This window comes from Gavialis gangeticus, unplaced genomic scaffold (genome assembly GCF_001723915.1).
Source record: "Gavialis gangeticus isolate Ggan-Ray unplaced genomic scaffold, GavGan_comp1, whole genome shotgun sequence".
Taxonomy (NCBI): Eukaryota; Metazoa; Chordata; order Crocodylia; family Gavialidae; genus Gavialis; species Gavialis gangeticus.
This window is the reverse complement of record NW_017729014.1, coordinates 19298883-19355726: the sequence shown is the minus strand read 5'-3', so window position 1 is coordinate 19355726 and position 56844 is coordinate 19298883. Positions and strand designations below refer to the sequence as shown.

At 43.3% G+C, this 56844-nt stretch overlaps 2 protein-coding genes and 1 long non-coding RNA gene across 3 annotated transcripts in view; all 3 read left to right on the top strand.

Annotated features, from left to right (window-relative positions):
• Nucleotides 1-337: 337 nt before the first annotated feature.
• LOC109293806 lies at nucleotides 338-3338 on the top strand. The gene is made up of 3 exons (XR_002096406.1): nucleotides 338-1899; nucleotides 2078-2167; nucleotides 3215-3338. It is a non-coding gene; the product is annotated as an uncharacterized LOC109293806 (long non-coding RNA).
• Nucleotides 3339-3928: 590 nt separating this feature from the next.
• Nucleotides 3929-27326, top strand: MINOS1 (mitochondrial inner membrane organizing system 1). Its single transcript, XM_019511908.1, has 4 exons — nucleotides 3929-4039; nucleotides 22523-22570; nucleotides 24172-24281; nucleotides 27087-27326. The coding sequence occupies exons 1-4, from the start codon at nucleotides 3973-3975 to the stop codon at nucleotides 27093-27095; spliced, it is 234 nt and encodes a 77-aa protein (XP_019367453.1). The 5' UTR covers nucleotides 3929-3972; the 3' UTR covers nucleotides 27096-27326.
• Nucleotides 27327-44990: 17664 nt separating this feature from the next.
• The window catches only part of LOC109293804 (neuroblastoma suppressor of tumorigenicity 1), a 24744-nt gene continuing 12890 nt past the window's right edge, over nucleotides 44991-56844 (top strand). The window contains exon 1 of the mRNA XM_019511907.1: nucleotides 44991-45074. The gene's annotated coding sequence lies outside the window, so the exon portion shown is untranslated. The remainder of the gene's footprint in view (nucleotides 45075-56844) is intronic.

The following is a 56844-nucleotide window of genomic DNA, read 5'->3' as shown; positions in this document are numbered from 1 at the left end:
TGCATGGAGACATAAAGGGATGGAAGCCTCTCTATGAGGGTGTGTGTACCAAGTCAAGCAGATGCTTCCTACACTTTTATGTCCTATGCAGATTACTGCTGCTCTTGGCAAGAGTGATTTGTGTGTGGGAGGGGATTAACATTATTGAAAAATATTGGAGAAATTAAGTCTTAATTCTTTGGAAAAGGGGAGATTAGGAGGAAACTAGCAGTCAGTACAATCCTGTAAGACACAATCCAGGCAGAGAGATGCTACAAGGATCTTTGAAGTGATGCCAAATACAATAACAAAGGGCCATACACTCTTCTTAGGAAAAGCTAGTTATTTATTAGATTTATATGCTGCCCTCCCTGGAAGAGTCTCAGAGCAGCTTACAATAAAATTTGGAGAAATTATGAAGCCACATACAAGTATTAAATAATATGCAATAGAACAAACTCCCCAGACAGTGCCGCAAAACTTAACCCCACTTGCTGAAGGCCAGCTCAAATGAAAAAAAGGTCTTACAAGGCTTCCATAAGATGTCCAAGCTCAAGCTCTGATGGATAGTAAAGTTGGCTGGAATTTTTTTTAACCATGAAGTACTGAAATACCCACCCCTTCTTCCCGTCCACTTGCCGCCTCCTCCCATCTCACGCTGCAAAAGCAGAAACCAAGGTAAAAAGATTTTGAAAAAGAAATAGATCTGTATTCTAAAGAGAGGGGAGGGGAGTATCCAAAATTCTGGCTAATATGGGTGAACCTCAAGCAAGACCTGATACAACAGCACCTGAAGTGATGATATTTTGATTACAGCCAGCCCTTTGAGGAGCTTACCCATTGAAGGCCTGATCTAGCTGACTGTGCCAAAAATTTCATTGCTGACACACAGTATACATGCATGAAATATATATTGGCCATGCCTTCAGACCCTACCCAGGAATGTCCATTCATCTGCATGGTACGCATCTGTCTTGCAAGACAACAGAATTGCTTTGAGTGAGACACCAGCTCCCTGAATGGAAACCTCACTTGATAATAATGTGAAGCTGGAGTGACTGTTCCAGGGGGCAAAAGCCTGGTGGATACATTCCATCACTTCTGGCTGTGTGACGGACATCTACAGATGGAAGAACTAATCAGCAGAGTACTTAAGCAAATGCCTAATTAAGCATGTGAGTATTCTCGTTGATGGAGCATACAATTCAAGTTAGACACCTGCTTAACTTGGAGGCTGACACAGAGCCTGAGCCTAGAATTTAGCCCTCTGTTAACTTAAAGGCAGCTACAAATTTTGAAAGGCTTTCTGGCTTCTTCTTGCCCCCAGTCTCCTCTGTGCTTTCATATATGCATCTATTATGCTCACAAAACAGGCTAGAAGGAAGTGGGAAGGGAGGAGGGAAACAGTGTACATTAGGCTGTGAAATGTAAAAAGAGGTTTTTCAAACAGCATATTCAAAACGTCACCCTGGAGTCATACAATAATAAATATTCAATATTACATTGAAAGGGTTTAATTGCCAAGTAACTATGGCAATGAAGAGAAAAGCCTGTCTTTGGACACATTCCCTCCTGCATTAATTTTTCCCAGGAGGAAGAGAATGGATTCTAGATTGTTAATGGATAACGTTTTCCAGAGCCCTCTCCGATCACTCAGTGACTCCAGGATTAAAAAGAAGCAGACAGAATTCTCCAAGGGAAGCTGGACGTTCAAAACAATTATGCTGAACAATTCCATCTCCTTAGATGGGGTTGAGTACACCAGGTTCCCGATGCAAGGCTGTCAAAGGCATTGAGACCCATTGTGCAGCAGTGTGACCCCTAGTAAAGTGAGCCTAGCTCTGAATCCAAATGCTCACTGCTTCTTCCTCTGTCCCCAAAGAAACAGGCTTTACAGCAAGCCTACGAGCCTGAAAATGAGTAAGTGTGAAGTGAGACTGCACATTGGCCTGTGCTGAGAGTTTGTTTTTGCCAAGATTGCGTTTCTTGGTTATTTTTAAATTCTGATTTCTGGAATTTGATTTGGTGTGGAGGGGAGTGAGGAATTTAAAACATATTTGGAAGCCCCAAGCATCTTCTCTCTTCTGACGTTTTCCAGAACTCAAAGTGTTTGGAAAATGGAGGGCGGTGCTGGCACAATGGGACGTGCCACTGGATCTGTGGTTTTAGAAAACATTTCTTAATCCAGGTAGGGAAAGAACTGCATTACCCTGTTGGTATTTTCATAAGTAACTTGATGCATGCCTCTCTCTTGGATGGATGCTAGCTATAAGGCAATGATGTTTAATTTGAGAAAACTGGTGAGGGGGAAGGGGAATAATTGTCTTATATTGTGACTGGAATATACTCCTCTGGGAAGGGTTTTTAAAATGGTCTGCTATTTGGGATAATCCATTACATTTCAACGGCAATAAACCTTTGCTGCTTAGAATTTTTTTGAAAAAATCATTCATAGTGAGGGTTACACAGTTTCCAGAAGGAGGTTTGAACTAAACCAAGATCAGGAACTCGTCCATTCTTTCTTTAGATCAAAAACTGTAACGGCACAAAGGCAGTTTCCTAAGCCAGAGGCCACATCAGTAATAGAAAGCCCTAGAGAATGCTGGAAAACCTGTAGGGGTATTTTTACTTTCCATTCTTAGCTTCAGTCCGTTATTTGATAGATGTGATTTGATTTCTAGAAGGTCTTCCTCTGTGTGGTAGAGAAACCTCAATTCTGTGGGAAAGGAAATAGGATTTGTGACCCAGAACAATAAAGACACTACCTATGCTACAGCAGAAACCAAAAAAAAACCCAAGGCAAACCCATTACCCAACTGCTCACCGTTCTTTTAACACACGTGAACACTCCTTGCCCCAGTCTCTACTCCCAAATCTGTCTTTTAAACTATACCACTGCTTGTTTAGGATTTTCAAACAGAAATCCCTATTTGTGTCTTGCTGTCGCAGTAACCAGTTACGGAGCCGTTGATGTGCGAACCCCCAACCCTTTCTTTGATCCGGGTAGGCAGACTCCTACGTCTGTGAACAGAAATGGGGAGCAAAACTCAGTAGAGTGTCCTAACTACAGGCAAAATGCTGTTTTGCTTAGCGCTATTTTGCTCATTTTAAATTGATATGTGATTTCACTTAGCGCTCAGCGAGTTACATTATAATGCTTGCAGTTGCCATCTTGGGTTGTCAAATACTTCCAGTTTCACTTAATGCTTGTTTCACTTAACACTCGTTTTTTCAGGAACCAACAAAGAGTGCTAAATGGAGGTTGCCTGTACATGATTTCACTTAGTGCTGAGCGAGTTTTGTTATAATCTTCATGGTCGCCATCTTGGTTCATTAAAAACAATTGTGGTCGCCACCTTGGGTTGCCAAATACTGTTGGTTTCACTTAAAGCTCATTTCACTTAACGCTCGTTTTTACAGGAATCAATTCAGAGTGTGAAGTGGGGGCTGCCTGAGCTACCCAGCGAGAATGGCAACAGGTGTGCCCCAGTCCTCGTAGCACCACGCTAGCACGTTGACGTGTATTGGGACTCCAGCACGGGCCGCCTCCCCGCACCGTTGCGCTCCCCGGCACTCGCTTTGCGTCCTAGGGACCTAAGGCGAGCAGAAGGCGTCTCACAAGGTCACCAGAGGGATTGAGGCTGGCTGTGATGTGCCCCCCGGCCTGTGTCTCTGGTGGGGTGGCACCAGGCTCTGCAGGCAGATCTGGATTTTGAACAAGGGGGTGCGGATGGCAAGCCGCATCTGTCTGTCTCCCGCAGGAGCTGTATGTGTTTCTCCAGTTCTTGAATAGGGATTAAATGGGGTGGGGGTGAGTGCCAAGCTCTCCAGGCAAGGAGCCATGGGGAGGGCGGAAACCCTCCTTCCGTATTATTATGGGATGGTCAAGGTCAAGCTGGGGCGGGGGGGGGGGAGGTTGACTTCTCGCGACACTCGCTGCGGTGCCGGCGGCAACTCTCGCGAGACTGAGCGGTGACGGGGGTTGGGAGCAAGATGGCGGCGGAGAGCGACCTGGGCAAGAAGTGGGACCGCTGCTTGGCCGACTCGGCCGTCAAGCTGGGTAAGGGCCGAGCGGGGCCGGTCCGCGCCCCCGGCGCTGTGAGGAGCGAGTTCCGTTCCTCCATCCCCGGTCCTGCCCCGGGGTCCGGCTCCGAGGCTGGGGCCCGGGGGCACCTTGTGGCCGGGAGCCCGCGCGCTCCCCTGGGCCCCTCCCTGTCGTCCGGGGGCGTGGGACCGAGACGCAGGGGTTTCTTCCGCCCCCACCTGTCATGCGGCCGGCAGCATCCTTGGGATCCAGCCAGACGAGCGTTCATGTGCCGGCCTTCTTCCCTCGAGAACGGGTCCGGCTTTTATTGGACAGACGGTGTTGTCAAAAGAAAATCCCCCTTGCTTGGCCCTCAAAAGCTTGTCTGGCTTGATCCCATGATAACGTGCAGCACTGTCGCTGCGATTGAGTAAGACGAGTTTTTTGAGGGCGAGGCAAGGTTTCCTAACTCAGCCTCGTTGCTGGGTCCCAGCAGCATCGTTAGCCCAATAAAAATGACTGATAATGTCATTGGCGTCGAGTGAGGCAAGCTGTCAAATCCTCAGGTTCATAGATTCATAGATGTTCGGGTTGGAAGGGGCCTCAGTAGGTCATCGAGTCTGGTCCCCTGCCCTGGGCAGGAAAGAGCACTGACCTCAGCCAGGTGCTTGTCCAGTCTCCTCTTGAAGACCCCCAGGTAGGGGAGAGCACCCTCTCCCGTGGAGCCCATTCCAGATGCTGGCCAACCTCACTGTGAAGAAGTTCTTCCTAATGTCCAACCTAAATCTGCTCTCCGTCAGTTTGTGGCCATTGTTCCTAGTTAAATAATGGTTCAGTGTTTTTTTTGCCATCGAAAGCTAGTCTCGCTCAGTCCCAGCAACAGAGTTATCTTGTATTGGACTAAAAAGTTGTTAGAATCAAGCAAGACAAGCTTTCGAATGCAAGACGCGGGGAAGAATGCCTTGCTGTTGCGAGCTTTTCTCTCTTCTCTCTTTATCCCAATGACAGTCTCATAAAAGATATTTTCCTTGGGTCTTGCATTCGGAAGCCTGTCTGACTTCATCCCAGCAACTCAGCTTTCATCGCACCAGCAATCACGCCAAGAAATCCTTGCCTCTTGCATCATTTCTGGACCATCGCGGCTGTAGCATCACACTTGCGCTATAGTTTTATCTTGTGCTCTTTCCGTTCTGGTTGAGATGGTTCCTAGTAGTGGTCACGGACAGTGGAGCCTACTTTGAAACTCCTGGCAACTCGCTGCTGAAGATCCATTTCATAGTTGTTAGGGCCTGGAAGGGACCTTACCGATCATAAGATCTGTCAGAGATGTAGAGCTCCCTATTCTTATTGAGCATGACACCCCAAAAGAAGTATAATACAGTGGTTTGATGCTGCTAGGGCTTTGAGGTTCTGCTGTTCCCTGGACCATGTTTTCGTTAATTTCAGTAATGATTTGTGTCGGTTTCCTAAAATCTGTTTCTGCAAACTTGTTTGTATCACCATGCGGATAAAGGGTAACTTGTTCTTAAATAAATGCTGAGTAAGTATGCCACATGCTCTTAGTTTTGTAACAGTAAAGTATTTAGTGCAGTATAATCCAAGCATTAGAAAAAAAGTTTGTTCTCTGCAGATTTCAATGTCATACCTGCAGATGTGCATGTTCTTCAAGAATAGTTCCTTTGATTTCAGTGAAAATATTTCCACCTGCATAAGTATTTGTAGTCAGGACTGCAAACGTGCAACTAAATAAATAATAGCTAATATTAAAGAAAATTGACAAGAAATCCATAATTGGATGTGCACCAAATGCAGCTCAGTATTGCTTTAGCTACAGATCAGCAAGTTATGGAAAGCAGGTCGTGACTCCCGAAACAATATAAAATATATAGATCTGAAACGGATTTTACGTACCTGGTAAGTATATGTTTAAACGGTATATGTAACATCAAAGTTGTAGCTGATGCACTGATACAAGAGACATTTCTACCTTCTATGGTGAGGTAGAAACTTCATTCATATATATAATTATTCACATGTACGTACGTGCGTACATACGTATGTACGTACACACACACACTAGCATATCATCAATGACAGTGGTGTTACAAGACCTTCCAAGGGGAGCAAATGATGTCATTCCCAACTGGAGAAGATAGCTTTTCTTTATTTAAAAAAATGAGTGAAATAACTTCCTGAAGTTCAGTAAGGACTTTAAGAATGTACTTCATATTAAGTTCTATTGGGTATTACTTCTTGTTGAAACTATAGGCCCTCCTGGAGTGAAATCTTGTCACTGACACTCCCATTGACTTCAGTGGAACCAGGATTTTGCACTGGCTAAGAAATGAGTGGATTGTATATCCTTATTGGTATTTGTTTTTAGGTCATTTAAAAACAAATACGTCCTTTTGGGAGTTTTTTAAAACTGCTTTAAAAAGTGTTAGCAGCAGCTGAGTCTCTTTAAAAAGACTTATTCAAGATCATTTCAAAAGTGAATTTATTTTTTTATTTATTTTAACATAATCTTTTGCGCATATTTATTTGAGGAATCTTAGTACTTGTTAAAGCAATCTTACAGTTAAATTCTGTATGGATTGTATATCACGTATCAAGGAATATGTACGTCTCTAAAATTAATCTAGGCCTTTAAAAAAAAAAAGATTGGAAGGAGGAGGAGTATTGGAAAATTGGAATGTTTGAATTCTCTTATTTCCATTTCTTACAGTAACCATATGCTGCAAAGAACTCCGTTTTGGAGAAAGCTTTGAAAGTTCCACTGTGTGTAGCAGTCCTTTGAAACTTGTCAGGGGAGAAGGCTTAAGGCAAGAGAAATGTCTCTTCCTTGTCCCACAATATTCCATTCAGGGTTGTCTATGGTACAATCCGACTGATGTTCATTTTGTTGGCAAAACTTAGGCTTGCTACATCTTGAGTTTGAATGGTCTAAACTAAGGCTTAAAGCCTTGTCAGTGCTGCTGGAGTAACACTGTGCTGTGCCAGGAAGCCTAAAAGCAGGCAACCTTTGCAGGGGAGTTGGATAGGGCTGGTCCAGGCCTTGCCCTGACCAAGCACTCCTCAATAGCCCATCTGATTTCCAGCCTTAGCGGTATTCCGTGGGGAGGGAGCTCCCCCCGACTCCTGCAGTGGGGGGTGGAGAAAACTTGATCAGGTTTCGCATGGCTGTATACTAGACCGAGAATTTGGCACTGAAAGCTTGTGTTCTTGTATACGGGATAGCAGCTTCTTGATGCTGTCAGCTACTATAATTAGTTTTTTAGTTCAGGCAGTACCAAAGGTTTTGGATTCAAACTTCACCAGTGATGCATACAGAACAGAGCACTTGTAGCAGCTGCATATAGAACTTCTGTTTATTATTTTCCTTTCTTTTAAGAAAAAAATACAGGTAGGAAATTGTGTGCCAAAAGCCTACCGCTTTTCACTTAAGTGATGTTTTAATTATTATTTAATTATGTTAACACCTCTCAAAACTTGTTATAACAATATCTGAGATAAAAGTCTTTCAGTCTCAAAGCAGTAACAACTCGCCAATTAGATGTACATTTATGAGTAGGCATAATGCCCCAATTTCATTAGTACATTCAGTTCTCTCTGAGTGATACTTGGCACCCTTTATCACACTTCAAAAATGCAAAGCTCTGTGCATTTAAGAGGCTGATCTTGCAGGTGGTGTAATACCTCAAGCTTCAAGTGTTGTGATGGGATCCCCATTTCACACGACAGAGATCCTTACACTTCAAATACTGAGGTAGTTGGGCATCTTAAAAATGGAACAGACCCAGAAAAGATTATACCAAGCACAGCATGTCAATGAAAGCACTGGCTATAGAAGTTGGACTCTCTTGGATCCTAGGCCTGTATTTGTGTTGCTAGACCATGCTGCTCTTGAAACATAGTTTAAAGTCAATTAAGCTACAGATTTTTATTATTTATACTGGGGGAAAAAAAACAGTTGTTTTGTACGAGAGTGTCTCAAAGTCATGGCATTTTTGCAATGAAACCATTTTGTGTTCAACAAGTAGGAAACTACACAGCAGCAGGGAATTCTGGTGCCATTGTTGAACACATCCCTTTACAACCACATAAAGAAGCAACGTGGTCCAGTAAATGATCATTCTGTGCCAAATGTTTTTATTTCAAAATTCGTGTTATCTTCCAAAATGCCTTCCTAGTTGAAAACATAGCTTATTTTTATACAATGAAATTAACATTTGGGCAGTTGCTGATTCTAGATAATATTTCAGTAAGAGTTCCAGGAAATCTCTTTCGTGTTTTTGTTTCATGTAGTAAAGTCACTTGATAATTAGCAATCCGAATTTAGTAGCGCAAGACTGTTCAGTATAGTAAACCAAAAAACACAAAATGAAATGGGTCTGAATAAATGGAAAATGAGACTTGACTTATTAGGTAATGGCTTGGTATGTGTGATTATGACATGGTTCCAAAACCTTATTGCAGGAAATTGAAAGGGAGCTAGAAGTAGTGTATTTCAGGAGTGGTCTTCCCTTGTCTTGTTTTCAGTCAGCAGAAAATAGATTTCTTTTGTAAATTTTCACTTCTAATTAATACTGCACTTTTCTTGGATATATACTACTCGAGAGATTACCTGCAGGAATGCAAGCCAGAGATATTTTTGAAAGACATTTATATTTAATAATAAAACTTGGAGTAACTTATAAAGAAACTTACAGTCAGTGACTCACACTGTGATCTGTAGATTTCACTGGACTGGTATAAAACTTAGATGCTATCAGTATTATGAAATCTAGTCAGTTAATATCTAAAAGTCCTAAAGAAGATAGTTTTTCACGCTGCTGAATATTCAGTGTGTTGTCCCTTTAAAATGTCATGGTCTTTTAAATTAACTAGAATAGTGCCATCTATCCTGAACATATAATGAAATAATCAGGCAGGGCTTTGCATTTGTTTCACAGTCATGAGTACCATGTAGGTGTCTTACCGTGAAAATAATAAAGCTTTTGAATATTAACATTCTACTTACAAAGAATGAGCCTGTTGCAATCAGACCGCTCATCTTCTACTCTTACTCTGCTTCTTCAGCTAATTGCTAGCATCTTGGGCATAACGGACTATATTGGTGCTGCTGCAGCTGTTTTAGTAGCTAGCTGTTAGGGAGGGTACATGAAAAATGGACAAGTTAAAAACAAATCCTAGGATTAAATAAGTCTAAAACAATTAAAAAATAGAACTCTAGTATTGCAGGAAGAGTAGAGAGCAAAACAAAAATTTACATAATAGTAGGTTTGGAAGGGACCTCTGGAAGTCGTCTGGTAAATCCCGTACCCAAGGTAGGATCATCCCTGACTAAACCATCGCAGTTAAATGTCTGCCTGACCGTCTCTTAAAAACATCCAAGTGTGGAGATTCCACAGGATCTTTGGGTAACCTGTTCCAACGTTTAACCTCCGTCAAAGTGAGAATTTTTCCTAGTGTCCAGCCTAAATTTCCCTTGCTGCAACTTAGAACTGTTGTTCCTTGTCCTTTACCCTGTGGGCACAGAGAACAGTCTGTCTCCTTCCTTTTATAACCAGTCTTTATGTATTTTGAAGACTGTTATCAAATCTCTACCCCTGTCTTCTCTTCTCCATACTAAATAATCCTAGTTTTTCAGCTGTTCCTCACTTGTCATATTTTCCAGACCTCTAATAATTTTTGTTGCTCTCTGCTGGATTCTTAATTTGTTCACATCTTTCTTGAAGTGAGAGGCCCAGAAGTGGACAAAGTTAACTAATTTTGAGGTTGGATTTATCTCGACTAACACTTAGACTAGTTGTTGTTACCTGGATGACAGGTGCTTATCATAGTAATACAGTATAAAAACTTAAATATAAGCACTGCTCTGGTTATTATGGAAACCATATTCATCTATAGTCCATAAGAGTTCCCTAGCTTGCTAGTGCCTAGTTGATGGTGACGGGAAGTAGCGGTATCTGTTAGGTGTCAAGTGAGTTGGTGCCTAACATCAGTGCCTACTAATCAAGTCACAAACTATTAACAAAGCTAAGCACCTGTTTGAAGCCCCTGCAGAGACACTAATAGCTGCATGGGCATGGAAACTGAGCTCCTTCCCATGTTTTACTTGTTTTGCAAAAAGAATGTCATTTTTGAAATCTGTCAAATCAATAACCCCCTTTTTTCCAACTATTCCAAGTGCTAACTTAATTTCTAAAAATAAAGAGCGGTTTTAGCCTTTTTTGAAAATGAAGAACTTAAATGTTGGTCAGGTCATTTATGTGGGATACCACAGACATTTTGGTAGCCCATGGTTTCTTGTCTAGCAATATTATTTTTTAATACAGCACTGAAACTTGGGTTGGAATAACATGCTTTTATGATAAGGTTAGCACCACTAATTGTGGAGTCACTTAAAAAAAACCTTGTTTTTATTGCCATCAACATTTTTTCTAAGTGACGGTTACGGGAAAAGCAAACATTGTGAACAGCTCTGTATAATTTTCCCATTTTGTCATAATTTAAATAAAGGCAAGCTGTGAACTTCTCAAGTCCTGCTTGCTGGATAGTTTTCCAGGTTCTTTTGGAACTGTGGGATACTGGATGTAAGGTACAATTTTTATGAATGCAGCTGGGGAGCAAGCCAGCAATGACTATTGCCTTGTCTTCATTAGTTATGGTATACAGGGATGTGTGTTTTGCATGTGTCAGACTTAGAGCTGGGACCTGTACAGGCTGTCCTCTGTCTTGTGTTAGTTTGTCTTGTTTTCCTCTACAGTTGTGCGAGCCAATTTATTTATAATTATGCTGTATTGTTTTAGTTAGAGATTAAGTTCCTGGAATTTTTACAAGTAAAATGACTAAAATATATATTTATACATATCCACTTGTACTGCAATACTTTAATTGTGACTCCTGGGTCAGTATTCAGTGTGCATCTCATAACTTGCTTTTTCCCTTATTTTTTCATTAGTTTAGGAGCCGATTTTTACTTGCAGTTTATTTGGGAAGTGTGAATGGTGTTTTAAATCTTTAGGTATGTCCACTCAGGTCTTTAAACTACACTTAATTGGGTTTTTAACTTGATTATCATAATACAGACAAAATTAATTGTAACATGTTTTTTGCCAGGTTGTGGGGAATGAGCCTAGGTGACAACACGCTTAAACTCTGCTTCTTTGAAATCGAGTTTCTTCACAGGTGGCTTGATCTACTCTGGCTTCACCTGGGTTACCAACCACAACTACTCATCCTCTTCCTTGCAGAATTGTCAAGAACATTAACCAAATCAGACACAAATTTCACTCGCTTACCTTTATGGTGGTGGGTGTCAGGAAGGGGTTTTTTTTGCTTATCATGAAGCATTGCTTTCTAAATGTGTATTTGATGGAGGGAGTGGCTTTGACCATTTAGTTTAGATAAGAGTGACTGGCTCATAAAAAGGAAAATCAACTGAATTGTTCCTTTCAGTAAAAGGAGCATTGACAACCATAGCATTCTATATTTCTTTCTTCTTTTGGCTTTGATGTACTAATGTCACTATCGAAAGTTTTAGGTTTTCCTAAAGCAAGCTGCCTTAATAAATCAAGCAAACTGAAGATAGAGGTCATTCTGCTGACTTCCTGAATCATTGGCATTGCCTTTCACTTTTCTGGCAGCTTTTCTGCATTTGATCCGTTGCCCTAAACTTCTGTGTTCTTCAGAGAATAGACTGCTAGGACCTGTCATGAATCTTCTGCTGCCGCCTTCCCCTCTTTGCTCTTCCCCACTCTCATGAATCCTAGGAATTAAGCTTCCTTGATTCCTTATGTATTTCCAGTTTATGCACAAAGTTCTTTTGCCACGCACTCTTGGTATGTGCTGGTGTTCAAATCTTGACTTCTAAGGTCCCCCCATACCTTTCCAATTTGCTAATCTTATCTCATGCTGGCCCCTGGCAAGCAAAGACATAGCCTTCCTGAAGGGACAATAATGCCTCTGCTTTGAGGCCAAATGACTTGTGCATCCATGCATGCGTGTGTTGTTTTGAGAGCCAGACTGCTTATTTTTTAATAAAACAAAACATTGTAGAATCAGTGCATTAACGAGGAAGCAGTGGGTGAAATCCTGGCTGCATTGAAGTCAGCCAGGATTTCTCCTGCCTCCAGGAGAAAACAGTACATTACAGTAAGTTAACTTTTATTCCTTGACTGACTGGCGTTTTTAAAAAGACACTAATAATCTGAACTCAAGCTGAATTCTCTATTAACGCTGGTGTGCAAGGGTCACGAAGTGAGGCTAGTCACTTTAGTATCTTCATAGTCCGCCTTTATCCAGTTGAGCGAAATGTGAGAGAACAGGATCTTTCTGTCTTCGCTTTTAAATATAAGAAGCCATAAGTGACATGCTTAAAAAAAGAAAAGTAAATTTATATCTTGACCTGACTTTGCACACTGATGTTTTTGATAACCAATAGGTTGAAAGTGGCATAAAAACTTACATTATGAAATTACGGGATGTATAAGTGAGTGTACTTAGTCCTGCACTTAGCAAACTAAGTAGTGTCAAGGTCTTACTTGAAATTATGTTATGGCAGATTTTAAGGTTATTTAGAACTTTTTTCATTCAGATGATCTTACAGACTATTCTTGTGATTTTGAAGACAGGGAAATAAATGCCCCACCTTCCATTTCTGAACTACTCTTTACCTTCTAGTCATCGTGCTAGAGTTTTAATGTATATTTGGTGGGAGTGACAGTAATGGATGAAAGATTTCCTGCCTTGTCTTCATAAAGGATACTAGGTTGAACACCTGTTTCTTATTGTTCCTGAGAACATCAACATATAAAACAGCCAAGGCCCCTCTTTGAAATTGTATTAGAGGATTTTTCAAATGTTTAAGTGAGGTAAATGATTTAAACACCATAATCCATTTCTTACAATAAGGGAACCTTGGGAAAGCTTCTTGTTTCTTGGCAAACATTTCAAATTACTATATTGAAATGCCTTATTTAGAGGAGATCTTTTACTGTTTCAACATATGCCTGTACATGACCAAGCTTCAACCTAAAAGCTCATAAATAACCCATAGTGACTGGAGTAGTAATACTCATTTCCTTCTAATCCTCTGTTTGTTTTGACATTTGAGAGAGAAATGCTTCTAATCTGTGTTTAATAGAAACTTTGTTTATGAGAAAAAAGGCACTTTTCACTTTAGTTTCTGCTATAATTGAAGTGAGGTTTCTCTTGACTCACTTCATCCTGTCCATTTCATTCTTAATACTAAAAGTAACATCTTGAACTGTTCAGTGTCATTCTACAGTCTGAATGATTTGCAGAGATCCATTGTCTGGGTTGCAGTGTCAGCAGTTCTTGGTAATCCTGCCTACAGTTATGAATGGGTTGAAGATGGACCAAAAACATTCTTTCCTGTAACAACAGGACTTCTGAAAACTGAGCTGATTATAGAGCTTTCCATGTAACATACCTGGAAGTAAGCTGACATTTTAAAGCATTTGCAGCTTTGTATAATTACAAAACTATCTCTGTAGCCACGAGGGCCATAAACTTTATTTGAGCTTTTTAATCATGGAGGATGTGTCATTCAGCCACACATACAACATGCCAAATTCAACCTCTAGGCTATAGGCTTTCTACTTCTACTCTAGTCAAATGCCATTCCTGATGTAGACCAGGAAGCTCTCTACATAGCAAAGGTCATAGTTGGATCTCATGCATGCTTGTGCTGTGCTGAACAGTGGGTAAGTTTATCAGTAAAAATGGGTCAGTATGAATTGGTAGACAGGTGTTCAGCTCCTTGGATAGTCAGCCTCACTGACTTGTGTTAGGGAAGTGCACATTTATGGTGATAAAAAAATATAAAAGGAGGAAGAGGCATGACTATTCAACATGTAGTCTATTGAAAGGTGGGTCTAAACACTAGCTAAGAAGCTGTTTCATTTAGTGGATATAATAAAGGTAGACTTCGGCTTTGTCTTTTTTTATTTGTACAGTGCGACTCTTCAGAACTTGAATCCATAAAACTGAATGGAAATTTAGAAGATTAGAAATACCAGTGTATTTCAAACATAAATGTTAGGACAGCTGCTAATAGTAAAAATCGGTTTTATTGGAGGAACTCAAGAACTAGCTGCATATAAAATAGTAGACTGTAGGTTTAGGAGCTTACTCTATTCATACTAGAGTTTCAGTGGGATAGTATCGTGTCAACTTCTGTTTAAACAAAAAGTGTTATTTTGCTGCTTGATTTGAAGTTTAGCTGTGCATGCTTACTGTTAATAAGAATCTTGTAAAACTGTCTGACAGTGCCTTTCTTTTATTGCTCCCTTGTTTTGTATAAGAGCGTCTAGTCTCCCTTTTTACTCTGAAATCTCAAATGATTTTTATTACTGCTTTGAATAACTACAGACAAAAATGTTGGGTAGAATATCCATTCAGCCAATTTCAACATGTCATTTAAAGATGCCTCAAAAAACTTAACATGCTGCTGATAGGGACTGGACAGTTAATCTTTCAGGACTTGTTTTTGATAATAATAGGAAATGTGGCTTGGTATTGGAGTGGGTAGGTTTAGAAGCAGGTCTCATTCTTCTCGTTGTCCAGACTATTCCTCTGACGAACTTGCATTACAGGTTTTGACTTTGGAAGACGGGTAAAAGGGACGTCCATCACTCTCCGTGGGATCAGGATTGGGCCTCCAACCCAACTTACTTCAGATGTTAGAAAACTTCTTGTCCTTACTGTTTGTTTGTTTTTTGCCACAACTCGCATCTTCCTTTCCTGACATAAAACCAGATATCAGAATATTTATTTTTATTTTGACTTATGAAAAAAAATGCTAGATCTGACACCCCCTACCACTACAAGCATTTTTTTTTCCATAGGTCATTGGAGACTTTGGCAAAGTCACAAACACAACATTGTATTTTAGTGCCAAGTGCCCAACAGACATTTGTTTGTGGCTCTGTTTTCAACATGCCCCGGCCGTTCAATCTGCAGGCATTTCATCCTTGCCTTCAGTTGTTTAATCGCTAAGCTGTAACAGGGTGATGGGGCATATCTTGGCTAGCTGTTGATGTATGCTTTTTCACCACCTCGGTTGCATATTGTTAAATGTTCTAACGTTGGAGCAGTGCATATCTTGATGGATTACAGAACTTGAAGTAGGAAGAAAGGGGGAGATTTTTTTTTGTTTGTGTTTTGGCAATGGCTAATCAAATGGTAGCTAAATTCTGAATGCCATGTTGTCTCTAAGTGATTTTAATCTCTTCCCTTCCCCCTCTATCTTTTTTTTCCTTTTGCATATACTGTATATCTTGCTTGGAAGACTCTTTTTGGATGGAAGGGCATCCATTGGAAACTTTTTTTTTTTGGTATACTGTTTTTGCTTGCTCCTGTTCCCTTTAGTTGTACTGCAGCTAATGGAGGACTTGGTTTCAAATGGCAAGGAGGGAAGAAAGGGGCCTTTTGACTCCTTTTGCATGATGTCTTGCATGAGAACAGAGAAGACTGAAACGTGTGAAACCAAGACTACTCCACTTCTGTTACCACTGGAACTGGAGCAGTACAGTGACTTCAGTTCTGGACTGGGGATCTGTTCAACTAACTGGTCAAAGTTTATGAGCAGGAGCTAGATCAGAGCCCTGCTTGGTCTTTACGTCAAACCGCACAGCTCTAGATGGAAGACCTCTGCTAGGAGAGAAGGGGAAACTTGGTTTGTTCTGTAACTATGATCCCCACACTGGTTCAGCCAACTGCAAAACCCTGCTTTAGAAGGTAACGTCTGCTCAGCTGGAAGTTAAGCCCAAATGCCCTGACTCCCTGGTCATCTACACTACTGCAACAGTGAAGCTCCAGTAGCGAAGCTTTTGGAAGACAGTGTGTGGCTGTGACGTTGCTATAAAGCCCAACCAGCTAGTGGAAAGAAACTTCAGTCAAATTGTGTCCTAAACTATTCACTCATTTATTTGTCCCGGTGACAGGATACCAGCAGGTGGGAATGTTTCCTGGCTCTTGGTTCCTTGATATATCAAACTTAACTTGTGTAAAGAATTTTGAGGAACTTAAGGGCTCCTGGAACATGTCCTCATAAATTACAAATTCCTCACTGGAGACAGGGAGGATTCGGGCTTCTTTCCATGGCATTTCCTTTAATAAGTGAGTAACCATTGTAACATTTTTTCCTTCTAAATTATCCATGGCTGTCAGGCTACATTGCCACTACAGGCTTCTGTTGGCAAAGCTGTGTTGGCAGAGGAGAGATCTGTGACCAATATGGCTGGAAGAAGCTCCAAGTGTACTTGGCATTATATGAATAAAACTGCATTTCTGCTGAGAAGCAATGGGGGAGGGTTTGCAAGTATATGGGAAAGCTGAATTTTGTACCAGTGTAATATGTGCCACAGCAGGAGTGTTTAATAGAGCACTTTAGTGTAGACATGGTTTCAACCTGGACAAGAAGTGATGCTGTCTTACTGGTCTGCTGACCTCTCCCTGCTCTTGTTTCCAGTTACCTTCCTCTTTTTCTGGAGGACATGGGGAAATCTCTGTTCCTTCTGGTCCACTAACCTGTTCAGTGTCATTGGAAGAGAGATTAAATGCCTTGTACTGCTAGGTGTACCTGTTTGCAGTTACTGTCAATATATATCTGGAAAGTGAGATGGCCAGCAATTTTATCTCCACACATGGAAACAGCTGTTGTATAGTAGGTGCAAGTTCACATGTGTGTCTGTACTTGGCCTTTGGATAGAAATGTTGGCAGAGGTGGTCCTCTGGAAATCGTGAGTGGGGGGTTTATTGTATTTATTTTTTTCTTAAAGGGATACCAGTTTAATTACACTAATATCAGAACTTTTTTATCCAATTATTTTTAGTATTTTAGATTATTATGTCCAGACCAAAAAAAAAATCTCTTTTCTGTGTCTTTTTTTCCCCTTGAATGCTTTAATATACATTTTTGTGAGGACTTTGTATATAGTTTCACTGTTTTGCCTGTGCCATCATTCATTTTGCCCTATTTTCTGTATAAATAATCCACACAACAGGGGAGAGAGGAAAAAGCCTTTAAAAAGAAGCCATTGAGGCATTGGCACTTACTGGAAAAAATCAGATTCTGGCCACAAAAGGATTAAGCAATGTAGTTTTGGAGTCTGTTAAATTTATTTTTTTTCTGAAATTGGACTCTAAGCACCTTTATTAAATGAGCACTAGTTCTTAGAAACTTAATTCTTGCTAAATACTGCCCTGGAGGCTCTGACCTATGAAGGTACCCTGCCATATTTTGGCACAATTGACTGTGGGTCTTGCCAAATGTCTTTATTTTAGGGACAGAGAAAATGGAGGGTACAGTGTCTTAATTTTGACTAAGAAATGGTCCACAAACAATATTTACACGTAACATTCAGTTTTTCTGAATTACGCCCCAAAATATTCTCATACTCTGCCTAGCTGCAGTAGCAATACTTCATTGGAACACACTGCTCTGAAATTTAGTTTCTTCTTTAGCAATAGTCATTTGTTTAAGTAGTAGTTTAATTGGATGGATGAAAACTCCCATTTTGCCCTGAAGCTGCTGCCACCACCATCTCACCAAGACAATGGAGTTGTACTGAATGTCTTTCTTTTTTTGAAAGAGTTGGCTATTTGTCCAGAAGGGCTGGATTTAATGATGGATTATTGTCCTTTTTCTGGCTAAATGTATCAAGGGCTGGATGCCCCAGACACATCCCTGAATCCTGCCATCTCCAGAGGCCTTGATGTGTACCATGCTGGTCACTACTTTCTTAGAACTAAGTAGCTGCTTTCCAGCAGCTTATTTTTCATTTTTACTATTTTAGCTCTTCTGTAAAAGAGTAAAACCTGAAGAGAGGGAGCTTGCAGCTTAGTATTTTGCATCTGGCTTCAGGTGGGAGTTGTTTAAATACAAAAGAAAATTGTATTTAACAACTGAAAAGGCTCTAACAAGTGCCATAACAGCAGCTGCCAACTATGAATGAGTGCGTTCTAATCTTTTCACCTTTAGTCTCAAACTGACTGCTAAGAAGAAAAACTCATCTAGGTGTGGCTGGCTTTGTCATGGATTAAGCCTGCAGTTGGTTCAGCAGATTAGAAAAGCTCATGTGGCAACCGCATGCTTTGGAGGGAGCACTGATAAATTTATAGAAACCCTTTTTCCCAGAGAGACCGTTGGGGCATGAGTCCATCCTGGAGATTCTTGTTTATCTACCAGACACTTTTATGATGTCCTGTTGGGTATAAGACACGTGCTGTTGTGTGTGTTAGATTGATTTTTGGATATGATGATAGTTCTCTCTGAAAGCACACGAGCCAAAAAAAAGTATAGAGATGAGCTTCTGGAGACCGGGCTTCGTGCCTAATCCCAATTCCGTATGGTCCTGCTTGTATGTAAGCAGCCTTTACTGTCGGGCAGGAACATTTTAAAAAGGAAAAATGTGCACAGATCCTTAATGTTCCCTGTCAGCATTGCCTGTAAATGGGTTCAAACTGAAATGATGGACAGGGCCGAAGAGGCTGTTTTTCTAGCTAAACATTTAAAGCTGTCGTAGAAGGTGAAAAATGCTTTGTACCCTTTCCTGTGGCCTTTTCCTCCAAAGAGCCTGTCGTGCAAGAAGGGGTCGGGTGGGGGGAGCTGCCCGGCACAGATCAAGCCCTCCGCTTTTTCCATGTTCGTTTGTTTTTATTGTAAGATAAACCTTTCATGTTTTATTGTTATGAAGTTAAAGCCTGGCCTAGAGGTGCCGATCTTTAGTGGAAACAGCTGCAGACTTAGTGTCCCTTGATCAGGTGGGAGGCTCTTTGAAGCAACATGTTGCCTTTTTTAAAAGGAAATTGAGCATGTGAGAACTTGAACCTGTAAAACTCATCAGCAGGCTCTGCCATTGTTTATCTCTTGTGTAACTTTATATAGAATTAAAGCAAAATGCATGCCTTTTGTCTCCTTTTGTTTCCAAGAGGGACTGGTTTATGCCCCCTTCTTCTTGGAGACATAGGAAAGACCACATAACCACAAATACTTCCTAGTGGGATGAAGATGGGTGAAAAGTTATCCACAGCAACAGTTTCTTACCAATCCTGGGCAAAAACTTAAACGTAGTTAAGGCTTCTGGTTTTAAGTTCAAACCAATGTTTACTGGGAAAAGCCAACCAGTAAAAAGCAGGCTCCCCATAAATATTGGTTTGCGTCGGCGGGCAGAAAATCTGAGTGTTTTTATGGTTCCTCATCACGGCACCTCCAGCTGTGAGATCAGCATAGTTTCTAACCCACTCCCCGGGAGGGATAAAGGTGAAGTTTGACAGCCTTTGGGATGGGGACCAGCCCTCAGGGAAACAGATCTCCTGTTCTTTGGCTTTACATTTGTCCAGTCTCCTCCTCACACAGATAACAAAAAGCATTAGCAATTGGACTCCCTTCCATGTGCCTTGGATCAGCGGGCTAATCCAAATCTCTGACATCATTTTCTAGAACAAATTTTCTGTTTTCCTCTTTCAGCTGGAAAAGGGTGGGGTAAAGTAGCTTTGAACACAGTCACCATGTCATGCCACGGGAATCGGTCAGAAATCCCAGATCGCCTTCCTGGAACCCGTGCTTGTCACCATAGCAAAATGTTTGAATTCCAGCAATCCAAATAACTAGAGCTCCAAAGGTGCCTCCTCTACCAGGTCCTCTGGGTAATGTGCTGCACTTAATACCATTCTCACTTGGCTCCCACCAAGCTTCCTTTAGGGGCACGTTTTCTCTTTGCCTTAAAATGTCTATAGTGCACTAGCTGGTGTGTCCAGCGGTGGTTTGTTGCCCCGTGGAAGATATAGGCTCCTTTCCTGACCTTGTATAATTTGCAGTTGGTAGAGGCAGTATGGTCTTCCTCTAATGTTCAATCTGCAGCTCCCCTGCCAGCCAGTAAGAAGCAGCATTGATGGGGTTATTGTTAATACTCCTCCAGAGGCTGGTGACTGAGTGGAGAAGGAAGAGATTAGAGAGGAGTCTCAGGGGCTGTTACAATAATGAGGAGAAACATTTAATACAACTTTTGGTTTATTTGTCCCCCACCTTTTGTCCTTTAAATACATAGTTCCTCATTATCATAACCTGAAAAACAAACTGCTTTACCACAGCACTGGCAAGAAGAATATGGGTTTGACCAGTAACATGGAAAATGTTGTGACAGTAATAACTTCTTGGGCATTGCATTTAGATGACACAGAATTTCTCATTCTGTAAATCATTTCTCATTGATTAGCTAAATTGTTTGGATTGGCAGAGAGAATCCCTCGTTGGACAGGAAGCGTGAAGCAGCACGGCTGCGTGACAAGCCTTCTAAGCTGGACAGTTGAGCTGATGCCTTATGCTGTCTTGCCTGCCTGTTTGAAGTAATCACTTGCTATTCAAATTCAGATATTCTAGTACAGCAGTCAGACCAGAACAAAGGGGCAGCTTGGCTACATATGGTAGGAAAAAGATTAAAAAGGAGCCCCGGGTCAGGGGGCCAAAGCATTGGTCCATTTCATGAATTCATGTGATGGATTCTTCAAGATCAGTAACTCTCCTTAATAGCATAAACTTTCTATCAGAGCCAGCACCAGCTGTGCTATTGCAGAGCTGCAGAAGAGAAACTCCATTTGGGGCAAATATGTGAATGATGACCCTGCTGTTTCTCTCCTACTTTCAGCATAAGCTCTGTGCATCTTTGAGCAATCAGAATCCCGTGGCAGAAACTTTTTAACAATGATTGTACCTGCTAGTAAATGAAATGGAGAAAAATACCTGAAAGTCTAACCGGGCAACAGAGGAACTCAGATATGGTTTCCCCCTTTCCTCCTCAGGTTTTGTAATCTGCAGAAGATGAAAAAAAGAGCAAGAACCTGACCTTCTATAAAATGTTCAATTGCTAACATGTCTAGGGGACTTCCATGTTGCATGTTTGGTAGTTCTGTCCTGAAACCATAATATGCTGGTAACATTACCTCTGTCATAGCTGTATCTAAGGAAACTATGTTCAAACGAAGTTGAAAAGACAGGAGCTTTCAAAAACGATTCCAATTTCTAGCTCCTTAGTACAACTGGATAACTTGATCTGTTTCAGCACAAATGTCAGGTTTTTCTAGTCTTTCTGTTTCTTCTAAGATCAAATCATTATCTCATTTCCTAATATTTACCATTTGGTTGGATTTTTTCCCAATGAAAAAAAGCACTTGCAATGCTTCACTAACCATTAGCTAAGGCAGCAAAGTACAGAGCTGTTTAATTGGAGCAAAGAGTAATAAAGCAATGGAAGCTTCATTTATTATGTTTTCTTTGCAAATAGTAAAAGTCAGTGTGGGAAGTGGAAGGAATCCAAAAGGGGAACTTGGATGTCCTGTAAAAGGGCTAGTGGTATGGAAGTATTTCCATTGTCCAACCGAGCCTGGTGCCGGTATACTCTTAAGTCCAGTCCTGCAGTGTTTGCTCCGTCTGTAGTAGTCCCTGCAGCAGGAAGTGTTCTTTTTAATAGTTATCAGCCTCCTTGGCCCTTAAGTATGCTGGGTCTGTTTTGCATCCAAACAGGAGAATTCAAGCCTAGTGCTCTTTCAAACATACGCGGCAACATTTTGTTTTCTTCTTTTTTCTCTTTCTTTGACTTTTTTCAATTTTTTCAATTGCATACATGGCTGAATCTTGCTCTTGGATGTCTTGTTAATCCTTTGGCAACTTGCATGGGAATGACTGAAGGCAGAATTTACTCTTTTGGGCTTAATTTTTTAACTTTTATTTAATGCCTTTTGAAACTGCAAAAACCAGCCCACATGAAACTTCTTAATATGCATTGCCCAAGGGAAAGCTTTATTTATTTTTTTAAACAAGGTAAGATGGTTCTATAGTGGTGATGGAGAGCTGCTACAATTCAAACTGCGTGTCATATGTCTAGGATGTAAGGAATCCTTCCTTGCGAACCTGTTTTAAATCTGCTGCTTAATGAATGCTGTGCATATAGAAGATAAGCAGCCCCAAGCTTTCTTTTGCAAGATATAGAATAATATCAGCCATCAAAGTTTGCTGCCCTGAGGACACATGTTGGAGCAGTAAGAAGTACTTCTGATAGTCACTTGCAAACCTAAAGCAAATCTGTGTCCTTGATCTTTTTAAGCGTCTCATCCAGTGACAGCAAGCCAAATACAGGCTGATTCCTTAGCTGAGGGTGACAGTTTTTTTCATAGAGTTCATCATGAGGTCCAAGGTTTGTTTATAACTAATGAGATGCGGGGAAAATATATATATAAAAAAAAACCACTGCAGTCTCTGATACATCCATGGATAGGATTGTCATATGTGTGTGTCTGCAAAAGCTAAATTTTAAGCAACAAAGAACTTGAAGTCTATGTATAGCTTACACCATTTTTCTATGGATATGTGCATCTAATTGGGGTAGCATTCTTGAGCCAGAACAAGGAATATAAAAATAATCTACTTCCATTACGGTTTATTTTCAAACTCTCTCCTTATGATACTTCCCTCTTTTTTTCTTTTTTTTACAGGTGCTGGTTTTGGTTTAGGAATTGTTTTTTCAGTTACCTTCTTCAAAAGTAAGTGTGTCCCATTTCTTGACTATTTGATTTCAGAATCATAATCTGTTGTGGATGTACTACTTTTTAAACAATCTTTTGAAGCATGTAAATGTGAATTAGAGTGTTATGCCAGCTCTTCCATTACTGATCCAGACAGATTAGTGGAAGTGAAATTACCAAGACTTAACTGGTGTTAAACAAGGTCACTATGTATGGACCATCTCAAAATTTTAGCTGGGCATGAAGTCAGACTTCTGATTATAAAGTCCTGGCACTGCAGTAGACCCTGTACTTAAAAACTAATGAAGTGCATGAATAGACATCAGCCCTTGCCAGTTCTGTCAGGGTTTTATCGCACACAATTTTTCTCCCTAGCTAATCTTAATTTTTCTCCTTTAATGACTCTTTCTTGGTAATGGCATAAACCTCAACTGTAAGACAGGTGACAGAGCACATGCTATGCCTGACTTCAGATCCTTTGCAAGCACTGAAGGTGCATGCCTTCAGAACACAAACAGGCAAGTTCTGCTTGCACAAGAAAATTTAAGCTGTTCTGATTTATGATGGATTCCTTAAAATACACTTTTTTAGGGAAACGGCGACTTTGTAAACCTTGCATGCCTAGTCAGAATTGCTCTCCCTAGGTCCTTTGGTGATTGCAAGAACAACAATGAGGTTTTGTTCCCTGTATGGTAAGTTTTTATACAAGCACTAAAGCCAGTTTTTTGCCTGAAAGAGCCTACAGCAAAAATAGCAAGCGTTTGCCACTTCTGTCAACATTGCAGAGCCAAAAAGGGTTTCGTTGAATGGGCTGGATTCTGCTCTGCTAATTAAGTTCAAATCACAGAACCCTCTTTTTTTTATTACTGTAGATGCTTGTATAACAACAAAACCTCTCTTGGATTACAGATTTTGAATCAATCTAGCAATGAAAGACAAAGTCTTGCATGTAGAAAGGACAGATCTTATCTGGAAGATCCAGAGACAACAGGCCAGATCCTCAGCCTGTGTAAACTGACATAAATCTGTGGAGCTATCTGTGCCAAATGATACCAGCTGAGAATCTGCTCAGGCTGGTCTGTTTATCTATATTTTCCTGACAGGGCTGGTGTGAAGTCTAGGTTTGTAGCATTCTTTGAGACCCCTGGATTGGAAGTGCTATATACGTGCAAAGTGTACATTAATGTGACTTTGATTTATATTTACATAAGACCCTAAATCGGGGTGGCCAGCCTGCAGCTCTGGAGCCATGTGCGGCTCTTCAGAAGTTAATGTACATCTCCTTGAATCTTTGCACAAGCACACAGTGACCAGCTTCCAAATGGAAGCACTGTGTGCTTGTGCAAAGATTTAAGGAGGCGCATATTAACTTCTGAAGAGCTGCATGTAGCTCTAGAGCCACAGGTTGGCCACCGCTGCCCTAAATGCTATTTTTTGCCTTCTGACTTTACTTTCTAAATTAGGCTTTTTTAGCAAGTTTTGGAATTCGTAGAACCTGATGTGGACAGTCCCTGTCTTGTAGTAACTTGGCTTTAGGTTGGATAAGAAGTTTTTGTTGCATTTTGAGAAGCAAGCAGCTTTGCCTAATTTTTTGGTATCTTTTGCTCCCCCCCGCCCAGGAAAGACGTGGCCTATTGCTTTTGGGTCAGGCTTGGGATTAGGAATGGCTTATTCCAATTGTCAACATGACTTCCAATCTCCATATCTTCTCCATGGCAAATTTGTAAAAGTAAGTATTGGGATACCAGAACATCTAGACACTCTTCAGTGCTTAATTAAAGATTTGTACCTTCACCTGAAGAGTATAGAAGAAACTATATTAAGACAAACCCAAAGAGAAATCCTGTGTGCTATGTTCTTATCAAACTGTAAGGGCTTTAAAATAATCAGTATGCTCTTTGACTTCACAAATTACCACATCTATTACATTCCAGCTCCTATGAGGGCACTAGATTTTTCCAGGATCCGTTTATGCTGCAGGTGGTTTTCCCACAAGTAAAAGTGCATGTAACAAAATACACATTGAAAAGTCTGGAAAATGAATCTAGCCATAAATACTCTGACTCCAGTCATACAGACACATTTGCTAGGAAATACTCTGCTGCAGGTAGCAACATTGATCACAAAATATACATTATAACTCCTTGTGAAGGGATATAGTGCTGAAAGCATTGCAATGACACAGGAGTAGAATGGTGTACTTTTTAGGAATGCTCTCTTATATGTGCTCAGAAAGACCCACATAGAGAATTTGCCAGAAGACTTTAAAATGACCCTGTAAAAAAGGGTGCAGTGATGGCCACAGAAGGCTTGGAAGTATCATTCCCCTGCTTGTCTTTACTATTAGACAATCAGGAATACAAAGTCTGGCATTCCCTGCATTTATCGGAGGGTTAGCATTCAACAAACTCCTGCAGTCCAAGAAAACACTTCTATTTCAAAACTTTTCCTTAGAAAAGTTTTGTCCGGGTGATTGTAGCGCAGTTATTTACATTAAACAGACTTTCATTTTATATTAGAGAAGTAGGTGATTTTGGGTATCAGGCACTCTGTGTTTCTACCCTTTCTATGCAAGTGAAGTAATGCTCCTAAATGCAGCCCAGTAACTTTTTAGGACTAGATGTTGCTCGTCTAAACAGGTGTTTAATATTTGCTCTGAAGTGTATTAGTTCAACACAAGTCTGTTGTGGGGAATCTCTTTAGTCTGAAGTCTTGAATCTTAAAATAAACTGATGAGATGTCTTTGGTGTGAAGAGACTGAGTAAATGTTCTGTTCAGATACTCTGAAAAACACTGTGTCCACTGGAAGATGCTTGTTGTGGCAAAGTAAAACCACTGGAGAACACTGGGCACTAGAAGACTAGGTCTGCGTCTAGCCTGGCAAGGGTTTAGATTAGTATTAAGGAATAATCTCTGCTCTGTGGCGAAGGTGGTCCCACTGAGCATGAGGTAATTAGAGGGACACTCGAAGGAAGAAGCGCAGCTGCCTGCGCAGCACCAGAGTTGGACAAATAGTTTCCAGCACACTGTCTCCATTAGCTTCCTCTGGCTCAAATAATCTGAGCATTTTACAGGGAGGGAAGGAGCAGACGAATCCATCTAATGGTTAATATTAATTCTCTCCAAAACATATAATCATGGATAATAGCTCCAGGGTTATTAAAACAAAATTATTTAATTTCTGATGGTTAGGACTGTGGAAAATGTTGCATTATCATGCTCATCTGTTTTTGTTTTTTCCTCCTTAGCAAATAATGTTTTAATTAAAGTTTTTATGCAGTTCTTTTGACAATTTTTTTTGGTTGTTGAAAAAATCCTAGTTTTGAAACATAAGTTCTTGTGAGGAGGGGTTGAATTTGTTTGACTGAAGTGCTGAGAAGCTTTTTGGCAATTTTGAAATGCGATGTTCTAAAAGTGTCAAAGCACCAACAAATGTTAGTGGGCTGGTTAAAAAGAGAGTGGTGAAATTCTGGTTAATCATAGTACAAAAACTCTTTTTAAGAAAAAAAAATGTTTTTCATCTAAATGAAACATTTAGATTGACCTGAAGTAAATTCTTTTAGGATTTTACTTTGCAAACAACTGTCAGGAATTTTAGTCGAACTTCCAAAATGTCCGGTATTCATGAGCTGGGCACAGCATTTCCTTCTGAGCTGGAGTTTTAACTTGATTCTAACTTTGTAGCAGTGAAACGTCCATCTCTTTTGGTTATTAAAATGAGCGAGGAGGGAGTTTATCACCTGTACATAGGCGATGTCTATAAAGCAAGACACTGCCCCTAAATATCCCCAAAAGTATTTAGTACAATTCTGCTAATTCTCTATTAAGCAACCCCCTTTTTAGTTCCTTGAGCCATAGTCAGACAGCTTCTACTGCTCTCAGGTTGGTAGTTCATAGCTTCTCAGTTCAGTCACTTGCTTGACTCATATTTGTGGCCTGAGTATAGGATGGAGGTTTTCTTAGATGGGGTTAGGTATTTGTGAGCTTGATGGAACAATTTGAAACTGCAAAGTAAATACTGGCAAGGTTCTTTGATTCGGTCTAATCTTTTATTAGACCGACTGAGTAGTTGGAAACAAGTTCTTAGCAAGCTTTCAGGCACAGTCACCCTTCTTCAGGTGACCCTTGCCTGCCTGTGTCCTTAGACCAACACGGCTACAACCAAAAACCCAGCAAGTAAATACTGAGCCCTCAGTCTCTGGTTCTGTTGCTGCTACAATCTTGGACAAGCCTGGACATTAGTTGCATTTTGTTTGTACTCCTGTGTGAGGTTTATACTGTATCTGGATGATGATGTGTGTGTGCACGCGCACAACAAAGCATGAAGCAGACACTTGGGCAGTCTTGGTTGTTCCTAGTTTTCCAACGCATTTCTTTTTCTGACTGTAGTTATTGCTTTTGGTATAGTTATGAAAATTGGTTCAGATCTGCCTCGCACGGGTGTTACGAGACAGCTGCTTGCTTTGACATTCTTGGGTGGTGGAAGGTGCTCTAGGATGTGAAGTTTTATAATGTGAGCTTTCTTGTTTTACAGGAACAGTGACTGATATCCCAGTGGGAGGAAAGGAGAAATCATGGTTATTCCTCAGGAATATTGAAGTGCCCCTGGAATAAGCCACCGTTCTTCTGGCACACTGCTACCAGTAACTCTTTATACTCCAACAAACTGTATTTGTTTCTGTATTTGAAACAATGCTCTGTCTCTTGTTTTGTATTTTTTTTGTCTGGAAAGTGCAAGAAGGAGCTCTTCTGAGAAATAAATAACAAAAATAAACATGGGCTCCCTTGTTGTTCAGCCTTTTGGCGTATGTGAATGGAAGGAGAGGGCTCCTTTTGAACTCCCACCAGCTGGGACCACCTGGTAAAAACCAGTGAGCGAGTCCTTCTGAAACAACAGCCGTCATGTGTTCCTCCCCACTCTCAAAGGCAACCCTCCCCCAATTCCCAGCCCCCCAGCATACAGTTTAGAGAAATATTCCCACCTCATAAATCACCCATAAGCCCCCTGCCGCTTGTGCCAGCGTTAGAGGAGCAAAAATATTTCATTGCCATATCTATCCAGCAGTGGCCTTTAGGAGAGGAATTCTGTCCTCTCCAAACAGATGGAAGAGAAAAATAGTGCGCCTGGCTTGGAGAACTGATGCTGCTTCGTGAAGCCTTCATGGGTCAGGGAGTGAGCTAGGTTTGAAACTTGCCCTCCATAGTGGGCTAATTAAGCAATGCTTGAGCCATCTGGCAGAGAGCTTACTTCTAGGCTGATGGTTTTTACACCCCTGTTCTCTGTGAGCAGCCTTAGATTTTAATACTTGGGAATGGGACACAGATGGGACTTGGAAATTCATTGTTCCAGCTTCTCTTCAGAGATTTACGTTCGCCCTGGTTTTTGTAGAACACTTTCTCAAGTTCCTCTCGTTTATTGGCTCCTCGTCTTTAGTCTCTTTTCACCTCATCTCCACCCAGCAAAACTAGCCCTAGTGCCCATGGAATTCCTTATTTTCTCTCTGCTAAGAACTATTCTTGAGGCATTTGCTGTAAGCTGTCCTTGTGCAGGGTGAGATGGGAATCCTTGCAGTTACAAAGTTTTCTGCCCCTCTCCAGAGGTATGTGTAACCACCAAGGCATCCTATGTAATGAAGGGAGGAAGTTGCAAGGAGTCATCTTATTTATTCCTATGCTGGTTATTTTTACACTGACGTTAAAGGCCAGTACTGATATTTCCTGTATTGAAAGTTTATTCTGCTCCATGGTGAGCCAGGCAGAAAGAAGAACGATAACAAGTTTCTCTCCAAAAAGACACACAACAGAAAACAAAAATTGCACAATAGTTTTTCAAAGCTTTGCCAAAAAAAGGATGGGGGTAGATTGTTAGGAGGTATCTGGAGATCAGAAAGAGCTTGAGAAACTCCCTTCTTATCACTGGGCAACGATCGCTGGATTTGGCCATGGGGATTACAACAATCGTCCACCCCCGCATCCCTTTGAGGACTTGAGCAAAAACCTTGCATGCTGAAGAAACTTGCCAGGCTGTGCCCAAAGTAAGCAAAACCTGAAGATTTAGCCTAGAGCAACAGATTTGTTGGATAAAATCACTTTGGTGCCAGGGCAGTATTAGACACTATCAAAGCATGATACCATCCAGCACCATTTGCTTGGGCATGTCCTTGTTTTTCCATCACCACTACCACCTCCTCCCTTGCTGGACTGCATTAATCAGTCAGGTCAAAACAGCTTATTGGAAACAGGATCTCTCTCTCTTTTTTTTTTTTCCTTCCCAATTTTGAATCATTTTATCTGGCCCCAATTTTTAATTTGAGCTGTGTACTTTGGAGCCATGGTTCTTCTGTGGTTTGGAAAGCTTTTTATTAAGTTCTGTATTCACTGCAGTGCTAGTAGTCTGGGAAGCCAGTGGGTTTAGCTCAAGAGGAGAGTATCCAGCTGGGTAAAGGACAAGAGAATCTAAACCAAAAAGAGTTGTGATGCCCTTTAAATATATTCCCTGCCAACACACACATACATGAAAAGCATTAGCTGCTGGTGTGTGGTTTGGCCCAGACTGATGGGTGAATGACTTTGGTAAGGGTCTCTGTCCCTAGCAACTTTTAAATCAAGACTGGTTGGGGTGAGTGAGAAGAGAGGGTTGGAAAAATTGTGCTCTGGTTCAAATAAGAGTTAATTCGGAGAAGTCTTATTGCCTGTATGAGCCAGGAGATCTACGGCTCCCTTCTGGTCTAATAATACTGTGGAAGTTAATGTCTTTTCCCAAAGCACCACATATTGTCAGCAAAGTGACCGTTCCTGAATACAGTACTGTAGATATGGAAACAGGCTCTGCAAAAAGAGTATCCTCATTCATGGGTTTTTTTTTTTTAAAAGGGGGTAAGCACTGAAAATGGATAGTTAGCAATTTAGATTTAAGCCTTCACTCTTTGTCTTCCAAGACCTCCCTGTTCAGCTTTTTTGAACTAACCCATAATTGGCCTTTCTTTGTTGTGGTTTAATTTAAATTGCATTGTTCGAGACCCATTTTTGAACCTGTCCAAACAAACTATGCAAAATGTCTCCATGTGAGAACAGGTCTCCTGTTTCAGTCGATGGGAGTAAGACTGTACTGTTCCCAACCAAGGTTGGAATAGGAACGGTTTCCTGCTGCTTGATTTCTAATTACATAAATGGAAGGGGAAAAAGTGGAAATTCTAAGTACCAAAAGGAATGTTAAATTTAGTATAATACGCTCATCTGGAAACTATCACATTTTTCCTTCTTCCTTAAGCCTGCTGAAATCATTTCTTCATCTAGCTATAAGCATGATTTGGATCAGTACCAAAGACTGCAAACAAGATAGGCTTAAAACACTCAGGTGTTCCCACCCAGAACTTAAAGAGGCCTCTTAGTGGAGAAGTTACTGTGTCATCCCTAGTGTAATTTTAATAGGAAAATAGAGGGTGTGAAGTGAATAAAGAAACCACATCTCCAGCTAAGCAAGTGCTATTTGCTGAATGGAACTCGTTTTGCGTGCTTAACAGCTCCCTGAGTGCCTGACCAGCCACAAATCTGCCTCTTAGCAGCTTGATTAGATGTCTGCTGAGGCTTGGAGATGGATAAACAAGTCACAGAAAAGCAGACTGCAGGAGGGGAAAATATCAAGCTGCTTCTGGATTGTTTATCTGGGTTCCTGGTGTGTTGATCAAAATATTGTAATTTATTTGTATTTCACTCATGCCTAGAAGCCCCGACCAAGCTGAGCGTCCCACTGTGCTTGGTGCTGTACATACAAATAAAGATTAGTCCCTGCCCTGGAGAATTTGCAAATTGAATAAATGATGGTAGGAAAGCTTATCATTCTTGTTTTATAGATGGGGAACCCGAGGTGGCTGTTATAAATGATCTTGGCCAAAGTCACCCAGAGAGTATGGCAGAGATGGGATTCAACTCTTGTCTTGAGAAGCTGAATTAATCATCCCTCCTTTCTGACTTGTTAGGCCAGGGAATCTCAAGAAAAGTCTGTTTGCTCTTCATACCCCTTCCAGGGACTCTCAGGATAGGCACTGTAGCCCTTAGGGCCTTCTGACATTGCCCTCCCAAGTTTGTCATAGTGAAGCTGCATACTAAATATCAGTGAATCCTCAGGTAGTCACAATCTCAGCTTTCTACTAACAGTTGGGTGAGATGTTGGGTAAGACTCCTAACTTCTGTGTTTCCCTGGCGATTATTTCTATTTGGTCTTCTTCACAGGAGCATTGTGAGAATGTGGTTATAAAACACCTTAAGAAAAGGAGAGGAGCAAAGTCTGGTGGAATAATCCCTACAGAATCGAGGGGGGGAGAGGTAAGGAGGGCTCTCTATGGGGCAGGCTGAAGAGACAGAAGCCAAAGGAGGTTAAGATCTCAACAAGAGGAGGATAGGGAATATGTCCAAAATATCTGATGGTTTGAAGGTAGTGGTGCTGTGTATTGATGAGGAAGAGAGTGCTCCTTAGAAACTGCATTTGGACTGCAAGGCACGTCCTGGATCAATGAGTTCAGTCCTTTGCTATCATAGGCATCATGTCAGGAAATCCTGTTAAAAAATGGATCAAAGTCTGTCTTAAAGGATGCCATATACCTTGTCTCCACCGCTTTGATTGAAGGGCTCTTCTACAACCTCCCTACTCTAATGGTGAAGAATCTTCTAATTGCCAGCTTACATTTATCCATGACTAGCATGTACCCATTTGTTACCATGCCAGTATCACACTTCAGCTGAAATAGCTATTTTCCCATGCGTTTATACCCCGGTTGAGTTTATGGAAAGCAACCACATCCCACTCAACATTTAGTTTGCTAATATTGGACAGTCCCTGGGAATAGTCTTTTGACATCAGTTAAGGGTCCTAGCAGGGGCTAACCATGTCACTTCACTGGTTCTTGTTTCTGTCTGAGGGTAATAGTTGGGCAGCTGTCACACAGGTTTTGTAACGCCTGCCTCCTTACTGAATGTGTGCTGTGCGCGGGGCATTGCAGGATCAAAGAATGAAGAGGTTGAAAGCTCATCTGGAATACTACTGCAATACAATTTTGGTCACCCATGTGCAAGAAAGATGCATTTGAATTGAGTCAAGAGCAGTGAAGGTCTGCTAAAATAATCTCCACAGCCCCATTTCTTTAGTACGCTTCCTGATCTTCGAGAGTGGCTCTGTGAAGGTGCTACAGCATGAGGGGCAAACTGTATTTTCAGCACATTTCTCTGGGCAGCTCTTTCGAGAGCTGGACCTGTTACCTTTGTCCAAGGATATGCTACGGTAAAATTACTCTGGCCACAAGTGTGGGAACGAGTGTGGCCAGGCTGGCTATATTGCATTGTCACTACAAGTAACTTTAAGATTTTCATGTGCATAGTGAGCATAATCATGTATCTCACATGACCAACTCTCAGACTTCCCATTTTTGAGTGGATCGCCAGATTACCTCATCCCCTTGTTTATTCCAGCAGATCTAACTGAGAAAGGCCCTTGCTACAGACTTCTCTGCAGAAGCTCTGGCCAGCTGGTAAACACAGTGATACCAGGCTATTAAAACAAAGTATTATTTATCCATAGGAACGTAATAAGCAGAGAGGAAAAGGTTGAAAATAGCCAAAACAGAATGCATATTTTCTTACCTAAATTTAGTATTTCTATCAAGCACTTAGATCTGAGTTTTAGCCTTGATGCATTATGCCTGTTTGTGTGGGGACCTGGTACTATTTCTTCAGGTCTCTTCTCTCCTCAGAAGCAGTTTTTAATTGTTACTTTTAAGCTATTTGAAAGTTCCTGCCTGAAGTTCCTGGTATTTCAGTCTGAGACTTTCCTCCATGTTCACGGTCTGTCTAGATCCTGAGTTTACAGTAGTGAAAAGAAGATCAATTTTCACCTCCATGTGGGCAGCCCCAGTGGACAGTACTCACAGCCATTTTCCTTTGTGTCCCAGTGACCAAACTTGGCAATGCCATAACCACCAAACCCACAGATGTGTGGTTGTGTGTGTATATACATAATACTGTATAACATTAAGTCTAATATAGACTCCCACATTTTTCACAATGGGGAAAGAGTAATTCCTGCTGAGTCCAATCCCAGCTGTTTTGACAAGTGTGTCCCTAGCTGATGTGTTACACAGATGTGTGGCCTAGGAGAAAACCAATAGTTTTGTGAAACAATTAGCTTTTTTGTCTCTGCCAGTCCTGCATGAATTAAATGGTGGGGTTTGGTTGGTCCTCCCCCCCAGAAGGATCTCTGTCTTCTTCCCCCACTCTGTCTTCATGTGCTAACTAACATTTATGCACAGCCCTCCACGATTACCCAAGAATGCAAGAAGGAAAATTGGATTGAGCCCCTAGCTGTCCCTTCCTCATCACCCCACCCGCCTGAATCATCTGATGGCAGGAAATAAAACAAATAAACTCGCCCCTCACTCCATGGGGCAAGTGCTGAATTTGGCAAATGGACCTACAGTTCCAGTAGGCATCCGCATGTAAAGCGTATCATGTCCAAATGCTCTGAGAGCCCAGCTGATAGGCCACCCATGGTGAAATGCATGACAGAGTGAAATCAAAACTAAATGGGAGAATAGTTTATAGAAATTCAGCTGTGGAATCCTGTTGTCTCTCTCGTGACTGCAGGCTGTCAAGTACCATTGCCAGCTATTTTCCTCGTGACAGCGAACTTTATCATCTCCAGCAAAGATGCTGGGTCAGTTGCCAATGCTTAATAAAAAGCATTCAGCCTGCAATCTCTTGACTGTTGGTTACAGAAGTCCTTGAGGGTGAGTTTGGAGTATCTGCTGCTCACAGTAAATGGTTGTGCCCAGTTCGGACTCCATTTTATAAATCTTTTGTGCTTGCATGCAAGGAATGTTGCAAGCTCATTCATAAGCTATAGTGTGTGCCCATTTTGGATAACAACCATCACTTAAAAAGGTCAGGGAGGAGCATGAACCCTTAGGGTGGATCCAAGGTCTTGCTTTGAGCTAACAGGCAGCAGTGAAATCAATTTGTAGATCGGAGCATGCCCAAGAAGACAGAACAGCTAACTTACATTTCTTCAGCAGGGTGGGGGAGTAATGTTAAGGGACAGCCATGATAAGCAATGCAATTGGAGTCCTGTGGTGAGACTGAATTTTGCAGAGCACACAAAACCATAAACCCTCCCTAATCCTCAAGAACAATTACGTTAAAGGGTAAATGGAAGGCTTCTGCAGTCCACGGTCTTTAGGGTATCACCAGGCTCTCGAACATGAAAAATGGGAGGAGTATAACTGGGACCTCAGATTCACGGGCAAGCCCTTTTCTGCTCTTGGCCTTTCTGGTAAATCTCCAAAAGAGATGCCGAGCATGGTGGTGGATTTTGTTGAGTGGGCAACTGTGCTTTGGGGAACTAGGCTGAATCTGCCAATGTATTTCACCAAAGTCATCAAGTAGCCATCTGATGTTAATGATATTGTCAGTGTTGACACAAGAAAATCAGAAAACTGTGGTAAAAAAATCACCAATTTCTGCTTTTCGTAGAAATTTTCTGTCCAGCTCTGCTGTCAACTTGGAGTTGGACAGGAACAGCTAGCTTACAGATGAACAGAGTAATACCCAAAGCCATTACCACCCCCTTGAGCCAAGTATACCCTAATGCTCATTGTTTAGCTCTAATATCATAGCAAGGAGCCCTAATCATAAATGAATGACTCCAGTGAGCTAGAAAGGAATGATAACGCACTGAATGATAATGCACTGCTACCTGGAGCACAGTAATACCTCTGACAGTTTACACACTGTTTCTTAACAGCCCTGAGGATTTTGCATGGCTCCTTGCTATGGCTGTGTTCTGCTCCTCCTTTGTGGTTTGCAGCAGTGACTTCATTGCAAACCAAATGTAATACAAGCTCAAAGTTGGGCGCTGGAAAAACTAAATCCTGCTTCCAGCTCCCCCACTGACTCATTGTGTGGCTTTGGGCAAGTCACTTAATCATTCTATACCTCCACTTCGCTATCTGAAAAATGGAGATAATTATAATTTATACTGACTGAACTTCCTAGGAATGTGGGCTGCTGGGTGATGATGATCATGAAACCATGGGTTACTTTGTCTCGCAAGTATTTAAAAGTCTGCCCCTATGATCTCTCAGAATCAAATCCAACGTCCATTGCAGTGAGTGGAAAAATTCCCATTGATTGCTGTGTGAGTTGGATCTTGCCCTAAGTGCTTCTGGGCCAGCCTCTGTGCCTGGCTATGACACTTGTAACCTCCAACAAGACCCTAAGCTTTGGCATAATTCAGTGTACTCCTCAATAAAGAGGGAACCATCATGTCTACCCATCTTGCAAGGCCATCAAGGCCCAAGTCATTCATAGGCAAATCCACCTTTGTGCAATGGGCTGGCAGAAAATGTGTGCACCATTTAAAGCCTGTTGTGAGTATTAGCCATCTGCATGGGGTTGAATTTCACCTGAATGTTTGCAAAGATCTTTGGGCTGTCCCACTGGAAGGTGCTACAGAAGAACAAAGTATTCTATGAGTGTCACATGCACTTTTGGGCTGTATTTTGTAACTATTTTTCAACACTACATTTGACTCTGAGAGCCCCTGGATAATATAGCACTGGTGTAATAATTCATTCCCCTGCCAGCAAGAATTGGGAGATTGGGTCTCTTCTCCAATGTCATTTTTATGGCGTGCAGATACTAATGCTGCTTATTAGAATGGTGTCCATTACAAATTACACAGGAAGGCGTCTGTCACTGGGGATGGAGGAGGGCAGAGGTTTGGAGGGGGAGGGAGGTGTTTAAACAGCAGAAATGTGGTAGTTTGTGACCTGGCTGAACAGTGATAGCACCATAACTTTACAGTCAGGGATCTATGGTTTGATCTGATGCTTCCTTGGGCAGTGCAATGTAGGAGCACTCTAAAGGGAATTTGGTGTTGCCATGATTCCTGCCTTATATCTGTTCTGAAAAAGCACAGCACCGTGGAGTCTGAAATGGGTGGCAAATCTGTTTCTTCTCTAATGCCTGAATACCATCTCACATTTCCATTTGTGATCTGAAAGAAAGTATAAAAACGACTGCTGATAAAACTTGGAGGAGGAGTAAACAATTCTTCCTTCCTGTATGTCTCCGGATCAATACTTATTGCCTTTCTGGAAGATGTCTGTTAGTCAAACTCAAGCACAAGATGTTGGGCTTACAAGCAGAGTGACTGAGTGGAACTAATGGCTTGTAATATGCAGGAAGTCAGCTTAGGAGATCTAATAGTCCCTTCTGGCACTAAACTTTACAAATCTTTTTCCAGGGCCATTACTGTTGACTGGTTTGTTGTTGCTCCCTGTCCCATGGTTTCATCGACCCATACAAGTCACTCCCTGCAGATGCCTTTCACTCCCTTTGGGCCAATATGAGTTATTTCTATTCAGATGCTGACTGCTTTTCCTCCCTAATGATATCTGTTCTTTCCCTTCGGGACGATTTTTTCTTTCCTAGCTTTCTTTGAGGGAATCTCTGATGGTGTTCTATCACAGGAATCAGCCCCAATTTTTGTTTAATTATTTCTAAAGACTGCATGCTATCCTGAAGAATCTGTCTAGGGGCATTTCATATTGTCAGTAAATACATTTCTGAATAATGGGGTTGAAGGCCCAGGGCTGGAAGACAAGGGACATTCGCAGGTCAGGACTGGAGGTGCCTTGCGAGGCTGCGTGGGAAAGTTTGCATAGCTCACTCTACCACATATGGAGAAACTGGAATTGGAATTTACTGTTGTTTTATGCAGAAGGAATAAAACCCTTAAATCCACGGGAGCATGTTACAGTAGAATAGGCTAGTCAGAGGATCCAGTTCACTATCTGCTAAAATGTGAATTTTATATCCATATTAGGTAGATTGGCAGATAGAAAGCAGGTCATTGTGACATCTCTGAGCACAGGATGAACCAATAATATTACAGAGGCTTCTTTAATTTAGCCCATGAAATAATGTGAATGTTAACTCTTGTAATACAAGAATAGTGGTTCTGATGTTTGTGGAGCGGTTGTCTCTATTTTTAAACCAATATTGTATCCAGATTAGGAACTGCATTAATTCCATACTGGCAGCTCTAGAACAGAATCAGGAGTGGAAAGGGCTTACAGTGAGCTGCAACAGGACAACACATGACAGGTATTGGCCTCTCAAACTCCACCTTTTTAATGATATTAGCTGATTAACCAGGCTTGCTTCAGATATGCTTCAGAAGAGACAGAACTTGAAAAAGCCCGGCTCCAATCATGCATAGAGATTATATGCAGTAGGAAAATATAGCAAGTTAGTTATTGTTAATGTACCGCTTGATCTTATCTCTAGTGTAGAAACCTGTTAATACCATCTACATGTAGACAGGTGGCCATAGCCTATTCTGGGTGCACCAGGTCTTGTGAGATGCATAGTGTTTCTAATTTCTCTATGCTGAGTGACTATGCTAGAGAAAAGGTCCACGTGTACATGGGAATAACTAACTTCACTGTATCTTACCAGCACAAGGAACCCCATCGTTGCTACTGATCCATCCTCCTTTGCAAAAATGTGTTAAGCTAAATCTCCTGGTCAAATCTTTTGGCATATTATGTTAAATTCCCAGTTGATGAAATAGTAGATTTCCAGCAGTTGGTAAAGGTTGCTACTAGTCCTAATTCTATAAATCCTGCCCTCTAAAAAAAGAATAATGAGATCAACTTAAAAACCACAGAATTAATCCCCCCCTCCAAAAAAAATGCTGCTTTTAAAATAGGAGTCATAAGTTTCAAAACTTTTTCCATAACGATGAGAACTAGAAACATACTCTTCTATTCCTGTAATACAAAGTCTGAAATTCTCCTGTAATAACAGACTTGAGAAAGCAGGTCTGTGAGGAAAGCACCCACCATCCTAAAAGCTAATCATAAAATCATGGGAGTTATACACTATATACAGTAGCCCTGTCCTTATCTACTGTACTTTTTCTTCTTGGCCGAGTCACCAATTTCAGGCCAGTGCTAGCTGATGAAGTGGACTAGTAGTGGATGATGTGTCCCCTGCATATATGCGTACTTTATTAGCCTGTACAGTCAGTTAACAGTATGGAAGCTTTTCTGTGCCAGTTTTTCTTCTTACTTTATGCACACTCGGTACCTAAAATGGTGGGGTCCTGGTCTTTTCCTAGGATATCCAAGTGTGACTGTAACACAAATAATTAAGCTAATAAAATGTTTGCGAAGGTTTCTGGGGCGATGTCTTGCAGAAAAAAAGTAAGATTGTTATTAGAAGGGATTTAACCAGTCATAAGTAAGCGAAAGAAAACAGATATTTCTGATACAGAAGACAAAGACTTGAGCTCTAAGGAAAGAGGGCACCTGTGAGTTAATCCTAACACCCCATTCCCAGCCCAAGAGAAACTGTCCCCGTAGCCATGGCTTTAATAGAAAAAAAGATTCTGTGTGACCTGAGTTACTGGGAGGAAGCGGGGAGAAAGGGGCCTTGGATGCCTGGGAGCAAGAGCACATGGGCAAGGTGGAAAATAAAGTGATTAAACACACTTGGACTTGCTCAGAGATAGGAGGGATGCATTTTTTTTAATGCTGCCCCAGGGCCCCAAAATGTGTTGGCACTGCACCACAAAGAAACCACTAATCCCAATCACCACAGGGAGGGAAAGGGGCTTTCTCTCTCTCTCTCTCCCTCTGAGTTCTTGGACCCCTGTTGAAGGAAAGGCTGATGGGATTAGAGGAAACAGCTGGCTCGAGTCTTACCCTGCGGGAGCTCACATTCTCAGCACTCAGGAAGAAAGGAGCTCCCCACTGCTGAGTCGCATTCCAGGTCATTTGCCGAGCCCAGATGTTTTCTAATGAGTTCTATGATAAATCCTTTTACTTTACCACCAAGCTAAGTCCCGGCCAGCTGGGTCTGCCCCTATACTGCTGGGTCTGCTCCTGCCAAATTGCTCTGTCCCTATGCACCAGGACATACCCCAGTGCCAGGCAAGTCTGCCCATATGGTCCACATCCCACCCATTACTGCCCCCTTCGGATTAGGCTTTGCCACCTTTTGTAACCAAGCAGTTTGTGCCCAGCCACCTCATTTGCCAAGTTGACTCCAATGGGTCAGGGCTTTCTACCCTGCCCAGCCAGGCCTGTCTATAAAGGGAGCTTCGATAAAAGGCTTGTATCTGTCTGTCTGACAGCTGTGAGCTGCATGATGCTGTGCAATCCAAATGTTTCTGTTGGCTGAGCCTTCCTTGTAACCCTTCCTCACTTGAGCGCCTTCCCCTCTCACTAAACCAACCATGTTGTTCAATTTGAAGTGAGCTGCGGTTCTTCTCATGGGCAGATGACTGCTGCGGAGCTGAGTTTTGCCCCCACCCCCTCACCCATGCGGCCTGGGGCTTATCTGAACCAATATAACATAGGAGGGGAATCTGCTAATGGCATGGCCCACACCACAGAGGGTGAGAGCCCTCTACTCAGCACAAGACTCCTTCATCTCTCCTCATCCACCTGAAGTCAGGACAGGAAATGCTGCCCCACATGACTTTTCCATCCGTTGTGTAGTTTAACCACTTGGTCTTCCAGCCCAAATCTTTTTACGCCTCCAAGTGCAGGCTCTTTTGCTAACATATTAGAAATACCTCGAGGATTGATGTGGAACCTACACCCATTGTTGGTGCAATGCCATTGATCTCAGTAAATTCCTTGAGTCACTGAGAGGGCGCTTTGGACTATTTGCTTTGTGTTGGTGGATCCTGAAGAAAGCAGGCAACCATTGGAAGATATGCCAGGTGGCATGTCACTACTTCGTTTTGGCACAATGGGATTTTTGCTGTTGGTGCTGTCTCATAGCTACATTGGTAAGCTGCCTTTTCCTCCAACTGATATCTAGAAAAGCAACCCGTTGCAATTGTCGGTGAGGGCAGAGTTAACAGAGATAAATGCCAAATCTGTGTGGGAGAGAAGCCGAGCCCCAATGTCATCATCTGATGCAATTTGTGAGTCTTTTATTGGAGTCATGGAATCATGCAAGAATCTCAGCTTCCACTCCTTTAAAATTCAATTTCTAGCTCTCACAGATGCAGAGGAAAGCATTAAACATGACCTAAAGCCTCAAAAGCCGGAAGAAAAATAAAAAAGAATCCCAAATGCATTTAGAAAAATACCCCCTTTTTTAACCCATTACTTTTTTGATGTGTGGTGGGAGGCTGCCTCATAATTTTGGATATTTCAGGATGGCAGTACTGGCATCACAGCTGTGTGGTGTCAGCAAGGATGTTTCTTTCAATTCAGGGTACTGGGGTGCCAAAGACTACAACTTTCTAAGGACAGGGGAAGAGGGGGCCGAAGAAAGAGTAGTGACGGAGGAGAAACTATAGAGGAGACTTGCTACCTTTGAAGACTGCGTGCTGGCAACATGTCATAATCATACTTCAGCTGAGGCTCTCTTCATGGGCATTAATTAATTGGGCCTCACGGCACTCCTGGGAGATAAGTAGCTGTCTAGTCCTCTCCTTTCAATCAAAGCACAAGACACAGTAATTTCTGTATGAGGATCACGGCCTTCTCCTGCTAGACACTGGGCAAACACATAAAAAGACATAATCTCTCCCCTGAGGAGCAGACAGGCTCAGAGAATTTAAGTGATTTGCCCAAGGTCACAGAACAAGTTAGTAACACATCTGGGAACAGAGCGGGGTGTTTTCATTCCTCCTCTCCTGCTTTAGGAACTAGTTGGCATTCCCCCTGCAGCTGCTGGTGGGAAAGGAAGGAGGCTGAGAATCACAGTGGGGTAAAATATGGAGTCTCAGAGCAAAGATGTAGGGAAAAATTGCACTCTGTGTTACAGCAGCATACAAAACCCTAGTTGTGTTAGTTTTTGTATATACTGATAGGGAAATTTAACATGCCCTTGCACCATGGGGCTTACATTCTTAATAGATAAAGGAAAATATACTACTAGCCCCACTTTACAGATGGGCAGCTGAGGTCAAGCAATTGAATATCTACGGCAGAGCCGGGATTTGGATCCACATTTCCTGGGTACTTCCCCTATAAAATCATTCTTCCTTACAAACATAATCTTGTACCAGCCAAAACCATGAGCCTCTGCCTCCAGGAGGTGAGTACCCCACGGAATACGGCTGGGAGGTGGTGATCAAAGTGCAGGTTAGTGCAGGGGGCAATGGAGACTCCTGCCACGGAGATGTCTCAGAGAAGAACAATTGCTCCCTTCCTTGCCACTCCCTGCTCCTCTGACTTGCCCTCTTTGCAGCTGCCTTTTCCTAGCAGGTGTCTTCCAGAGCCCCAGCCATGGGCAGGGAGCCTTGGAATCTGCATTAAAAAACAAATAAAAGCAACAGTTTTATTTTTAACTTCTAATGAACCCTTTTAATGTTCCCGCCCACAGCTTGGAGTCCTGTCCTGACAAGTTGGGAGCCCCTGGCACTGCGGGTCTGAAACAACAGCAATGGGTGAGGGAGTGAAGCTTCTGGAGGGAGAAACGTGTGTTCCTCATAGGCCTCAGTTGCCCAGCTGTGGTGTGTCAGGGTGAGCTTTGCAAGGCGGTGACAGGATGTGCATGGACGTGTGAGTATTAGGTAAGACTGTGTGCGCTGTATTCCCAGCCACATTGGGGCCAGGAAACAAAACAATGGGCCTAAGCAGCACAACCTCATCTGGGGGTGTGAGAACCGACTGTTGTGTCTTAGGAGCCTGTTTGTGTTTTGCTGCTCAGCATTCAAAATAATCGGAGTGGTTTGGCAGCGGATAATATTTTTAAGGCAGGTGACAAGCTCCCAGGGGCTGGGAGTGGGAGCTGATGAGTGAAGAGCTGCAGCAGGTAAAAAACACAACAGGGTTACTCAAGTCAGTGAGCCTGATCTAATATTGATTGAAATTAGTGCAAAAACTGGCACTGAGTTCCTCCTACCGGTGTAGAGTCAGGCCCCACATGACTGTCTCCTAATTCTGGCTTCAGCACTGAATTGCCAAGGACAGGAAAGGGAAAGGTTGAACCAAGGCCTATTCTGACCTCTTAGCAATCTGGTCTTCCTGGTAGTCACATTTTCTGCTGTACTTTCTGTTTGTTTTCAACCCAGATAACCTAACTTTGCCCTCCATGACATACTAGTTTGCTGTATGTTACCTTCTTCTCAAAAACGATAGCAATTAGTTTGCAAACCAAATGACACATCAGTGCACCTCATTAACAATAGCAATACAACATGGTTTACAAACATCATAGTCCAAAAAGAAAACACTTCCTTAAAGCACTAAATGTTCCAAAATGCAAAGACTCAGTAAAAACCACACAAACTCGGACATGCGGAATTATTCCACACAGGGCAGAGTAAGAGTAAAGAAGTTAGGGTGTCAGTGTGGTGAGACAGGCAGATTGCTGTAGATTTATGTAGGGTAGAGATGGTGTGCATGTGTGCACGTGTGTGCGTGTGTATGTGAGAGAGAGAGAGGAACGAGCAGGGGTGTGTATATAAAGGTGATATGACTAGTGGCATGCCTTTACTTTGTCTTCCGTGGTATTGTGTTGGATATTGTTTTATTTTAGGAGTCTTCACTTGTTTTTTTTTCCTTTTGAACTAGTATTAAATCACATCTTACTGCCTGCAGTTTCATTCTTGCCAGACCGTTTTGGGATTTAGATCTGTTATGTTGTGTCACCCTCTAAATTTGTGACATTTGGCCAGTGTTGATTTAGGGGGACCTTTTTCCAAAGCGCCTGAAAGATTGAGTGCGCTCAGGGGCTTTTGAGAATATTCCCTAAACGAATTCAACTAGACATTATTAAATAGCATGGGTCAGAGTATGGTGCCCTAATAATACTCCAGCTGCTACAGTTCTTCCATGCGGAATTCTTCCCATTCATATCTTTCCATAATTGCTTCATTAGATAATTCTACACCAGTGCTAAGACATCGTTATCAACCTGGTACCTGGCCAGCTGTGCATGTTACTTTGGCCCTGCACTAAATGACTTAGCCCAGATTTACTGCACTTCCTCTGGCTACTGAGTCAGTAATATTTGTTATTAGCATCTTAATGAATCTTTTCTGCTACCAACAACAGGTGAGCTGCATGACAGTTCTCAAGATTCTTCACGCTTCCTTCACAAGAATGCCTTGCACTGTTGCAATGTCCTAGCTGGCTGCTATGGCCCTTTTTTACAAATACTGCAAACATGATGAGCAAGCAATTTTTATTCTTCACAATCCAAAAGATCAAATCAAAACCAACTCCATCCTCTTTTAGTCATTTGACTAATACCAATATTCTTGGACCTTTGAATGTGATAAAGCAGCCCTCAAAAGGGCTCAAAGTTCTGCTTAACAATGAGCTAAAATTACCTCCCGTACAGACAGCCAGCATATCAATCCCACTTGAACCATCCAAATATGGCTTGAATGAGGCATCAGCCAGAGTTAAGCCTGCTGCTGGCCCTAGCACAAGACTGAATTTCACCTTTAATGATTAGTCAGCTGCTTCATTCCTGCCCTTATCTAGCTCATATTTTCCTTTCCTCATCTACAGGATCAACATGTTACATCCAAGTCTTTGATGTCTCTTTCAGTTGTTTTCTGCCTGAGACCAGTATTTTTTCAGCAGAACTCAGTAGGTGGACCAGGCAGAAATCCAACTGTCATAAGAGAGGCTGAGTCAACGCTCACATATAAGACTCCGATCAGAATCTCACCTCTGTTCTGGAGGAAGGAAGCAACACCCTTGCTCCCAACTAAGAGAGTAGGAAGGAGCGTACGGACACTGGTAGAGTCCAGCACCTGTTGGGCTAGCGGAGTTGGTACTTGGTCATTATGGAAGTAAAACAAACTGTACTTCAAGTGCTCAAGGAGTCGTAAGGGCCATGTGTCAAAAACCCATGGGGAGGATCTCATGCTGTCAGTGGATGGGGTCCCCCATCGTGATGATCCCAGAGAAGATGCACATAGGAGTATCATACAGTCTATTATTCTGTCTCTGACAGCAGCTAGTGCCAGCTGCCTCCAGGAGAGGTGAAACAGGCAGGCATGGGATACCCCACCCCTAGAAGGAAGTTCCCATTTAAGCCCTATCGGGTGAGAGGGTGGGTTCTGCCCTCAAGCAGAACAGCCTATTTCCCACCCAAATTTTGACTTGTTTTCCTCCTTGTTACTTATGTAACACCTGGATCAAGTTACCTGCTTCCCTAATACCCTGGAGCCCTGCGCAGTGCGGTGTGCCAGTACTGCATGCCACCTGTTTTTGCTCCTGGGGGTTTTGACACACTGGGGTGAGTGGTGGTGATGGAGATGAGAACAAAAAAAGAAAAAAAAAGCCTCTGGATTGCAATCTGCAAGCAGAAAGGTCAGAGAAGAGTCTGTTTTCAGGGAGAAGCGAGGGGGGCAATGGAGGTATTCCCTGCAAATTAAAAACAACTAGTCTGAGCTCAGATGGAAAGTGACAACAACAACAACAACAATAATACACCCTCTTTGTGTTTCTTGGAGGATCCAGAAGATCTCTCTGGCCCTGCAGCTTGGCTGCAGCTGGCCCTCCTCCAGGGTAAGTTGTAGAGGAGAGAGAGAGAGAAGCAGAAACCTCTAAGAAATTGGGCTGAGGGCACTTTAAATCTTTCTTGTCCCTGCTTGCTCATTCCTGTCTGGTACAATATAATCAGATCCTCTCCGAGTCAAGCCTCTTTCCTTACTGAGGGCAGCCTGGGAGCAAAGGGAGTGTTTTCCCTGGGCAGTGCCGCTGTCTCCAGGCTCAGCCCAGCCAGGAGGGGACAGAGTGGAGCCGCCTTCCCTGGCTGCCTGCACTGCTGTGCGCGGGGCTGGGGGCATTTCTCGGCGGGGAGGGAGAAGATGCATTGGAGGGGCTGCATTCTTGCAGTCCCCGGCTGAGCTTCCTAATGACTTTCTCCGTGTCCTTTTCTCTCTCGTGTCCTATTTGGGGTTGGGACTGCTGCAGCCGCCTCAGCCCAGCTTGTCTCCTCCGTTCTCTTGCTTTGGGGTGAACCGGGACTCCTCCGACTGTTTTGTGCCGGATTGTTTTCGGATGCCCTTCCTCGCCTCCTGCCTCGGCTAGCGGATCGGAGACTTGTGTCTGGAAGGCTTTGCCCCTTTGGCCTTGTGCTGGATCCCAGCCGGTCTCAGAGGCAATTGCTTTTCGTTTTGCTCCTTTTCTACCTGTTGCCTGCTGCGTTTGGACGTGTGCGCCTCTGGGTTTGGAGGCATCTGCCCCTTCTCTCTGCTCCGGGATGCTGCTGCTACTGGGGATGAAGATGTTGTAAACTCCTGGAGGGGCCGATCGCTTTCCCCCACCCTTGATTGCCCTATTTGGAGAGGATACAGATCTGACGTTGGAGCTCCGCTTGCTCTTGTTTTCTCCTTTCTCCGCGGAGCTGGGTTCCTTTTTCATTGCTGAGATCATTGTCAGCCTCTGTCCCTGGGAGTGATCTGCATCGATCTGCTGGCTTCCCTTGGATCTGCTGGCTAAACACCTTATGGGATTTTCCTTCCATCTACTTCAGGGTAAGTAACTCCCCCCGCTTCCCCCCCACCCAGGACACAAAGCACTTTTCATGCACACGCAGTTGCAAACTTCTGAGCATTGTTGTAAAGCTTTTCTTTTTTCTTCTTTTTCTGCTGAGTAAAAAAAAAAAAAAAAAAAAAAACACCCCAAACCACAAACCTGCTTTTCTTTCTTCCTGATTTATCAAGACCAGATTTTTGCTTCTCTCTTCCCACCCCTCCACCCCTTCCCCAAAGTGATTGATGGCTTGAAGGATGAGAAATTGCCACAAACAGAAATCAGTTACAGATGAGGCAGACTTCAGGGGTAGGCTTTGGAGTCATTAAAACATTTCCACTGCTACCCTGCCTCCCCCACTCCCCAAAAATAAAATCACCCCACCTTTTAAAACCCATTCAGGAGTACTTTTATTCTGTATCTCTTGCCATTTTGGATGGCTAGCAGATTTTTTGATGAATTTCCATTTTTTTCATGCATTTGAGCCAGAAGGAAATATTAAATCTAGAGAATTAAAATGTATTGATTAAATTGGGGTATGAGGAAAAAAATGTTTTAGTTCGGACAAGATAATGAACGGAAATCTTCCTGGTGGCAAAGGAAGGAGCATATTTATCAATGTAACATACATGCGTTGTTCCTTTGTTCATCAGAAATATTGTTCTTCTGATAGACACGTGCATATTCTCTACAAATGGTCTGAATATTTCTTTTACTGAGATATTACTGATACATTTACAAAGGAATGTGTGTTATACATATACCCATGTCCTGCGTTACAGATTAATAATAATACTGCTAATAATGTTTCATATTTTGTAGATGCCTTCAAAACAGCCATAGTAAAATGAGTCGTGACTGACATAATTTGCACATTTTCTATGATGACACTCCTATCGCGATCTTTAAGGATATTTTGTGAGAACAAAATTTGCTGTAACTCCTTTTCATGCCATCCTTTTCATGCCAGCTGATTCAAACAGCCCCTTACACTTTAACATGTCTGCTAACATTTATCTGACAAGAATGTAATCCGCATAAATACAGAAAGGCCCTGATTCTTGCAACCGCTTAGTCATACATGCAACTTTTGATTATCGACATAGATAGGATTATCGCTATGGGGCCACGTACGCTAACTGTTCACAGGATTGGGGCCATGTATTTTATTGTATAGATTCTGTGTGTGAAATCCTGGCCCTGTGGAAGCCAGCGGTGGGGTTCCCAGCTTTGTCGAGGGAACCTAGGTTTCACCTTTGACTGTTAGACAAAGGGCTCTACATAACATTTGGAATTTGCAACCAACTACATTGTGTGCAGGCTTTTTTAAACTGCAGTTTCCCTTCTTAAATAGAGAGCTCTCCCCCAAATCGAAAATAGCTTCAGCCTGGCAAATGGAATTGAGTAAATCTCATGTGCTTGCAAACCCACCAAGGAGGGACAGAAATCAAGGCTTGACCTTCTTGTGCTGGTTCCAGTTTGGGAGTTGTCGGGGGTCCATTGCAATAGTGGGGCTATTCTTCCTGCTGGCCCAAACCTGTTTTTGTTGTGAAATCAAAGCCCCACAGAAGCTGATGGGAATCTCGGGTTCACAAGGAATGCAGGATTGGGCCCTAAGCCATATTTCTTTTTAAGTGGAGTTTGCTTACAGTGTAGACTGCCATGAGGATGGCTTGTGTAGACACAGCCAGGCTAGCTGTGGACAACTGAGCTTGAGGTAGCACTCCAGCCACATCAGTATCATGCTCAGCACAAGAGTGCAAAACTTGCCGGAGAAGGGCTCAAACTTCTTCAAGGGGGAGCCTGCAATGAACTCTTGTGCTACCACAGCTGCAGCTCTAGAGCATATTTATCTGATCCTGTAATCTGGGAGAAATTTATCTGAACCACAATGGCAGGATCAGGCCTCAAGACAGTTTCTGGTAAAAATTAAAAAATACTGATTGGGCAGATGCCTGCTAAATTGCCCAGGAAATCCCATAGAAGTGTTGTGGGCTTCAGCACCTCTGCCACATACTTTCATAATCAGTATTCGTGATATTTCCATTAATACTAAATCGTTGGTCATGATAGTGCTGCAGCTTGGTCAGCGTTGCCAACATTTCCCAGAGATGAACAGAGTGGTTCACTTCTCCCAAAAGATGGAGAATGAAATCCTGACCCACTGAAGTCAATGGAAGTTTTGTCAGCAGCACCCAAAATAGTTGTGAAGGGATAGGGTTACACTAAAGATTTACTGAAAGGGTAGGCCTTCAGCCCCAGATGGTTTCTTCAGTCAACTTAAACCTGCTTCTGAGGACACCTGTTATTCTGTATTAGCTGTGGATGTTTATCTGCTTGCTGGATCATCCTTGTCCCTTTGTGTGAGGTCTGTCATCAATGAGCAAAGCAGATAGGGGCACATCTGTGATTTGCCTGAGAAACAACCCCCATCTCTGACTTAAGACTGTATTTTCAATCATGAATCCCAGTGTGATCATTTGTTAAAAATGAGTGGTGTACAGTTCCAGTAAGATTTGGTTTGATGGTGGACGTGTTGTGCCTGCTGGTTTCTGATAGCCGTTACACCCATGTAAACATGCAGTAATTCACAGCACTGTAAATGTGAACAAAACTGGACCTGCTAGGAGTAGACAGCCTTGCTGTTTCTGTATGGAAATGTCTGATGTCCTGTTACAAATCAAACTCTAGAGTAAAAGCAATCCATCTCGGGATCGCTTCTGAAGATGGTTGGGATTTTACTCTGATCCTCTTGAAAGGTACTGCTGGTATGGCACTGGGGGGAGGGCCTGTGCCTTTGGTAAGGATATGAGGCAAAACACAACCATGGGATGCAACTGTATCAGCATTGCGCTGAGGCGGGTGGTTTGTAAAGATATAATAGGGGAATTAATTGACGGACTGTTAATGAACAGGCCCTGAATTAAGGAGTCAAGGGGGGAAGGAAAAGGCCCTTCCAGTTGGACCAGAAGAAACTTGGTGCCTGGAATGGGCAGTGGATTCAGAGCTCTGCAGTTATTCACTTGCACGTGCAGAGAGCTTTGAGATCCTCAGATGAAGGGTGCAAACTGTTACGAGATTTGAAAAGGTGTCAGTGTCATATCCCAGTTCCTCTCTGCTGCTTTAGCAATCCCTGCCATTACTATCAACACCAAGCCAGCTCGAAACACAGTGTCAGCGTCATCCCTCCACTTTCCCTTCACTGCAGTTAGTATTTTGTATGGCTGGTTGGCAGAAACGAGAATGCAAGAAGGTGTTAACTTTGGTTCATGCTTATAAGTATATGTGTGCATTAGGCCTCGCCATGCTGGGACCGAAATGGTGCATTTACAACTGTGTTTAAAAATGTTGCTTATGTGCTTCCTCATATGGACAGGATTTCAGACCCAGGACTTTTCGAGCCAAACCTTTTGGTATAGACTAAACCTCTGTCTAGCCTTTATAGCATACGCCCAAGTGCCTGTCCACACTGCTAGGGAATCCAAGCACTATCGAGCAGCCGCTGCTCCGAACAGCCATTCTTGCTAGTGGAGTGGTGAATGTATGGGTATATATTTTGTGTACTCAGCTCAGATTGTCTTCTTGCTGCCATCAAAATCAATGACAACACTCCTATTCAAGTTGCTTTTGTGTCACAGGCTCATAGATATTACTGATGTTGATCATGTTCAACTGAAAAGAAACTGAGAAACTAAAATGACGTATAACTTATTTGTATTAACTGCAAACTGGATATGTCATCCCCACTGCTTTGCAGGCTGTTAGCTTATTCCCTTTCCAGCATTTCTCTCTTAGGACCAGATCTAAAGACTATGGGAGTGTTTCCAGTGGGTTTATGAGCTGTTTTCTGCAGATGCATTACAATAGTTTGTCAAGTGCTTGGTATATGGAACGGATGCCAGATTTCCAAAGGAGTCAAGCACTCTAAGTACTGGGCTCTTTTGAAAACTGGGCCAACCTGCAGGTCCGGAGCCCTCAAGAAAATTCTTCCCGGACTGCACAATTTTCCTTTGTATCGGCGTTATTTTTCTCAACCTCCCAAGCATAACTGGTTGGAAATTAAGGAAGCTTGAAAGGGGACAGTGTTGAACTGTCTTCCGAATTCCCAAGGATCACAAACACCCAGCCACAGTGGTTCAACCCCCATCTTCGTTCAAAAAGATTATTTTGGGGTTCTTTTTTTTTTTTAAAGAAATTTTCCTCGTTAATTCCTTTTAAATAGTATTAGTATTTAACTTTCTTCCAAATTTTTGCAGCTCAGTAGAGCAAAATCAAAGCTCCCAGCTCAAATGAGCTTCCTACACTGGGTTGAGCACTTGTCTCTCTTGCTGCGCCTAAGAATTACTTCAAGGCATTTCCGTGCATACATACATCATTCCCTTTCCTCTTCCCCCTCTATTTTATCATAGCATTTATCAAGTGAATTTGGGAGTCTGCAAAAACAACTGGAGGAACCAAAAGTGTTGGCTTCCTAAACAAAGCTTTGCAGTTTGCATTTTGTCTGCCAAAGTTAAAACTACGAAAAGTTTTGGTCAGAAGCAGCTTTTTAAAATAAAATGGATTTTTTTTTTTTTTGCAAGTCAGTTCCACTGTTTGTCTTTCTTTCTTTCAATGTTCGGAGAGGATTAGGAAATCTTTTTAATCTGGTCTTGTTGCAGTTTGGTCTTGGTCTGTGTCATGCTTCAAAAAGCATAAAATTTGGTCTCAATCTGGCAGGTGAAGTCCATCAGGATGATTTGATTTGGCATTTGTGAAGTGTAGCTCCCTGGAATAGCCAGGACCCAGTGCAAGTTTAAAGCTCGTTGCTTAAGAAGACCCACGCTCACGACTTTTCTGCAATATAAACGTGTCCCTTCAACAGGATAACGAGCCAGGTTTTTTTTTTTCAGAACGGGGTTTGCTGGTCTTGATACGCCACCGTAAGTGCTTGCATTTTTCAAGCTGCTTGGCCCATCGGACACTGAATTCTTTCGAGATGCAGGTTGTAAGCATCGCTGTCAGACGCCTGGGCGTTGAGCAAGCTTGAAAATCGACACCCTAAATACAGCAGTCGAAAGGGGAGCCAAATTCTTGTGAAAATCTGGTCCCAAATATGAGGATCGAGAACCTGGTGCTGGGCAATTTGGAAAGATCCCCCTCTTCAGAGGCGAGGCTGCTTCACTTTTCCCATGTACTATACTAAAACATAGCTTGACAAAAAATCGCTTAACAAAAAATCTGATGCTGCTTTTGTTGCTGATTTTCCTTGCTGATATTTAATGGGTTCATATTAAAAAAACCCAAAAATTGACAGGAAAATCCCTCCTGTCACTGGGCGATGCTCGGTTTGGGGATGGGGAAAGTGGGTGTTGTTGGGTGAAGTGTTTTGCGTCTTTTAAAAGCATCCGAACAACCGAAGTATGGAATTTAATTTAAAACAATGAGCGGGGCAGGGGAGGTATATGAGCTGCCTCCAGGCTTGGGCCTGCGAGTCTTGACTCCTGTTCACATCAGTGGAGTCCCTCATGCCCACAAAGGAGGGATCAGACTTCGGTTTACGCTGGAAACTGTTGGCCCGTGCCCTCAGCTGCGGAGCAATCGGTTCCTGAAATCAGTGGTAGCTACGGGCCCCCCCCCAGCGCCCTCCATGAGGAGGTCCCACAGGGCCCCGCGGGCGGATTTTGGAGCTGAGCTGCCTGCATTTCCAGTCCGCTTTGTGTCGTGCTCCCATCTCGGGCAGCTCCTCGGCCTCACAAAGCTTCACGCCGCGTCCCGGCAGCCACACCACACTGCCCTGGGGATGGCTTCATTGAGGAGCTGCCTCCATGGCTCTGTGTGAGGGAGGCCGGGGAAAGGCCCCGTCATAGCAGAGGCGGCTGGATCAGTATGGCAGTGCTCAACAAGCATGAAGAAGGCTGTTGCGCGTGTCCAGCTGGCTTTCTTGAGCAGCGTCAGGGCATGCGTCCCCTCGTGACTACCCCTTCCTGCACCAGTGCGTGTGTGTGAGGACAGTCCTCACGCACTCCCTGCCGCCTCACGTCATCCTTGAGGCAAAATGGCAGGAAGCCCAGCAGCTGCCCTTCAGGGCCTGCTCACCCTCCTCTAGATACGCTGCTGCTCAAGAGGAGCGAGAAGAGGGGCAGCCATGTTGGCCGTACCCCTCCTCGTACACACACACGTGGAGGGCGGCCATCTTAGAGGACAGTCCAGTTGTCCTCTGTTGATACGAAACCTGATGCCTTGATGTCCTCTATTTTTTCTCCTGAAGAGAAAAAGGAGTTTTTCATGAGAAAAATAGAGGACAGAAAGGCGTCGGGGTTTTGTATCAATAGAGGGCAACCAAACTATCCTCTAAAATGGCCGCCCTCCACATGTGCGTGTTTGAGGAGGGGTACGGCCAACATGGCCACCCCTCTTCTCGCTCCTCTTGAGCAGCCGCGTATCTAGAGGAGGTGAGCAGGCCCTGAAGGGCAGCTGCTGGGGTTCCTGCCATTTTGCCTTGAGGATGACGTGAGGCGGCAGGCAGCGTGTGAGGAGATGAGACTCACCAGCCCTGGGTGCCAAAATTTCCAGTCAGGCTCTGCTTCTGGGTGTGGAGGGGAGCCGTCCCCTTCGGCAGGCAGAGCAGAGACCCTCATGTACCCCCTTCCCTTTAAAGACTGGCCTCCTGAGCGCCCAAACCCAGCATGGCTGGCCCTTCTGGGGCACGCTATGCCTGTGGGCTTTTTAAGCCCTAATGCCTCTGGCCCTTCCGCAACTGTGTGAGGTACGGTCGCCTCATGAGCCCCATTCTAGAGACAAGGAAACAGGTGATTTTACAGAGAGGCAAAGCGATTCCCTCAAGGTTACCCAGGGATTCAGTGGCAGAGTGAGGAGCCATGTTGGTCTGTGAGGGGAAGCGTCTCATGGCCTCGTCCTCGCTCGAAAACAGCCCTCACCGCTCCAGCGGTTAATCCTAGGCAGTAGCCACCATGACAGCCCTGGTTTATGCTGGGCTGGGGAGCCATGGGGTTTACATGACGCCGCGGTCTTTATCTATACAGCTTAATCCAGTGGTCCTGGTGGTCTGGTGTGGACGGACCTCAGGAGCTCCGGATGAGTGCTGGCCAGAACGTCATTTTTTTGGGCAATTTTCAGATATAAAACATTTTCCTTTCTAGGTGGGGGGTAGAGGGCTCCTTCCCAGCAGTCACAGCCCTCACTCGGTGGGTTAGAAATCCAGATCCCGAGTCTGCCCGATTCAGACCCTAGCGCTAGACGGGTCTCTCTCAATCTGTCCTCGTATAAAGAAGTAAATACTAGCAGGAGCAGGGATTTAGACGCGGGTCTCCCATTTGCCGTGGCCACGGATCATCTGCTTATTCGGAGGCTCTCGGTTTCTCCCTGGTTTTGGTGGGTTGCTTCGTCTTTCCTCGTGTGTAAAACGGAAACGGTGCTTTTTCCCCCCGCCTCACTTATGGGCCTTGAATCTGAATGAAGAAATGCTGAGAGAGTGCATCAGAAGCCCAGGACCGGGTGTACGTGCGCACATGCGTGCGTATGTGTGCGTGGATGTCTGTACTGCAGCATCCCAAACTTCGGCAGACCGCCAAACCACAACGCTTAATTCAGCCCCGTGCCTGCACACGCACGTGTGGCCTCATTCGCGGCTTGCCTGGTGTCTGCGCTTTTATATATTTGGCCAAATCGCAAGATCCTGAGTAAGAAAAATATACATAAATACATTCTCAATTAAGCTTCTCTGTGAAACATACCTCTGCCCACCTGTGTGACTGTCTTGTGCTTTGGTGTAGAAGTCCCTTTGGAAAAAGGGAGTAAAAAGTGATTTAGGTCCTTTTTTTTATTTTTGCACAAGAGTTTGGTTTCCAGATGGCTGAGAACAGCTGCAGGCCAGTTGGTGGGAATGCAGTCACGGAGGTAATGCACCCGCCCAACCGTCCTCCAGCTGAGGCTACGGCCCTGTTTTGTCCCACGTGGCTCCAACGGTAGAGGGGGCTCCTTAGGGTAGGGGCTCCCAGCGCTCCTGGGGATCTTGCAAGGGTTTCAGGGTAGCTGCAGGGTGTAGGATGGGAAGGGAGGAACACCATGGCCCCGACTTTCTGCTCTGAAGGTACTGCTGCTTGAAGCACGAGTTAGTTTGGCTCCATGCCGTCAGGTCCTCAGCAAGAGGAATTTGGGCTTGGATGTTGCCAGTTTGACTCTTGCCTCCAGTGTAAGGATGGGTAAAAGAACAGTATGGAGGACACTTGCCAGGTATCACCCTTCTGCTGCCTGTGCCCACCTAGAGCTGCTGGTTGGGGTCCCCACATTGTCACAGCTGCTCTCCAGGTGCAACTTTAGGGGGTTGAGTTATCATTGCTTCCAGAAATGCCAGAGAGGCTCAGATGCACAACATTCCCTGCCCCCATGGCTCTTTTCTATGGTGTGTCTAGCTCCAGACCGAGTTTGGGGAGCAGGAGATGGGTGATGGGAACTCGTCCTTCATTCTCTCACCTGTATGCCAAGCACTGAACCATGCTTAGACTGAAATGGAGAGACACAGAGACATGGGTAGCGCTAGCATTACCAAGTTCCTCTTCTGCAGAATGTAATCTTTCCAATGTGGCGCAGCATTCCCCCCTGGGTGAGCTGGGCCTTTGTGAGTCAGATGGCCTAACCTTTACCCAACCCTTCAGCCCTCATCTTCAACCAGACCAAGGCCCATCTACACTACGCTGCACTAGTGGACAGTGCTTTAGCTGGATGTCCGGGCAGATGTGCACTGCTTTACTGTGCTCTCTTGATGTGGATGGGTTTGTAGAGCAGACCTACATTGTATTAATCCTCTTCTTGAGGGCTCCGTTTTCAAAGCTGAGCCCTCAGATGCCACAGGAAACATCCAAGTCTTAACACGAGCCCTGAAATGCTGAACTGGGATCAGGGGCCTTAATTAGCTGCCAGCAGGCATTTCATTTAGCAGAGAAGGGACAGGCTGACAGCTAGTGCAGAAGACCAGGAGTCAGGAATTCTGGGTCCTTTTCCCAGCTTTGCCATTGTTGCAGCCCTGGGTGGCTTTGCTCAAGGCATCTAGGCCAGCTTTTCATAAGCATCCATGCAAAAGGGCATGCCCGCAGATCTCCCAGCTTGTTCATGCGCTTTCAAAATCACTGACCTTCCCAAATCTGTGACTCAGTGTCCCCATATGTAGAATGACTTTTCCTGGAAAGAAGGTGTGCAGCTGAGTTCAGGTGTGTAAAGTGCATTGAGGTCATCCAGGAGAAGCTTTTGTCACACGGTTGCATATTGAGATAAAGGCCAGTGCCAGTCTCTCACATACATAGCGGCCAAAGCCAATTTTTTCAAAAGAGGCTTTAGGTGCATCATTTTTGGGGGTCTTGGATAAGAGACCAGATTTTCAGAGGCTCTGAGCTGCATTTCCCACCCACTCCAGCTCAGTATCAGGTGCTGAAGAGCTCTGTTAACTTGGCTCAAACTGGGCACTCAGAATCATTTCTGAAAGTTTTGGCCCATGTATTTGTTACGTCTGTAATCAGCCGCTGCTCTGTGGTAATCATCAGGAAAATATCTTAAACTCATATTTAGGAGCTTTCGTTTTAAAGCATCCCTGCTTCCCACAGAGTATTCAGCTTTGCTCTCTGCACAAAAAACCAAACATCCCCTGAAATCAGATGCAAAAAAGGAAGTAAATACAGGGATGGGATGGGGTGGAAGGTTAATGGAAAAAAAAAATCTAACAGTGTTTGGCCCATTTCTTCAGCTCTAGCTTCCACATACATTCAGATTCAGTTGCTTATAACTGTAATTCCCCTTTTCTTTGGGTTACTGTTTTCTTAGAAGTTATTTAATGTTACCTACAGACATTGGTCAGTGCACTGAGCAATCCCAGGTCTGCAGGGAGGTGGAGAGCCAGAGATAAGCTTTCCCCAGTCCTGTCTGTTCTAACTGGGAATTTTGCTCCCAGCTGGAGGTAGTAGCATCCCATTTGTTCAGACTTGTCACATGTATGGGACTAGAGCACTGCATTACCCTGCATTGAGAGGGTCAGTGAGGCCAGGCTGCAGAGTCTTCCCCAAATATAGTATTCCTCCTGGGACAACAGCAGCACTTCCACCCAACAAGTCCTCTCTGTTGCCTGGCCATGGCTTGGGACCAGTATTCCAGGAGAACCCCCTTCCTCTCACATGGAGGTTGCAATATGGGCAAGGAGACTTGTTCCTCCTTTTACTCTCTTCCCAGCCAGCACAGTCAAACATTAAATGACCACAAATGGGGAAGGGAGGGAGAGATGGATTCATGAGAGCACTGGCTGGAGCCAAACACCCACTGAAACAAAGAGGAGCTGTTTAAATGTTACCAGTAAGAAACTGGAGCTGGGAAGGAGTGCTTCCATAAGGTGATATCAATGCTGCTGCACTATTCACCCACAGGGATCCCCCATACTTAATCCTCGGGCTCCCTGGCTCGTCTGTCAACGTGCTTCTCTTTCTTTCCTATGTCAGTGAACTCTTTTTGCACTGACTGCATGGTCACTGGAAGGTTTATCCACCTCCACTAAGTTTCTTAGCTTGGAAGAAGTGCTCAGTATATACAGCTTGAGGTCAGGCTTCACACACAGTGGCAATACTATTATGGGACAATCAGGAATAAAACCCATGTCCAGTCCCTTTGTCATGGTAATGCAGCTGCAATTGGGCCCAGAGGGTGCTTGAGGTTCAGGAAGTGCCGGAATCGGCCTCCGCTTCATTTGATTTCCCTTTCTCCTCTCCAGGAAAGGATTAGGGAGCTGGGTTGTAATTAAGGAGGTGTAGTTCTATCCGTGCAGTGTTAAACAACCCCGCCACTTGGTTTGGTTGGTGAAATTCAGTGGAGACCAAATGGACTGCCTGATGTAGCATCTCCCTGTTCCAGATCACTCCCTGAATTCTTCTCCAGCATGGGCCTGCTTCAGACCTTGCTGGGCCCCACATAACTGTGCTAACTGCAGACAGAGTTGCTCATTTGTGATCAAAGGAGCGAGATCAGTGTCTGGCTCAAAGGAGGAGAAGAGTACTGAATTGGAGGACTGTCTCGCTGAATGGGTTGCAAAGGAAGGAGAGAGTCCATGGGAAAATCTGAGCTTGTGGTGCCCTGCTGAGAGCAAGAGAGGAAGGAAAGGGGGAAACCTTCACAGCCTGATATCTCTGCCAGAACAGACCTGAACTTTCTGCTTGAGGAAGCTTGAGTAGGGGGGAAAAATGTGCCCCTGTGTGGAGAGGAGAAAGAATCCCGTATTTGCAGGGAAGCGCTCTCTGGAAGATGAGGGCTGGGGTCAGCGCCGCTACAAACACACTTGTTCCTCTGGGGGATGAAACGTGTAATTTAGCTTGTCATGGAGGAATGTGCTCAATGTCTTTATTTAATAAGAAGGTTGTTAACCTGCTGGGGTGCCTTCTCTTCCTTTCTCTCTCCCCCTCCCAGCCCAGGGTAAGAAGGAACACGGTGCTTTTGTCTCCTACCCTGTGGTTGCTGTTGGATGAATGGATTTAGTAGCAGCTCTGTTCACATGACTGGTTTGAACTGTACCAGATACCGACATGACACAACTACATACCAGGCTGGTTTTCAGCCCCAGTTCTGATCCCTAGCTCACAGAATATTTTCCTGCACACTGGAATAAGGCCTAGTCCTAATTACAACGTGGGGCCTGGGGCCTCTGATGCATGCTTGATCAATTCGGACACTGTGAAAACACTTCCTGTTAAAAGGTTAAGCACTTGGTGCCATTACTATAAAATCAGTGGGAGTGGCAGGGAC

Coding starts and splice junctions, on each gene's coding strand:
- MINOS1 (XM_019511908.1), top strand. CDS start 3,973: ATGGCGGCGGAGAGCGACCTGGGCAAGAAGTGGGACCGCTGCTTGGCC. Junction 4,040..22,522: donor CGACTCGGCCGTCAAGCTGG/GTAAGGGCCGAG, acceptor TTTTTTTTACAG/GTGCTGGTTTTGGTTTAGGA. Junction 22,571..24,171: donor TTCAGTTACCTTCTTCAAAA/GTAAGTGTGTCC, acceptor CCCCCCGCCCAG/GAAAGACGTGGCCTATTGCT.